Below are 72,089 nucleotides of genomic sequence, written 5' to 3' on the forward strand. Positions count from 1 at the left end.
TAAAAACATATGCTGCTTTCCATGAATCAGATCCACATTTGACAGCTAGTGGATGCTTATCAATTGCTTCACACGCATCAAAGGTAAGTGTGACACTGGAATGTCCTCCCATCAAGACTTTAGTAGAATTAACGTAATATAGTATTCCTTTTCCATCTGGTACAATGTGAGTTGTTGGACTTTTCGGAAGTCCGGCTGTAAGCGTTACATTGTAGTACTTAGGAGTCATTGGAGAATGACAAATAACCTTGTTGTTTAGTATACAGCGATGAAAAGACTGATATCCTTGAGTAGTATTTAAGGAACAAGCAGGTTTGGTTGTACAGGATGATGGTGGCTGAGATTGGTGTATGATTGTAGAGACAAGTTGAAATCCATCTTGGGTTGTAGTGCGTACTTGCTTGATACATTCAGTGCAATTCTTACTCAAGGGAGAGTTAAGAGATCTTGTTATTGTGCACAGGATTATTATTAGGAACTGTATAATTCGTTGAAGATAATGAAAATGATCCATAGTAAAGCAGAACCGATGATGTAGATAGCACTGATGAACCATTTCCAAGCACTATTAGATGGGCATATAATACTCAAAATGGTAATTAGAAGAGCACAGATGGCCCACTTCCAAAGTGATGTAGTCATGTATTAGTATGCCTGCAGAGAAGGAAAAGAAAGAAACACATTATTATTCTTCAGTATTTCAATTTTATCATTTACTCAGCTGTAGAGTTGATACATTTCCGGGTGAATTTTAATTTGTTTTCTCCTGTTCTGGAAACCTGCCAAGTACTGGAGGCAGGTTTAATTCGGGTCCAATGAATCCATGATGGGCACCCAGAGACTTTCACAGCAGTGGGAGTAGTCAACAGTATAGTATGTGGTCCTTTCCATCGAGGTTTGAGACAGTCAGATTCATCCCATTCTTTTACCCAAACAGAGTCGTTAACATGAAATGGATGAGTAGGCGTAATCAAAATTAGTGGCTCCGTTTCACATGTATAGTTGCGGATTGCCACTACTGTGTCATGTAATCCTTTTAGTTGTTTGCTGAGTGACATTTCTCCTTGGATTTGTAATGATTCAGGAAATGATGGACGTGGTGGTGGCCTTGCATACATCATCTCGTATGGTGTTAAACCAGATTTTCTTGGAATACATCGAATATGTAACAGAGCTAACGGTAGGACATCTGGCCATTTGGTTTTTGTTTCTTGACATAATTTGGCTAATTGACTTTTCAAAGTTCTATTAGCTCGTTCAACTGTTCCACTGCTTTGTGGTCTCCAGGCGCAATGTAGATGCCAGTTAAGGCCTAAAACCTTGCTTAACTGTTGTGTGACTTCGCTAGTGAAGGCTGGTCCATTGTCGGAATTTATTTGTCTTGGCAGTCCGTATCGGGGTAAGATCTGATAAAGAAGTAGAGTGGTCACTTCTTTAGCTGTTTCTGTCCGTGTAGGTATAGCTTCAACCCATCCGGTGTAAGTGCAGACTGCTACTAACATAGCTTTATATCCTTTTGAAGGAGTCATGTGAGTGAAGTCAATTTGACAAACTTGAAATGGTATAGTTCCTCGAAGAACATGTCCAGGGGCAGGGCCAGGTCCATTTCGAGGGTTGTTCTTTGCACACGTAACACACTGATTAATTGCATGTTTAGTTAGCTGAGTGATCCGATTGATGTAATACGTTTTTTCCAGTAGTCTTGCCAATGAATCACGACCAAGGTGTGTATTATCATGTGCTTCTTTAACTATTGTCCAGGCAATAGTTTCAGGTATCCATATCCGACCATCTTGTATAATCCACCATCCGTTTTGTTGATGAAAATGTTCATATTGTGCCCATTCATTCTCCTCTGTGGTATAAATGGGTATCTCAGTCGGGAACTGTAAAAGGGGGCATGTAGTTGTGGTTGCTTGAAATTGTTCTTGAGCTGCTTCCTTTGCTGCGTGATCTGCTCGTTGATTTCCCCGAGCAATAGGATCTGATTTCAGAGTATGTGCTTTACAATGCATTACAGCCACTTTGCGAGGTAACCAGACAGCATTTAATAATTCATGTACTTCAGGTGCATTGGTTAGTTGCTTTCCTTCTGCAGTTAGAAATCCTTGTTCTTTATATAGGGCTCCATGTACTTGAATGGTGAGGAAGGCATATTTAGAGTCTGTGTAGATATTTACAACTTTTCCTTCTTGTAACTGTAGAGCTCGAGTGAGGGCAATTAATTCAGCTTTTTGTGCAGATGTTCCTGGAGACAAAGGTTCGGATTCAATAATTTCATCTTCAGAGACCACAGCATATCCAGCAACTCGTACCCCATTTATAACTTGGCTACTTCCATCAGTGAATAAAGTCCATGCCCCTTGCCAAGGTTGATCTCTCAAATCAGGTCGACTAGAATGTACTGTAGCCATGACTTCTTCACAGTTATGAGTGATTGGTTCAGGTGCTGGCATTAGAGTGGCAGGGTTCAAGTTTTTACTGTCTTGTATTTGAATTTCAGGAGTTTCACATAACAAAGCTTGATACTTGACAAGACGTGAATTAGTCATCCATTTTGGTCCATGAGTTTCGAGTAGGCCTTGAATCATATGAGGAGTTGTTACTTGCAGAGTTTGTCCAAATGTTAATTTAACAGCTTCAGGTATCAATAAGCATGCGGCAGCGATGCTTCGAAGGCAACCAGGCCATCCTTTAGCAACATTGTCCATTCCTTTTGACAAATATGCAACAGGTCGTTCCCATGATCCTAAAGTTTGAATCAATACCCCTATGGCCATTCCTTTTTTCTCATCTATGAACAAATGAAATGGTTTCATTACATCGGGTAATCCCAGAGCAGGGGGTGAAATTAGAGCTTCTTTCAGTTGATGTAAGCTTGCTAGTTCATGTCTCTCCCATCTGAAGGGCAGAGATTCTGCTTCTTTGCCTTTTAGTTTATCATATAATGGTTGGGCTAAAATTGCATAGTTTGCGATCCAAAGTCTACAGTATCCTGCGGCTCCTAGAAATGCACGAAGTTCTTTTTTGCAGGTAGGTACAGGCTGATTTCTTATAGAACTTGTACGAGAAATTCCAAGGCAACGAGTGCCTTCTCGGATACGAAAGCCCAAATATTCTACTTCTATTTCACAGATTTGCGCTTTCTTTTTGCTTGCACGGTACCCTTTCGAGTACAAAGTCTTTAACAAATGTAGGGTTGATACTGCATATTCATGATAAGTTTCTCTGAACAACAAGAGATCATCCACATACTGTACAACTGGTCCATACATAACTTGGTACATTTTCAGGTCCTTGGCCAGCTGTTCTCCGAACAGAGTAGGTGAATGCTTGAATCCTTGCGGTAGACGAGTCCAAGTATACTGCTGTTTTTCTCCAGTTAGGGCATTTTCCCACGTGAAGGTGAAGATTTTCTGACATTCCTCCGCTATTGGAACGGAGAAGAAAGCATCTTTGAGATCAATGACACTGTACCATTTGGAGCTAGGAGAAACTTGAGCCAGAATTGAATAAGGATTTGGTACGAGAGCTACCAGGTCCGCTACTTGATTATTCACTTTTCTTAAGTCTTGTACTGGTCGGTAATCATTAGTTCCTGGTTTCTTTACTGGTAATAAAGGAGTGTTCCAAGCAGATCGAATTCGTCGAAGAATACCTAAGTCAAATAATCTCTGTAGATGTATTTGAATTCCTTGTCTGGCCATGTATGGAATGGGGTATTGAGTTTGATTGATGACCTGTGCATTTTCTTTCATTTCAATCCATATAGGGATAGCTTCATTAGCTAATCCCCCTGGGTTATTTTCAGACCATACTTGAGGTACACTGTCATTAGTTGCCTTCGTTTTTCATTGAGAGGTGTTTCTTCTTCATATCGATGCTCAATGGTTTTTTCAATAACAGGAAGATGTAATCTCCATTCTTCTTGAAGAGGGCAAATTAAGGAAACTGGATTATCAGCAAAGGAAGCTTTAATTTCACCATTTGATTCAAACTGTAAATTTGCTCTTAGTTTGCAAAGAAGATCTCTACCAATTAATGGCACTGGACATCCTGGAACATAAAGAAATTGGTGAGATACTAAGTGTCCTCCAACTCGAATTTGTCGATTCTGAAGAATAGGAGCTGCTAGTGGTTTTCCAGAGGCCCCTACGATGGAAATGCTTTTTGATGTTGGATTAGTTATTGCAGTAGTCATGACTGATCGCTGTGCTCCGGAATCCAATAATCTTTTAAACGTTTTTGTTCCCACTTTTATCTCCACTAAAGGGTCAAGTGGAAGATTTTCCTTGTCTAGTCAAGAGTCTTGCCCAGCATTGTCTCCATCATCTCCAGACATCTCATCTACTGCCATTTGCCACTCAGATTCTTGTGATTTAGGTGGTTTATACCCTTCCCCTTTTCGTTGTGGTGTCTCTGGACAATCAGATTTCCAATGTTCTTGTTTGCAATATGCACACTGATTCAATCCTAGAGGCACTCTTCCCCCTCTGAACGGTCCTCCTCTAAACAATCTTCCTCTAAACGGTGTTCTAAATGGCGATCTGCCTCTTCCTCTATTCCCAGGATATCCTTGATAATATTTGGCTTGGTCCCCAATGTTGGTCTCTTCCATGGCTGCGGCTAGAAGACTAACGCTTTCTCTAATTCGGCGGCCAGTTTCTTTTTTATCTTTCTTTTCTTCTTCTATTTCCCGATTACCATAAACTTTATCCGCCATTACTTTTAATTGGCTGATAGTCATTCCTTCAAATCCCTCTGTCTTCTGAAGTTTTCGACGTATATCGGGATATGATTGTCCCACAAAGCTCATTACTATAATGGAATGGTTTTTCGAATCTTCTGGATCAAAAGGACTGTATTTGCGATAGGCATCCATCAGGCACTCTAAAAAAATCTCCGGGAGTTTCGTCTTTTTTCTGCACTACGTCCTGTATTTTACTCATATTCATAACTTTTCTTTTCCCTTTTCTCAAAGCTTCTAGGAAGGCTTTTTGGTAGGCGGCGATGCGCTCTCGTCCTGTTGATGTCTGGTAATCCCAAGAGGGGTCTGTGAGTGGGGCAAATTCTCTCATTGCTTCATCGGGGATGCCGTCTGACCCAGCTCCCTCTCTAGCCGATTCTTCCATGTTCTGTTGTATCTGTCGTCGTTCTTCTGTAGTAAAAAGGAAAGAGGCTAAATGGCGAACATCAGCCCAATTAGGGTTGTGAGCTGTAAAAATTCCAGATAAAAAATCAATCATCTGGTCTGGCTTTTCGACGTATGATGGACCATGTTGCTTCCAATTAAAAAGATCATTAGATGAGAAAGGTACATATGTGAATAACTTTGTTTGTGTAGTGCGATAATCATTTTCTTCCGTGGGTGGCACAGGCACTACTGTTGCAGTTTCTCTAATCGGTAGCTGTAAACTCGCGGTTTGGGTTTTACTGCGAGTGCAGTCTGAAACGGAGGGTTCCGCTTCTATTTCTTCTTTTGTCGCACGTGCTGGTTCTGATAAAAGATCAACTTGTTCATGAGAGGGGGTCACTGACAAACTAGGCAAATGAGGATATATCGGAACATATGGTGGCGGAGAGGGATTTTCCGGTTCATCTGCTAATATGGGTTTCGCTATAGGAGGCTGTGTGTTAACTTTCTCTTGCTTTCCGTCATCTCCTTTAACTACAAATATGGCCGCCGTAGATGACGTATCTACTTTCGTAGTCAAAATGGCCGCCCTCTCTCTTCTTTTCCGGTTTGAGGACTTCCGGTCTTTGGATTTTTGTATATGCGCCACCATTACGAGGGCAGCTCCCTCCACTAACCTTTTTGCCCATGACGGTGGATCTAAAATGACTGCAATCCAGGCATCGATATACGGTATATCTTAGGGACATCCTGGATTACCTTCTACTATTACTATATTTTGAACTTTTGTGGCCGTTTGAAAATCAAAAGTTCCGCTCGGGGGCCAATTAGCAGATAGACTCGGCCATTTATGTGCGCATCGCTGAATCATTCCGGTTTTCGTGCATTTGTGCTTATCAAACACTTCACTAAAGTATTCTGTCATGGTTTTTAATGGAGTAGAACCTCCCCCTCCCATTTTAGAATAGAATCACAGACAAAGGAGGGAAGGGAAAGCGGATAGGTAAGGGGTCCGTATCCGCCAGACACAAAAGGGTCACAATCGCCTCGACTAGGACACGGTCGCCCGGCCTAGAACTGCGAGGCCACTCGTTCTTTCACACACACAAGAAACCTGTTCCCAAATTATTCCCAAATCAAAGTGGTTTCAGAGCTTAATTCCTACTTGCCACTGCGCGGGGCTTGATCAAGGCCCCCTCGATCCTTCGTGATAACGGATCGGCTTGAAACTTATTCTTATCTTATTTCTCTTTTTTCCCAAAATACTTGCCTGCAAAGTTCTTCCAATCATCAAGAAAGCCTTCTTTCCGGATCACCAGCCCAGAAGTCTCAGAAGATTTTCTGTGGAATGGTCCCCTCAGAAACCTGATCGCTGAACTCAGCGGTGGCCACTCACCAGGTAAGTCTGGGGGATCGCTCCGCCACCAAACTACCGGACCAACTGGGGGGCTAATATAGCGTCCCCGGCACCTCCTGGCTGGCTCGCCAAATGTAACCATCTCTAAAAAGTCAGGAAAGAGGTCCAGACAACTGATGCACAAAGATAGACTTTTATTGCCAGCAAGATGCAGCTAAGACAATGGCTCAGTACAACTGCATGCCACTCCCCGGGCGGGGTGGACTTTTATACATTCTTTCAAGTAGGTGTAGCTTATAATCAGACCATTGTTTTCGTCATTTAATTGGCGTGATATGTTAGACATTTTATAGCAGCAATCGTATTAATACAATACAAATTATTATTACAAAATGGTAGTGCGTTTCACTGAATGTCAGTACGTAAGTACGTAATGCATGCCATTGCGTTTCAAATGTTAGGACCCAAAAAGCACAAAGGAAGGAGATCTATAAAAGCCGTCAGGATGAACAAAAGGATAGATGCCTGATGTCTTGTAAATTCCTTTATTGAAGTGGAGACAAATTTTGTGTTTCAAATGTTAGTGCATTCAATATGGCCGTGCGTTTCAATGCGTTTCACTGCTGGCGTTGTTACTAGAAGTTTTCAGTTTTTCTCATTCAACGATTGGTCATAAGATTGAACTCCTTCAACAACACCGGTGCGCGCGCGCACACCGCGCACAGGCAAGACCAGCGGCGTCGGCCCTGATCAAGCCAACCTCGAGGCCGACACACCGCAAGCCCCAAAGCAGCCCGACCCAAGCCCCGACAAAAGGCAAGCGGAAATGAAGTCTTAACACGTACCTTAAACGATTCAAAGCAGCGCGAGTCCCCCTGTTCCCACTGAAGCCTCTTTTAAATAAGAAAAGTGCACGCGCACGATTTAACCAGCTTGTTGAGCCCAGCCACGCATGCGTGCGTCTGACGTCACGTGTGTACCCCAACGGCAAACACGTCGGAACGCGCAAATCGCGGCAAGACCCAAAACACTCGCTGCAGTGCTCGAACCATGCGCTGGCAAGCCCCCCGAACGATGTGCAGACGAGCCCTGTCGGCAACCTCCCGCCCAAGCTCCACCATAACCCACTCTAACTAAAGGTAAAGTCATAACAAATTGTTGGACCCATATACATTTATTATATGTAGAGGGATGCCATTATAATTTGCATCTATGCAAAAAACACTTCCTTTTACAGCTTCTATTGTCTTTTCAGCTGTTGTATTTTTTTGTTGCTAAAAATTATTCATATACCAGAATTTACATTTTCATAGTCTCCTGACCAAAAGGATGGGTGGTCCTCCCATCCTTTTGGTCTTTGAGGTATTCCACACTCTTGTAGCATCACCAAGTCACATTTCCTTTCCTTCAAAAAGGAAAACACAGCCTCACATTTAACCTGGCTTTTTACCCTGCTTACGTTCACACTGAGGAAGATGAACATGGTGCTTATTTTGACTTATGATGGACTCGCCACCTGTCTAGGTTCTTTCCTTTTATTCGTTTTTTTCTTCTTCCTCCCTTTGTAGATCTTTGATTCCAGGTCTGTTGTCCTTTGGAATTTTTTGACGGCTGCGTACTCTAAATATCTTTGTTTTTCCACCACTTTCACTGCCACTCGCACCTGTTGTGTCCTCTGTATTGTTCCCTGTTGTGTCTTCTGCTTGCTCTTTCCTCTTTAAACATTGAGAATTGTCCATTGCTTCCTCCTCCTCATTTCCTTCCACTGCTTCTTCTACATGGGACTTCTCTCTTGTCTCATCTTTAGATCTCCATGTTATAATGGGCTGTAAGATGTTTTGTAAGGCATTAAGGGTCTCAACTTTTTTTTTTTTTTAATTTAAAGTTTTATTGTTTCGGATAACAAACACACAATGAAAATTTACCCACCGGCACATAAACTTCAAAACTCTAAACAGAAATATGTCTAACTATCCATACCCGACCACTAAGTTCCCCTTCCCCTCCCTGACCCCTCTGGTTGTACGCTTCTACTTTCAGTGATTAAAATGTTCTGAATGCCCACATACCCTCCACTGGGTTATTAGCATAGTGTGTAATGAAAAATAAGTGTAATTCAGTTAGCAGTGCTACTCTTCGTCCATTGGTCATAAGATTGCCACAATTTCTGGAAATTGTCCAACCGATCCTGTCACATAGCATTTAATTTGCTTAGATAATAAATATTAGCCATTCTTTTCCATACTTCTGGACTTGATGGGCAAGCCTCCTTTTTCCATGCAGCCGCTATAGTCAGCCATGTTGCAAGTGCCACCTGAGTTATCAATGTCTGAGCTTTGCTGAGATCCGGATAGAGAAAGGTGAGTAAACAGCATTTAATCTCTTTGGATACCAGGTGACCCAGTATCGTATGGCATTGACATTAGGAAAAATGTCCACATTGCAGGAATCTAGCACTTCAATTAGTGATGGATAACAGTGGCCCCCAGCTACTTTGCGCTCTAGTTGATGAACAAAAACAATAAATTCAGCCTCTTCTATTGTAATGCCATACAAAGTGCATGAGACTGTAGACTTTCCCTTTGGCCAAAGTCCTTGGCTGTTGGCATACAAGCAGTAGAAGCTTGCATCATACCATAGACATCATCCTGAAAGCGATTATTCAATTCAGATATCTGACAGTCAATGATCTCATTCCACAGATGTCACAAATCTTCATTGCTCTGCATACTTGCTGATTTGCCCAAATTAGAAAAAAGTGTATCAGCAATCTTTTCAGATAGCTTTCTTTTTCGAAAGGAAGACACATCCCATTTTTCAATAACTGGAGAACTTTGTCAGTCATTCAATGTGTTGGTTCTATAGAGAGGAGGAAGAGCCTAGTGGTTAGAGCAGTGGGTTACGAACTAGGAGACCAGGGTTTGAGTCCCACTGTCACTCCTTGTGACCTTGGGCAAGTCACTTTACCCACCATTGCCTCAGGTACAAACTTACAGGTCTATCCAGTACCGAGCGGTAGGAAGAGCTGCGTTAGTGCCCGGTGCACCCGCGGTTGCCGCACGCACAGTGCAGCTCACCTACCGTTCGATCCTGAACTATAATTTCATGCAAATGTAAACCGCGTCTAAGAAGGATCCGTGAAGCGTTAAGCCCGCGCAACCCATTTTACTGGATAGAGCGCCTATACAGGATCCTGGGTGAGCGGGCCTAACGCTTGACGCCACGCTGGTATCTGTCATTTGAAATGGTAGGAGGAGGGGAGGGGGGACTGGTATCTGTCATTTGAAATGACAGATACCAGTCCCCCCTCCCCTCCTCCCGAAGTGGCGAAGCGACTTACTTTTTGCAGCCCCTCCGGACATCGGACGACCTCTCCAGCTGCTGGCGAAGATGGACGCCTGCAAGTAAGCTGCTTCGCCGCTTCACACTGTCAGTGTCTCTTCTTCCCTCCTCCCGGAGCAAGGCTGCTTTGCAGCCCCCTCCGATGTTCGGAGGGGCTGCAAAAAGTAAATCGCTTCGCCGCTTCTTAATGCCAGCCCCTTCTTCCCTCCTCCCCGGAGCAAGGCTGCTTTTCGCGCCCTGCCTCCCGCTGGGCGACTTACTTTTTTTTTTGCTGCCCTCCGGCCATCAGCAGAAACGGATCGTGGCTCCCCTGCCGCCCGGCGAAGATTGACGCCTGCTCGGGGGAAAGCCGCCCTGTGCATGTAATTGGCCGCTCAAGACGTGACGTCACAACGTTTGGCGTCACGGCATGTGATGCCAAGCGTCTTGTGGCTGGAAAAAGTGACATGGCCAGTTGAAGGACCGAAATAAAGGGCCGAAATAAAGAAATCATCCCCCTGGATTTTTATACTCGATATAGTATAAAACATTTTTATACTTTACTAATTTATACTCCGTAGATTAGAATTACTAATTTATACTCCATAGAGTTACTTACCAAAACCTATAGAAATTAAATAGAGAAGATTGGTGCCTGTACCTGTACCTGTACCATGGTATGGAAATGGTAAAAAGGATGCTCTTTGGCAAGCATATGCGCTCATGTTATAAAAAAGCTTGAATGTACACATATGTGTGTGCAGTTTTAAGTGGCTGCACGCCTACGCGTGCAAATGCCGCTTCTAAGTGGGGATTTTAAAATACACGCGCCCTGATACCAATACCAACCAGTTTGTTTCCATTTCACCCATGTATGGTGTAGGACTTCCAAGCACCCCTGGTTTTTAGCCTCCCCTACCCTCCCTTCTACCCTGTTAGCCCCTTCCTTACACACACACATATTGCATATTTAGCTCATGTCTTTCATTGGACGTCTCATGACAGGGACTCAGTGGCCAGGTCTTAGTACCCAGTGAGCCCTCATATGAGTGTTAGGTGTATGTATGCGCCCGACCCCAGCCTATGTTATATCCATCTGTGCTGTAACGATCCAGTCCGACCAGTTGTACCGTGGGATTGCATGTGCTCCTGTTTCTGTTGAGTGTCTGTTGAGTGTCTCTGTATTCCGTTATGCTCTTCGTGTGTTCTATCGATTTTCTTGTATTCTATGTTCTTCTCTCGTATTCCATGTTCTCCTCTTCTGTTTCTGCTCGGTTTCCCTTTGTATTCAATGTGCTCCATATGGCCACAGTATCATCGCACGCAAACAATTGGCGAAAGGAAACGAACCCATTGTGTCTTCCAAAATATATATATTTACGAAATTATGAACAATATAAACAATATAAATATAAACAATATAAAACAAAACCATATACAAAAATATATACAACAGGGGGTGGGGGTTGTGGGCCGGGAAAAAAGGGGAGGGAGCGTGCCATGGGGGAGGAGGAGGAGTGCAGTCATTGATGGTCTGCAGGCGGTGGCGACCCTGCAGGAGCCCGTGCCAAGACCAGCAGTGACTGAGCTCCTGTGATTGCTCGCAGGAGCTCAACCACCTCCCACTGGCCATGACGCAGGTCAAGCAGGAGCGTCACCGCCCGCGCTGTCATTCCCTCCAGGGTGCCCATGGTGCAGTCGATCTGCGCCAGGAGAGGTATAGCATTGTGTCGAGGCGCCTCTCAATGCTGCCCTCCTGGCGATCCCCATCCATGGACAGCCCTGGAGTGGCAGGGCCGACAACATCAATGACGCTGTCCCTCCTCATCTCCCATGGCAGGCTGTGTTGGCGGGGCAGGAGAGATTTGGGGAGGAAAAATAGGGTGGGGGGGGGACAGGCAAAATCAAAGGGATGCGCTCCAAAATGGGGGTGGCCTGGTTATCAGGGGAGATTGGGGGGGGTAGGGAAACTGGGACGGGAAGGATCATGGTGGGACGGTCCATGGTGGGGGGGGGGGGGGGGCGCGGGATAATAGGCAGCCGCATCTCTTCCTCCGAAGTATCTGAAAAGAGAAAAAGTTAAGGCCTTAACCCCGTCCTCCATGAATTCATGCACAACAAGAAACAGAAGCTAGCAACATTTTGAACAGGAACATAACCGGTACCATTACACACATGTACATGTGCAAATTACATTGGCGTGACAAAAGGCTATCAAAGGCTCACCGTGGCGTTGTTCCGGCGCAGCATGTTGTTGATCACCGCCATCATCATCATCACTGCTGCTGCTTTCTGAAAGGCGAAAACATATAACTTTTGCTGCTGCCCATGCAGAGATCGAGAACAGTATTATACCAAATTCCTTTAACGCTTTCAGCTCCACCGTAAAGGCTATTAACTGCACCTACCATCCTGTCTTCTGTGGGCCCGCAGGGCCCTCAGGTAGTCCGGCTCCTCCTTCCGGATCCTCCGTGCCCACTTCTTCAATGCCTCCATCTGTCTGTTTAACAATAGCAAAAGGAAAAGGAAGTTGAACTACAGAGGCTGAACTACATTCAAACCTAACAAGTCAGGTGTCATTTTTACTTTTGTCATCCCCATCACAATACAAATCTAGTACACAAATACATCTAACAAGTCAAGTCCCATGTCTCCTGTAGTGGCACAGCTCTACAAAGCGACCAACCATGTAAATTGTTCTTGCAAGTCAAGGGTCAGTTTCCAACTCTCACACACAACAATACAAAACAAACCCACAAATCAAAGTTGTTAAACCTTTACTTTTCCATGCATGTCACAACATAGTCAAAAACAGAGTCCTATGATCATACCTCCCTTGGACGCTCTGCTTGGGCGTTGAATTGCGCCCTGAGCTTCCCGCCAGGCCTCGTCGGCCCTGTCCTGGTCCCGCCGGCGCCCAGGGCGGAAGAACAGGCGGCGCTTATCGGCCGCCACCAGCTGCGCCAGCAGTCTTACATCTCCGTCTGAGGAATTTGGTGATCTCCCTCTCGGCATCTTGAACAGAAATGGTCGCCCGGACGTGTTATTGCACGTACCAGTGCCGTGCCTCCTGCTTCCAGCGGAACAAAAGAGCCGCTCGATCCCTGACCCTAGACTTAAGCGGCCCTTCGGTTCGCCATTTTCCAACGGCGGAACAAAAGAGCCGCTCAAGCCTTGACTTAAGCGGCCCTTCGGTTTGCCATTTTCCAACGGCGGAACAAAAGAGCCGCTCAATCATTGACTTAAGCGGCCCTTCGGTTCGCCATTTTCCAACGGCGGAACAACAGAGCCGCTCAATCCTTGACTTAAGTGGCCCTTCGGTTCGCCATGGTCGTTCCCGCCATTTTAGTCGCCTTTCTAGAACTGGAGTTTCACATTGGTTTGGTAACTCACGTTTCCAATTGGCCAGCACAGCATCATACTACTACCATGGGCGTGTATATTGGTCGCTTCTGTGAATGGTGAATTCACTTTCGACTTCGTTTGTACTCCGACACACGCGTACAACAGTTTCGTCGGAAATTGAACGGGGGATCGTCAAGGCTTTAAGCAGGTAAGCAGTGCAAAGCACGCTTTATTTTTTTTCATTAAAATTCGGTGTCCCTCGTGGTTGATCCCGGTGCATTTGCAGGTCTTTCATGTGCGCTTATGTTTGGGCGCACAAGGAGGAAGCCTAGAATCCGCCGTACCTTTGCTCCGTGTGCCTGTGCTACTGTCTTCTATGCTTTTTTCTTGTGCGTCCATGCATGAAGAGTAGAGTTTAGCGTTCCTTTGGTTCCCCGCTGGAACGGACGTTCGAAAGATGAAATGGCCGCGGAACAAGGATGTTCCCGTCCTTTCTCGCACCCCTCCATGGAATCGGAATCCATGGCGGGAAGGCTGTTTTCGATTGTTTTGGTCGTTAGCCACGTTGTCATCGTTCTTTAAAACCCGTTCGCCTTCTTGTTTTCTCCTTTTCAGGAAAAGATGCCATGGAAACAAATGATTTCACGGTGGAGGTGGCGCACGGAAAGCGGCAACCATTTGTGGAATGGCTCTTCATCGAGGCTATACAGAGGCCACAATATTTTGTAGTACTTTTTTTTTTTTTTTTTATTTTGCATTTTCAATAACAAAACAAAATTTGAATATAGATGACAAAGAATTCAGATTTCTAGTAAATAACATTTCTTACCATCATCATTACATCTTATATTCATAAAAGAAAATATACAATTGTAATAACTCATGAAAGCAGACGAAAAAGGAGCAAAACTTAGAGGAAAATTAAGGGGAATAAAAATCCCCTTTAAAAACTACAATTGAAATATTGAGTTCAACTGGTATTATTTACTACTGCTACTGATTCTACAGCTACATTCTCTTGGGTAATTGAGTCTAGAAACCTGCAGAGTTGCGATGTTTCAAAAAAGATGTATTTCTGCTGCTGATAGGTAACCTCGCATTTGCAAGGAAATCGCAGCAGCATCTTCCCACCTTTTTCTTCTGTCTCTGATCTCAAGCCTAAAGATTTTTTCCTTTTATCTTGTGTTAACTTTGAGAAGTCTGGATAAATCCAGATTCTATCTCCATGGAAACTAGCCATTCGATTACGCATATAAGCTCTAAAGACTGCCTCTCTGTCTACTGCAAAGGAAAAAGAAACATGCAAAACAGATCTATTTTTTATAGTAGTATTCAAGTCAGATTCTAATATCCCTGTTAAATTTAAGGAAGGTTCTTCCCTTTCATTACCAGGAAGATTTCCTCTAGGTGGTACATAGTAAATCTTTGATATAGTAGGGATAGCCTGTGAGGGTAACTTCAAGATTTCAACTAAGTATTCTCTAAACATATCATACGGAGATATCATATCATGCTTAGGAAAATTTAGTACCCTCAAATTTAAATACTTTAAAGTATTTTCTATCATTTCGAATCTTTTCTCATATACAATTTCAGCTTTCACATATTTTTGCTGATATTTTTCCATATTTTCTAGTCTCTTTTCCATTTGAACCGCTTTTACATCGTGATTTGATATAGATGATTCAATATTTTTAAAGCGTTGATTCAAATCTATTGTAATTTTAGTTAAATTCATTACTGCAGTTTCCAGGGATTTTATAGCTCCCCATAGTGTGTCCATAATTATTTCTTCAGGCTTGGTCAGGACAGGATATAGATTCCTCACTATTTCAGACTTAGGTTCCCCACTTGTAGCTGGTACTCCTTCTCCCACTTTTTGTGTCAATGATATCAAATTTAGAAAGTCTGAAGAAATATTTAAAGGTGGAGGAGGAATGTTCTGTGCCCCGGGGCTTAGAGATATTTCGGCCAATAATCCCGATGTTTGCTCCCCATCAGGAGTTATAGCGGCCAAGTCCTCCGGTTTTAAACCAGTTGCTGGGGTATAAAAGGCAGAAATCCTGGGCTGAGAAGGTTCCGGTACAGGAGAAGATGCAATCATCTCCTTAACCTTTGCCTTACGCTTCGTGTGAGGCATATTGCTAGCTGAAAATCAAATTTAGCCCAGGAAAACCTCTTACACCCGTTCTCAAGTTCTATTTAATACTGCTTCCAGGAGTAAAATGGAGGCTTCTAGTGTGGAAACAAGTAATTACAAATTTAAATATTTAAGGCACTTCCAGTTGTCAGTTCTTGCTGTTATTTATCCAGTCCAAAATCTTTTTCCAAGAGTATTTCAATGCTTCAGCACTGTTCAGCACTTTTTCAACGACAAAGCCGCGCGCCCCTTTGGCGCGCGCGGCTTAGGCGACGCGCCGGCACGTCGACGCGCCTAAGGGGGCCTGTTCTTATGCCCCACGCCAGTCGTGTTCAGATGACGTCAGGATACACGGAAGTCCTTATTTAGGCAAGAATACCTTCGGTAGGCAATTGGTAGTCAGGAAATGATTCAGGGACGTTCTCTCCTCGTTTAACACTTCCACACTCCTCCACCTCACTTGAAGTGCCTAAGGGGGGCCCGTTCTTATGCCCCACGCCAGTCGTGTTCAGATGACGTCAGGATACACGGAAGTCCTTATTTAGGCAAGAATACCTTCGGTAGGCAATTGGTAGTCAGGAAATGATTCAGGGACAATGCTCAGTCTGTTTAAAATAACAAAATTGAACAGACCCACTCAAGAAGAATGCTCAGTCTGTTTAAAATAACAAAATGAACGGACCCACTCAAGGACAATGCTCAGTCTGTTTAAAATAAGAAAATTAACAGACCCACTCAAGAAGAATGCTCAGTCTGTTTAAAATAACAAAATTGAACGGACCCACTCAAGAAGAATGCTCAGTCTGTTTAAAATAACAAAATGAACGGACCCACTCAAGGACAATGCTCAGTCTGTTTAAAATAACAAAATGAACGGACCCACTCAAGGACAATGCTCAGTCTGTTTAAAATAACAAAATGAACGGACCCACTCAAGGACAATGCTCAGTCTGTTTAAAATAACAAAATTGAACGGACCCACTCAAGAAGAATGCTCAGTCTGTTTAAAATAAGAAAATTGAACAGACCCACTCAAGGACAATGCTCAGTCTGTTTAAAATAACAAAATTGACAGACCCACTCAAGGACAATGCTCAGTCTGTTTACAATGCCCACTGCCTCACTGCCTGCCTGGCAATGCACTGAATGTGTGTGTGTGTGCAGTGCACACAGAACTAGCTTGCTTTTAAGTAGATATGAGGCAGAGTACTCCCAGCCCTGGCACTGCCCACCCAGCACAGAACCACTCAAGGACAATGTTGTTAAGTCTGTTTGTCTACCTTGCTTTTTTTTTTTTTTTTTTTTTTTTTAATTTTTTATTTATGCTGATTTTAACAGTCTTACATAGAAGAAAATAAACAATTGGTTACAGATTTTCCATACTGTTATCAATAATAACTGAGGTATACATCTCTAATCTGCAGTAAGAAATGTAAGAGGTAAATGCTCCAGGATTGAGAAAGAAATTTGAGCGGTTTAAGGAAAACAGGAATACCTTTTACAATTGAAAAAGGAAAAGACAAACCTAGATATATATTTTTTTCTGCTTCGTTCCTGTTGCTAATTTTCACGGGGGGGGAAGATTCAAGAAACTTTTTTAACTGTGTTATCTCAAAATAAACATATTTTTGACCATTTCTCCAAACTTCACACCTACATGGATACTTTACAATCATTTTCCCACCTTTACTTTCCATGTCTGTTCTTAATTCTAGGAATTTTTTTCTCCTTAATTGAGTTGTTCTGGAAAGATCTGGGTAAACCCAGATCTTTCCACCGTGGAAGAGTTCTGTTCTTTTCTTCATAAACAACCTGAATATAGCATCCCTATCTGTTGCAAAAACAAAACTAACATGTAGGGTAGTTCTATCCTCAATTTTTGATTCTAATGTCATTTCTAACACTTCTGATAAATTTAATGACAATCCCTCCTCTTTCTTTCCCTCAGCTGTATTACTCTTAATATCCACATAGTATATTTTAGATATAGTAGGCATTGATTTCTCAGGCCATTTCAATATACATGATAAATATTCCTTAAACATGTCCAAGGGTGAGACTAGATTGAGCTTAGGGAAATTGAGTACTCTTAAGTTTAAGTACTTTTGTTGATTCTCAATCATCTCTAATCTCTTGTTGTGTAATATCTCTGTTTTTGTAAACCTTTGATGGCAGGTTTCAAATGCATTCAATCTTAGTTCCACTCCTTGTTTTTCCTTGTTCATTTTTTCTAATGAAGATTCCAAATTTTTTGTTTGCAGATTTGCATCTGTAGTTTGTTGTGTTAGTTTTATTATTGCAGTTTCGAGAGAGACAATAGCAGACCATAGGGAATCAAGTGTTATTTCGTTTGGTTTAGGTGGTAAAACTTTCAAATCTATTCCTGTTCCTGATTCTTCTTTCCCCTTATTAGCCAGGACCTCTCCATTGCCTTCAGTTAAAGATAAGGAAACTTTTGATACTTCTAAAGAATTTACTTGTGGCTGTGGAGGGGTACACGGAGCTCCGGGGCTCAAAGATGTTTCGGTCGGTAGATTAAGCGCCCGCTCAGTGCTTTGATCTACAATGACCACCTCCTCCGGCTCTATACTAGGGGTGGATGAAAAGAATGCTGGTATCTGAGATTGATGTGGCTCAGATAGAGAGGGTGTTGTTGCCTCTCTTATCTTTGCCTTTCTTTTTGTATGCCTGGCAGTGCACTCAATGTGTGTGTGCAGTACACACAGAACTAGCTTGCTTTTAAGTAGATATGAGGCAGAGTACTCCCAGCCCTGGCACTGCCCACCCAGCACAGAACCACTCAAGGACAATGTTGTTAAGTCTGTTTGTCTATCTTGCTTTTAAGTAGATATGAGGCAGAGTACTCCCAGCCCTGGCACTGCCCACCCAGCACAGAACCACTCAAGGACAGTGTTGTTAAGTCTGTTTGTCTATCTTGCTTTTAAGTAGATATGAGGCAGAGTACTCCCAGCCCTAGCACTTCACAGCATAAAAGGAACAGACTCACTCAATATTGTCAATAACAATGTTCAGTTGTTTTTTTTGTTAGCCTAACACAGAATCTGTTCTGTGTTGTCTATCAAATCTGGTTCTGCTTTCTTGCCTGCCTCAGCCTGTCTCAGCCTGCCACCCAGCCCACCTCCCCACAGAATCGCTGAAAATGTCCGTGAGCCCTCGTGCTGCTGCTGCTTTTATAGTGCTGGCTCGTCAGGAAATCCTCAGAGAAGCACTGAATGACAGCGCGATTCGCTGCATTCAGTGCTTCTCTGAAAACGTGAACGCAGATTTGCTGCGTTCCGGTATCCATGCCGACCTGTCCGACCCTTTCCTGTGAGTCACTGCGACTCACAGGAAAGGGTCAGACAGGTTGGCATGGTTACCGCAGGGGCGCCGCCATTTTGAGGTAATCCGGGGCTCCAAGCTCGCAGCTAATGGCGGCGAGAAAGCGCGCGCATCGCGGTTCGACGTATTCAACATAGCTATGTTGAATAAGTTGGAAATCCGCTCGTATTCGCCTCATCACTTTTTTAAGTTAAAAAAAAAAAAAATAAGTAGCGTTTTACATTTAAGTTCAAAACGAATGCACACCCCTACTGCCCACCCATAGCTACGTCACTGGTTGTATGTTTTACGTGATATATGTACTGCTGGTTTACTCAATAAATATTACAAAAAAAAAACCAAAAACCCTCCTCGCATTCTTTAGCTACATGTCCAGTTTGTTACAACGTCTACAGTTTTTTGGCTGTCCAATATAGTACACATTTCCTTGGCTTCCACCAAGCTGTAGTTTGCTTGGAAGATGGCACCAATCTTTTAAGGAGTGGTCATACCTCAGCTTGCAGTCAAATTTCCTTTTACCATTTTTTACCCCATCCTCATCTCTACATTGAGTCCCATTTATAACTTCACAAAATTGCCTCAGCCAAGTTAATATATCTTCAAACTTTACTAGTTCGCTGTACATCATTACATTTATGACCCTTTTGTTAGGCTGGGTCAAAGATGTGAAGAATTCTTTTAAAGGTGCTTCAGTTTTAAGTCTTTCAGCTCTTACAATGCAAGATTCAAACATTTGGAAAGTAGAGAAAATAACATCAACCTTCTTACCTCCTGGAAAGGAAAAAGGTTTTCCAAGTGCTGGGTTCAAATTTCAAGCACTTCCGCAACACGAATCTGCTGAATATCAGTCTCTCTAACTGCAAATCTCCTTTGGTCTCAAAACATACTAAATTGTGACACACAAGATGCCGCCATGTCTCCTCTTGAATTCTTCCTCCTCTGCTGCTAGCCACCAGCTCACGGGTCCTCCACCTCCTTCACTGTGTGCATAGTTGCCTCTACCTGGCCTGTTCCTTTTTAAAATAAATTTTATTTATAGTTCACAAACATACATTTCATTGTTTATTACATGTTTCTATATCCGAACAATACATCTTCGTCAATGCAAGTATGAATGTTAGTTTATTCAAACTATGAAAAAAAAACATTGAAAACTCATGTCAACCATTGTATTCCCTCCCCTTTCAAATTCTTTAACCACCGCTAAGTTTTGAAAATACCTTTGTCCTCAAAGCAGGATCCTACCTATGCTAATAGCAAAGCTTTTATTTCATTCTCCATTGCCACTGTGTTGGTTTCTCTCCACGTCGAGTTTTCTGCATCTCGTATCATGTAGTTCCTCACCATTCTCTTGCCCATCGGTACACTTTTTTTTTTGTCTCTAAGCATGTACCTTTATAATATCTCAAATTCCTTGTATGCCATAAGGCCTCTTTTACACAATTTTTTTATTATAATCCAAGTGCACTTTTCCGGGTACAGTTTCTTTGCTTTCCCTGTATCCGTAATTCCGTCATAACTGTATCTGCTGTCAAAAGCACATCTGCTTGAATGGCTTTCAACCACTTGAGCGCTCTTTTCCACACATTCTGGGCCCAGAGAACATATCGGGGGGGACTCCTCTTCCCAGCAGACTTCTCAGATGCATGAAGCAGTTGCACCTCTATTCCTTTTGTGGCTTAAAAAAAAAAAATCTTGTTGGTAAGCACTCATGTATAGCATGTCAGTTCAGATCCTTTTGACTGTTAAAAAGATACTTAGCAATTTACGTTTCCTAGCGTATAGCAGATGGACTCAGAACAAATGGGTATAGTGTGCTCGTGCTAGCAGTTGGAGACGGATCTGACGTCAGCACGTGGTACATATACCCCTGCAGGAAGTGCAGCAGCTCAGTAATTTCCGTCTCCAAAGCAGTTTGGAGCTACCTCACGCTCGCTGAGCGTTTTCCAAATTCTAACGACTAAATTCATAGAAGAATCCTACCTGAAGCCGAGTTCCGCACTCCTGCGGTGATACCCTCGGGTCCCTCCCCCAGTTGAGTTTCCCGAGGTGATTTCTGTGGTCCCTCGGAGGTACGAGCCTCGGTCCGGTGGCCGAATCGCGGCAGGGACCTAGCCCCTGAGTGAGAAGGGCTCGGGCGCGGCATAGAGGCAGCCTCGGTCCCGATCCATTCGCGGTGAGGACTTGGCCCCCGAGCGAGACGAGTTCGGGCGCAGCCTAGAGGCAGCGGGTGCACTTCCTCGAGCGCAGCGGTGACGGTAATCACCCTCTCCCCCCGCAGCCGGAGACCGCCCGGGTCGCAGCCGAGAAGCGCCGAAGATCAGGTAAGGCACTCAACACACACTCCTTTTCTCCTCCAGCCTTCTCCACCCAGGTCAGAAATCTTGGGGTCACCATGGACAATCTGCTGAACTACAAAACATTCATCAATAACATCATAAAGGATTGCTTCTTTAAACTTCAATTATTAAAGAGACTAAGACCCCTATTATATTTCCATGACTTCAGATATGTTCTACAAACAATAATATTCTCGAAAATAGATTATTGTAACTCTTTACTGCTTGGTCTACCCGCTAACACTTTGAAACCTCTACAATTATTACAAAATGCCACTGCGAGGATTCTAACCAAATCCAATAAAAGGGAACATATTACACCCATCTTAAAGAACCTTCACTGGCTCCCCATCAATCAGAGAATCTTCTATAAAACCATAACAATAATCCACAAAGTCATCAAAAACTCTTCTCCAATTGAACTCACCATCCCTTTACAACTTCACACCTCTTCCCGTCCAACGAGGCTAGCCCAGAGAGGCACGCTTAAGGCCCATCCGCTCAAAACTTCTCTTAGTAAAAGAGCTCTTTCCACCGCTGGACCTAAACTCTGGAACTCTCTCCCTCCTGACCTGAGATTGGAACAATCGACTCCCACCTTTAAAAAGAGACTCAAGACTTGGTTGTTTAATCAAGCATTCTCCTAATCCCAATAACTATTCTGATCTTTTCAATATTCGACCTCAGGCCCAACTCATTCAATTCTGAACATATATTCTCCTAAATTATTTTGTTGTTTAAATTGTACTCTCCTTACTCCGTTGAAGTTATTTATTGTTCTCATTAAGTTATTTTATTTTATTTTTCCAAGTTAAATCTTCCCTGTTCTCTGTAAGACATTATTCTACATTCTGTCAATTTTATTGTTACAATGTAAACCGAATTGATTAGTAACTTTGTTGCTAGAACTTCGGTATATAAAACTGTTAAATAAATAAATAAGGCGTACATCTTTACTTTGCTGGTCTCCGAGGAAGCGAGGATTAGCGGGGTCTGCCTACGTGGCAGCCCACCAAGGAGGTCGCCATTTTGCCTGCCTGCTCGCCGTCGCCATGTGCCCTGGTTCGCCGCCTTGCTCTAGCGCTCAGACCAGACTAAGCGCACAGGCGACGCGCCCGAAAATAATTGGGCGCATATTTGATAGAGGCGCACGTTGATAGGCGCACATCTTTCGCGCATATTACAAGGCGCATACTTCGGCTGGGAGCGCACCGGCGCATAGAGATAACAGTCGCGATGGAGCGTATGAGAGCCCATGCGTCCGCAGAGCCAGCACCTCCAGAATCAGGCATAAGAGCTCTAGGCCTCTGCTCAGCATGCCACCTCAGAGTCACACAGAGCGAGGAAGCAGACTCCCTATGTGCCCACTGTGAAGAGGCCCTGGGAGTTCTAGACCAGGGCCGGTCCCAGCCCAGCGTATTTGCCAGCTCCTCAGAGAACAACCCGGACCTAGCAGGCCGTGGTGAGCAGTCAGGGAACCCTAGAGATCTGGTGCCCCTAAGGCTAGAACCTGCTTCGCTCTCCTGGGTGGAATTATTCAAAGGGATTCACGCCTTTTGTCAAGATGCAGTCTGATCCCCGAACGGACCCGTACATACCGGATGACCCTGCCCCTGGACCCTCAAGACCTAGGCACGGCCACTCGCCACCTGGAAGCCCCACTTATGGGGATTCAGATTGCTCTGGGGAAGAAGGCGAGCCCCCCGAGTAGGGAGAACTTCCCTTGGGGATAGAGCCGTATCGAACCATGAGACGCTTCTTTCTTAAAGAGGATCTCCCAGACATGGTCTCTCAATGCCTGTCTGAGCTGGCTATCCCGGGCCAAGGCGCCCCAGGGAAACCTAGAATGAACCCCCTGCTAGAGGGCCTGCGTCAAACGGCTCACCATTTTCCCCTCCTACAAGCAGTACAGCAGTTAATCGATCTGGAATGGAATGCGCCGGAGGCCTCATTCAAAGGGGGTCGGGCCTTGTCTAGCATGTACCCCCTGGACCCGGCAACCAAGGAGCTACTGGCGTGCCCCAAGGTAGACGCCATAGTTTGCGCAATTGTGAAGCGCACCACCATTCCGGTGGAGGGGGGGCGGCCCTCAAGAATGCACATGACCGGCGCATGGACGCCATTCTGAAACAAGCCTTTAAGGTGGCAGCCATGTCCCTACGAATTGCGACCTGCTGCACTGTGACGCATTCCTGTTTATCACAAGCCAGGAACAACACCCCGGGAGAAGAAATGGAATCAGCCCTCTCGTTCCTCACTGACGCTGCCTCCGACCTAGTCCGTATGGCAGCCAAGGGAGTGTCATCCTCAGTGGCAGCCAGGAGACAGCTCTGGCTACAAAATTGGTCGGCAGACTCCTCCAAGACGCGCCTTACAAGAATGCACTTTAAGGGATCCCTCCTGTTCGGCAGTGACCTCGAGAAACTGGCTAATAAATGGGGCGCCTCTCCATTACCCCGTCTACCAGAAGACAAGTCAAGGAGGAACCAGCACCCTTTTCCTAGGCCATCCAGAGGTAGAAGCTCTCAGCGCTTCAACCCTTACAGGGCTCGCTACCAAGCGCCTCGTTCTCAGACCCAGGAACCAGTCCTTTCGGACCAGGCACAAAAGAGGGGAACCGGCTCGGGTTCGGGTCCTGGCCGCACCCCACAATGAGAATCAGCCGACTCATCTGGGGGAAGAAGCCATAGGGGGCAGGCTAACCCTATTCTACCGCAGGTGGGTCGAGATTACTTCGGACCAGTGGGTCCTCGCCATTGTCCGGGAAGGGTATTACCTGGACTTCCTTCATCTCTCTCCGGACAAGTTTGTGGAATCTCCTTGTCCGCCCCTCAAGAGGGTGGCGCTGGAAGCTACCTTGGGGAGGCTCCTGTCCCTAAAAGCCATAATCCCAGTGCCTGCATGGGAGATAAATTCTGGGCATTACTCCATTTATTTCATCGTACCCAAGAAGGGGGGCACCTTCAGACCCGTCCTGGACCTCAAGTCAGTCAACCGGCACTTAAGGGTCCCAGGATTTTGCATGGAAACTCTGCGGTCAGTCCGAAGCGCAATACAGCCAGGGGAGTGTCTCACATCCCTGGATCTGTCAGAGGCTTACTTGCATATCCCAATCCATCGAGATCACCAGCGCTACTTACGCTTCAAAGTCCTGGAACAGCACTTTCAGTTCCGGGCTCTACCTTTTGGGTTAGCCACCGCGCCGCGGACCTTTACCAAGGTAATAGTAGTGGTGGCGGGTTCACTCAGGAAGGAAGGAATTCTCGTCCATCCCTATCTAGACGATTGGCTGATCAGGGCAAAGTCACCGGAGGAGAGCCACCGGGCAACCAACAGAGTTATATCTCTTCTGGAAAGCCTAGGATGGGTAGTCAACACAAACAAAAGTTCCCTACAGCCTTCGCAGTCGCTGGAATACCTAGGAGTCCGATTCGACACCCAGGGAGACAGTCAGCCTGACCTCCAAGAGGAAATCAAAACTCCGGAATCGTTTACAGACTTTGCTGAGCGCCACCCGGCCCACAGCTTGGGATTACCTACAGGTCCTCGGCCTAATGGCCTCCACTCTGGAAGTGGTACCATGGGCACGGGCTCATATGAGACCGTTACAACGCACCCTCCTATCTCGGTGGAGCCCACGATTACAGAACTACACCTTGCATCTACCTCTACCGGCCAGAGTACGGCATCAGTTACGGTGGTAGCTGCAGCCTAGCCACACGAGCCGGGGGTCAAAAATGTCCTCTCCAACCTGGACCCTGCTCACTACAGATGCCAGCCTGAGCGGCTGGGGAGCACACTGCAAAGAACTAACCGCCCAGGGGCGGTGGAACAGAGAAGAGTCGGGGTAGAACATCAACCGACTAGAGGCACGGGCAGTCAGGTTAGCATGCCTGCGATTTGCCCACAGACTTCGCAACAGAGCAGTCAGAGTGATGTCGGACAATGCCACCACGGTGGCATACATCAACCGTCAGGGCGGAACCAGAAGCCGTCAGGTATCCTTAGAAATAGCCCCCCGATGGCGTGGGCGGAAGCAAATCTCCTGGACATCTCCGCCGTCCACATCCCCGGGAAGGACAACACCGCAACAGACTTCCTCAGCAGAGAAAGCCTAAACCCGGGGGAATGGCAGCTGTCGTCCACGGCCTTCCAGATGGTCATGGATCAGTGGGGGACGCCGGGCATGGACCTACTAGCGGACAGGTCCAACGCTCAAGTACCCAGATATTTCAGTCGCAGGCGAGATCCTCTATCCCAGGGGATTGACGCCCTGGTACAGCCATGGCCTCAGGGGATCCTGCTATATGCCTTTCCCCCATGGCCCCTGCTGGGCGCCATTATACACAAGATTCAGCGGCACAGAGGCCTAGTTCTTCTGGTGGCCCCGGACTGGCCAAGAAGACCCTGGTACGCAGACATGAGAAGACTTCTGGCAGGGGATCCTCTACCCCTGCCCCCTCACAGGGACCTGCTGCGGCAAGGTCCCATCCTCCACGAGGATCCAGCTCAATTCTCTCTTACGGTCTGGCCATTGAGAGGGCTCGACTGAAGAAAAGAGGATACTCTGGGCCGGTAATAGATACACTCCTCCGAGCACGCAAGTTCTCCACATCACTAACATATATAAGGATCTGGAGAGTATTTGAAGCCTGGTGCGAAACTCGCAGCACCAATCTACATGCCGCTAAAATCCCCATCATTTTGGATTTCCTGCAAGATGGGCTCCAGAAGGGTCTGTCCCTCAATTCAGTCAAGGTTCAGGTGGTAGTGCTCTCCTGCTATGGCCCCAGGAGTGGCGGCAACAGCATTGCCACACACCCAGACATTTCACGTTTCCTGAAAGGAGTCAAACACATTTGCCCGCCACTGAAGTGGCCAGTGCCCCTGTGGAACCTCAACCTAGTTTTGGAATTTCTAGCGGGACCCGCCTTCAGAACCCTCCGAGGCCTGTCCCTCCGTTTGTTAACCTTGAAGATGGTGTTCTTGCTGGCCGTATGCTCAGCACGCCGCATCTCAGAGCTACAAGCACTGTCCTGCTGCGATCCGTTTCTCAGAATCACTCCAGGGGCTATCCATCTTCGCATGGTTCCTTCCTTCCTACCCAAAGTAGTCTCACACTTCCACCTCAACCAAACCATATCCTTGCCAACCACGGAAGGTTTGAAGAAGTCGGAAGAAGGTCAAATACTGCGCCATCTCGACATCGGCAGGCTGCTGTCCAGATACCTGGAAATGTCGGAAGCAGTACGAAAGACGGACCACCTGTTCGTCCTTCACAGCGGGAAGAAGCAAGGGGAAGCGGCCTCGCGGGCAACCATTGCCCGCTGGATCAAAGAAGTTATCAAGGCGGCCTACGTAGAAGCGGAAAAACCACCACCTCTACGGGTCAAGGCTCACACTACCAGAGCACAAGCGGCCTCCTGGGCAGAAACTAGGATGCTGTCGCCTGCAGAGATATGTAAAGCGGCAACGTGGTCCTCCATCCATACCTTCTCCAGATTCTACCGTCTGGACGTCCAGGCCAGGGAGGACACAGCATTTGCAAGGGCAATCCTAAACGGGCCTCGGGCAGCCTCCCACCCAGTCTGGGAGTAGCTTTTGTACATCCCATTCGTTCTGAGTCCATTTGCTACACGCTAGGAAATGGAGAGATTACTTACCTGATAATCTCGTTTCCTTAGAGTAGGCAGATGGACTCAGCATCCCGCCCAGCTGCCGATATACATGGGGATTCACCGTTTCAAGGTAACCATGTTTTCTTACATAGGGCATCCACCCTGCCGGGTGTCGACGCCTTCCGGTTGAGAACACGGGCAGTCTCCAGCTACTGTCAATCGGTCAGGTTAATCATGTTCGGTTAATCAATCGGTCAGTCACACAAATATCCATGAAGCTTTTGCAAGGAAGATTACTGAGCTGCTGCACTTCCTGCAGAGGTATATGTACCACGTGCTGACGTCAGATCCGTCTCCAACTGCTAGCACGAACACACTATACCCATTTGTTCTGAGTCCATCTGCCTACACTAAGGAAAACGAGATTATCAGGTAAGTAATCTCTCCATTCTTCCATACAGCTTAGCTTCTGATTGAATTTTCCATTGGCCATATAACTTTTTTGCCTATTCTGACTGCTTCCTCTACCTTAGTCAACTTATACTGTTTCACTTTCTCTTTAACGAACTCATATGCAAAATGTGCTGTCACTGCATGTGGGATGTTCCTCAGGTATTAAACTCTCCACCTTTGACTTACAAAATATAAAAGGCACAAAAATAAGTCCACAGGGCCCTTCTTTTTCTGTTTCCATTGCACCACATAGCACACCGTATTCATATTTGCTGAGCAGTTTTGCTTCAATTTCTGGCACACCTCTCCCACCATTTTCCACTGCTCTTATCATAATTTCCTTTTGCAATTTTTCTTTCTTTGAGATCCATATAAACTCATAAATCATTTTTATCACTTTCACACATTGTTTAAATACCAGGAATACCTCTGCTGTTCCCTATAGAACTCCCATAAACGACACTTGGGGGGTCAGTTTTCAAAGGAGTGTACGCGGTTCCTGGCGCGCGTGTGTTATAAAATACGTTATCCGCGTGCACATGCGCAGTGGATCTTAACATCCACGCATGCGGGGAGAAAGGAATTTTAAAAGCCCACGCGGGCCAACCTTTCCCATTCTACTCCAGTTAAGGAGCGGACTGGACTGGGAGGGAGCTTTCCTATGTCTAACCCTACCCCCTACCTAACTCTTCCAATTTTTTTTTTTTTTTTACCTTGCTGCTGCTCCCTTAGCATCTATAGATTCCACACGCTGGTCAGCTGCTGGCACGCGTTTCCATGGGACCACGTCGAATGGCGCTGCCCCCGCCAGGTCTGCCCCTTCTGAAAGGCCTGGCACTTGTGTGCATATTGATGGTTACATGCAGGGCCCAGCCACATTCATATCTGCTGATATTTGCGTGCGTGGCCCTTTGAAAATCGACCCTTTAATGACCATTTTCCCAAGAACAAAATAATTACTTTACTCAAATTCCATGTATTTATCTTTCCATTTATCCTAATAATACATCTCTCCCATTTTTAAAACCCATCTGCTCCCTGAAGACCATCCCTAAAATTTTAATGTCTTTCTCTGCTGTTTTTCATCCCCAGTTTACTACTGTTCCCTTCCAGTTAACATACAGACATTCACTTTTTCCTTTGTTCAGTTTTACAGATGCTCTTCCAGAAGTCCCACATTGCCATCTCACATTGCCATCCTTAGCAATTGATGCATTATCAGCACAAAAAATAGTTATATCACCCATGTACAAAATTAATTTTACTTGCTTACCTCCTCCATCTGGTATCTTTATCCCCTTTATTCTTTCATCTTTTTTATAGCATTTGTGAATGAGTCTACTCCAATGACATACAAAAAGGCAGACATCGGGCACCCCTGCTTCATCCCTGGTTTCACCTGAATTTCTTCTGTGAGATTTCCATTCACTATTATGCTACTTACTGTATCATTGTACAGTGTTTTTTTTTTTTAATTGCATTTCATTATTTATTACAAACAAAAATATTAATAGGATGGATCATCCACCCTATAAGGAAATCAAAAAGAAATCCAGAAAGTAAATACAGCCATATATAACATACGGAGCCATTACAAGAATAACTACTTATAAAGAAAACATGTTGTCATTCCCACATCATAAATAATATCTTTCCCCCCTTAACAGAATCATATAGATCAGGAGTGTGTATCTAAAAACATCCTAAGTTGTTCCAGGAGATTAAAGACATATCTCTTATCCTTGTACTTAATGAAACATTTACAGGGATACTTCAGATTAAATTGTACTCCTTTTTGCAGAGCTTCATTATGCAATTCTATAAACTTTTTCCTCCTCAACTGAGTCGAACGGATTATATCTGGAAATATCCTTATAGGATAGCCATAAAAATCACATTTTTGGTATTTAAAGTGGGTTCTTAATACTTTATCTCTCTCCATTAGAGAAGAAAATTGTACCAACAAGGTTGCCCTTGTATCAATTTTAATTAAATCAGTAGAGGAACAGGAAGGGAAAATTGAAACTTTAGAAAATTACAGTAGAAGATCAAATCTTAGATTTTTGAATTTCCCTAAAAGTCACCTTATGACATCTATAGACTTGGTCAATAGTTATTTAAAGAATGTTCTTAAATATTCTGAAAATTCATTACCGGTAATTCTAAATTGTTATTATTTACAACAACTATCTGAGAGAAAGAAGGAGGAAGGTAAAGCAGAATTAAATCTCACTGATTTTTTGGAGAGATCATTGTACAGTGTTTTAACCTGGCCTGTGAACTTTTCCGCAAAACCCATCTTATCCATTTCTCTCCATAAAAACTCTATTCAAACAATCATACCCTTTTCCTTGATCAATTGATAATATGCATAAAGGTTCATTCCTGTCTTGATAATATAATATTAAATCCCTAATTAACAATTGACTGTCAACAATCCTTCTTTCTGATATCCCGCATGTTTGTTTGGGTGCTATTAAGAGTCTCATGACTTTTTTCATTCTATTTACAAATGTTTTTGCTAAAATCTTATAATCAATTGTTAATAATGTAATCAGTCTCCAGTTTTCAATCTTTTTTTTTGTTCCTTTTTCCTTTTTTGTATACAAGAACTATCAGTACCTTCTTCATTGATTCTGCCAGTCTTCCATTGTTAAACTTCCTTTGTATACTTCTATTATGTCCTCTTTAATTATTTCCCAAAAGGATTAATAAAATTCCTGTTGCAACCCATCCTGTCCTGGGACCTTTCCTTTGGCCAAGGAAAGCATAGTCTCTTACTTCATCATATTCTAAATCTCTTTCCAGTGTCTTCATTTCCTCTGTACTTATCCTTTACTCCAACTGATTTAAAAAGAAAAGTACCTACTCTCCTCACTTCCCTTCTCTTCATATAAATTTCTGTAAAAGGTTCTTATGCTTTCTATTATTTCTTTTGTTTCCCTCTGCTCTTCTTTATAACTTTCGGGCCGATACAGTAAGGTGCGGTAGAAAGAGGTGCGTTAGGGCCAGGCGCACCCGCATTTGCCGCACGCACAGTTCGGATCACATACCGCTCGATACTCTATTTAAATGGCATGCAAATGCAAGCCGCGTCCAACACCCGTCCAACGCGTGTCCATGAAGCGCAGTCCATTTTACTGTATAGGCGCTATACAGCGCCTATACAGTATCCTGGGTGCACTGGTACCTGCTATTTCAAATGACATTTGAAATGACAGGTACCAGGAAGTGGATCCCAACTTTAATCAAAAGAAAACCTAAAATTCCCTCCTCCCGAAGCAAGGCGCAGGGCGAAAAGTGACTCAACATGTAAAGTATTGTGAATAAGTGTAACCAAAGTTAACTTACTTTTTCTTTCTTTCAGCCCTCTCTGCCCTCCTCCGGAGGCGTGCACCGCGGCTCCCCTGCCCTCCCGGGGTCAGCCAGCGGCGAAAGCGGCTTCTAGCGGCCCTCGCCGGTGAAGATGGATGAACGCATGCCCGTAGTGCACAGGCGCTCAAGCCAGCGAAAGCACATGAATGGGCGTGCGTGACGTCACGGCGTACGTTCATACGCTTCGCTGGCTTGAGCGCCCAAATTGACGGCCCCCAAGCCAGCGAAGCGTATGAACGTACGCCGTGACGTCACGCACGCCCATTCATGTGCTTTCGCTGGCTTGAGCGCCCGTGCACTACGGACGTGCGTTCATCCATCTTCGCCGGCGGGGGCAGCTGGAAACCGCTTTCACTGCCGGCTGCCCCCGGGAGGCAGGGGAGCACGCCTCCGGAGGAGGGCAGAGAGGGCTGAAAGAAAGAAAAAGTAAGTTAACTTTGGTTACACTTATTCACAATACTTTACATGTCAAGTCACTTTTCGCCCTGCGCCTTGCTTCAGGAGGAGGGGATTTTAGGTTTTTAGGTTTTCTTTTGGTTAAAGTTGCTTTGGGAAGAGGGGAGAGAGGACTGGGGCTGCCCCAGAGACCGGCACCCATGGACGCGGCCAGGGCAGGTGAGCCGGGGGCTGGGGGAAAGTTTGCCGTCTACCCTTACCCCTGCCTCTAACGCAGGGGTAAGGGTAGACAGTAATTTAGCAGGTTAAAGACTCGGCTAAACTGCAGGTTAAAAAGGCGATAGTCGGGGCGCACGTTACTGAATGGGAGGGAATAGCTAACCGATCATTTATTTATTTATTTATTTATTTATTTATTTAGAGTTTTTATATACCGACATTCTCGATATACATATCAAATCAAGTCTGTTTCCATATAACAAAACTGTCGCCGGTAAGGCGTTACATTAAACAATAGACAGAGTATTAAACAGATAACGTGCGGTGTTACATTAAACAATCAACATATTATTGAACAAAAGAACGTAAATCAATAAATATTAAAATAAATGTGAAAGATATATAAAATAGACAGTAAAAATTTGTCAAATAACATGAATGAGATAAGATAACTGCAGGTAATAGGTAAGTAAGGTTGAGATGTATCGGTGGGGTATACAGATGACAGTGTTCTATGTTGAAAGACATAACTAAGGGAAAAGCATAAGCTAGTTAGCTAATGCTACAAGAGAGGATCTTTCCTAGCAGGTGAATGGATTGTCCAGATTAAGGTCCTGAGGGTATAAGGTCGTATAATGATTCAAGAGAGGATCTTTCATAGCTGGTGGGTGTACTGATCAGATTAAGGTCCTGAGGGTAAAAGGTCGGTAGTGGGCTTTGAATTGAGCTATTTTGCTCTTTGACCGGTGTCAAAGTGTTCCTGTGATTCTGGAAAGGCTTGCCGGAAGAGCCACGTTTTTAGGTTTTTCTTGAAGGTTAGATGGCAGGTTTCAAGTCGAAGATCAGGCGGTAATGAGTTCCAAAGGGTGGGCCCGGCTGTGGAGAGTGCCCGTTTGGCTAGCGAAGTTTTAATCGGAGGTGCGTATAAAGAACCTTTATAATTATATCTGATAGGTCTTTTAGAAGTGTGAATGCGGAGTTGTGAGGTAAGATTTAAGTGGGCGCTGCCCATAATATCCTTGTGGATCATTGATAGTGTCTTGAAGGTGATTCTAGCTTTTATGGGAAGCCAGTGGAGGTAGAGTAGAATTGGAGTGATGTGGGCTCTTTTGTTGGTGTTGGTGAGTAACCTCGCCGCAGCGTTTTGTACCATCTGTAAGGGTTTTATGGCTGATAATGGAAGACCTAACAGAAGAGAATTACAGTAGTCTAACTTGGATAGAATTATAGACTGAACTACTAAACGGAAGTCACTGAAGTGAAGGAGTGGTTTCAGATTTTTTAGCACTTGTAGTTTGAAGTAACATTCTTTGGTTGTGTTGTGAATGAAAGATTTAAGGTTGAATAGATTGTCGATGCGCACCCCTAAGTCTCTGAATGACGGTGAGTGGTTGATGGGTGGTATTATGGATTGTATTGAGTTTTGGACGTTAGAGGTTGTGTGGTTTTCGTCAGGCGAGATGATGAGTATTTCTGTTTTATTTGTGTTTAGTATGAGGTTGAGGCTGGATAGCAGAGAATTGATGGATAGTAAGCAGTTGTTCCAATGAGCCCAGGTTTTTTGCAGTGATTCTGTGATGGGGAGAAGTATCTGAATGTCATCAGCGAAAATGTAGTGCTTTAGCTTGAAGCTGGAGAGTAGGTGGCAGAGCGGAAGCAGGTAAATGTTAAAAAGGGTAGGGGAGAGTGAAGAACCTTGAGGTACTCCTCTGATAGATTTGATCGGAGGTGATTCTACGTTATTTATCTTGACTTTGTAGGATCTATTTTCTAGGAATGATTGAAACCAACTATGAGCTTCTCCTTGGATTCCTATATCTGATAGCCGCTCGAGGAGGATGTCGTGATTTACCGTGTCGAATGCGGCGGATAAGTCGAGAAGCGCGAGGAGGTACGATTGTTTTCTTTCAAGGTTGAGGAGGATGGTGTCGGATACTGATGTTAGTAAAGCTTCTGTGTTTTGTGATTTTCTGAATCCAAACTGAAAGGGGGAGAGTATATTGTTCTCCTCCAGGTAATCGGACAGTTGCTTATTGACGAATCTCTCCATTACTCTTGAGATTAGAGGTAGGTTGGCTATCGGGCGGAAGTTGGTAGGGTCTGTTGTTGGCAAGTTGGGTTTTTTTAGTAATGGTTTCAGAATAGCTATTTTCAGTTGTTCTGGGACCTTTCCTTGAGTTAAAGAGCAGTTTATGATGTTTGCTAATGCTTTGGAGATGGTGTTGGGAGTAGATAGTAAAAGATTGGATGGGATGGAGTCCAGTGGGTGAGAGGATGGTTTAAGTTTATTGAGGATGATTTCAATTTCCAGGGATGATGGGGTCTCGAATGATGATAAACTGCATTTTTTGTTGTGTATCAGAGTGCTATGGGGATTTGTTGTCAGAAGTTGAGTGGAGATTGAGATGGAGGTGTTACGGGGTGTTGTTGCTGTCAGCTGTTGGGTGGAGATTGGCTTGAGAAGGTTGGTGATCTTGTTATCGAAGTAAATTGCTAGTTCCAATGCTTTGTCAGCTGCTTGTTCGTCCGGGATGATAGGTGGAGAGGGTTTTGTGAGGGATGATACAAATGAGAATAAGGCTTTGGAGTCGAATGCGAAGTTATGGATTTTTTTTGCAAAAAAGTCTTTTTTTGCCTTGAGGATAGCTATTCTGTATGTATTGAGGTGGGATTTGTAGTTTAGAACTGTGGTGGTGGATGGAGATTTGCGCCAGTTGTTTTCCTTTTTCCTAAGTTCTTGTTTGAGAGTTTTTAGTGTCGGAGTGTACCACGGGTGTCTATTGGCTTGCGGTGGTTTCAGAGATTTGGTGATGGATGGGCAGGATAGATCTGCGACCTCATTTGTTATCTTAAGCCAGGAGTTGATAGCTGATGAGGCGTCTGTGATGTCCAGTCGGTCGAGTTCTTTAGTGAGCACTTTATTAAGACTGTCAATGGAGCAAGGTTTCCTGTAATGAATAGTGGTTGCTGGGTAGAGAAGACGAGGTTGGTCTTTGATTTTAAGTTCAGCCGAGATGAAGTAATGGTCTGACCATGGGACCGCGACACAAGTAGGGTTGGTGGTCGAAGTTATGCCATTGTTGAGAAAGATCAGGTCTAGCGTGTGACCCGCTTTGTGTGTGGGATCTTTAATAATCTGGTTGAAGCCAAGGTGATTTAGTGCTGTGAGAAGGATGACACAATTGTGGGTTAAACGAGTGCTGTTTACATGTAGGTTAAAGTCACCCATCAGTATAGCTGGTTTGTCCTGATTGAAGTGTTTGGTGGTGAATTCAATTAATGGTGATGGGTCAGTATCTAAGGTACCTGGGGGTGAGTATACTAGGGCTATTTGTAGATGGTCCGAATTGAAAAAGGCGATTTCCGTATTGTTTATTGTAGTGGAAAGTTGTGGTGAGAGCCCTAGGCTCTTTTTGGAGGCAAGCAGGATCCCTCCACCTTTTTTTTTTTATTCTGGGAATAGAGTGTATGTCATAGAGGTGGTTGGGGAGTTGGTTCAATAGAACTGAGTCAGTGGATTTCAGCCATGTTTCTGTAACAGCACAAATGTCAGGGTTGTTATCAGTCAGGTGATCGTTGAGCAGGTGGAGTTTTTTTTAGATCGATTGTGCGTTGAACAATGTGAGCGTAAATAGGGTTAGTCCTAGTGTTTGGGAGATGGGAGAGATCATGATAGGAATCAATCTCTGTTGCCTGATGCCTAGAATCCTGGGTTTGTTGGCTGAGCGTATGTGATTGTAAGGGATTGTAGGTATAGAGAAAGGGGGCATGATGAGGTGCTGGTGATTGGTATTGAATCCTTATGTGAGTTTGGTGGTTGGGGTAGGTATTGTAATGCCTGGTTTGTGATGAGTTGGGAGCCTTAAAGTGGTTTAGGTGGATGTTGGTTGATTGAATCTTGATTGATATGATCCTGTCTGGAGTCTTTAAAATTGTCTGTCTCGAGGTTATTAGATGGAGATTAGTAGTGTGGTTTGCTTGAAGAAAGATGGATGAGTGTTTGTTTGATGAAGGAAGGGTGAGGTGGCTGCCAGGTGACGGATGATTGAGTGGCTGCTAGATGAGGGATGAATGAGTGGCTGCCAGATGAAGAATGATTGAGTGGCTTGTTTGAAGAAGGCTGGATGCGAGGCTGTTTGATGGAGGAAGGATGAGTGGTTGTAGGGCAAAGTGGCTGCTGGATGAGGAGTGGTTGAGTGGTTGCTGGATGGAGATGAATGCTTAGCTTCTGGATGAAGAAGAATGAGTGGCATCTGGATGACGGTGATTTAGTGGTTGTTGGGTGACGAATGGGAGGGTGGTTTCAGAGAGGCAGTGAAATACTTGCTTGCAACGGCTTGAAACTGCTCGTTGTTGTGCGAGTGTGCTCCGACCCCGATTAGGTCACGTGAGCCCTGGTTGAGGAGGGAGGACGACGACTGTTGCTGGGGTCAAGCGGGCGCAAAGAGTCCGTCCGACTGTGACACGTTACAGCCGCTCCCCGTTGGATGGAAAGGCTGCAAAGACGCAATGACGTGAGGTGGGGAGGTAGACCGGCTTGAGATTTGGAGGGCTGAGCGGATTCAGAGTTCAGGATAAGGGCTGTCCTGCGGGGCACACAAAGGGGCAGGCCCCTTTGTCGCGCTCCTTCGGCGCGCGGCGCCTGGCTGGATATCGATTTAAAGCCCCTCAAGGGCTGGCTCCTATTGGAGGAGCTGGATCGGTGGGCGGGGCTCCCGTTTCTCGGCGCGGCGCGGTTTTTTTGCTTACAGGTTTTTTGTTTCCCTGCAGTGTCCGCCGCGTTTGTCGTCGCCGGGTCTCCCCGGGTGGGGAGAGAGAAGCCCTGGCCTTCCCCCGGCGGGGCTCGGCGCCGACAGCGCAGGCCTTCCCCGATCGCCGCAACGATCGGGGAAGGCCTGCGGTTTTTTTGCTTACAGGTTTTTTGTTTCCCTGCAGTGTCCGCCACGTTTGTCGTCGCCGGGTCTCGTATACATGCCGCGGGCGGAAAGGGTTACCCGTTGATTTAAAGAAGCGGTAAGGATGGCTTAAAAGGGATAGTGAATCGCAGGTTGGACTAACGCGGCCAAATTGTGAGTAGAAAGCGGGTTAGAAGCAGGGTAACCGCGGCCGCACTTTACTGTATTGGCCTGATAGGGAGGGAAATACACTGCGTTCATTTGCTGTCCCGTGCAACCCCCAAATAAACACTTGACAACCGTTTGGGTTTAAAATAGGCCGCAGTTTATTAACTAACTAACCCGAGCCCTTACAATCAACTTTAACTATAAAACATGCCCCTCCCCCCCTTATTCCTTTATCCTCTACCACCTTGACCCCAGTGGTGAATCAGCCCCTTCCCCTTTCCCACTTGCTCCACCTCGAACCAGCGAGAGCAAGCTCTGCAGTGAACCTTAGTCCCGTGGTTCTCCGGTCATCCGTGTAGCAGCCTCCCCAACTACACGAGGCACTCCCCCCCCCCTCCCCTCCCCAGCATTACAACATAACATGGGCTCTGGTTTTCCGCCACTAACAAGCCAACGCTGCCGGCTTGTTCCCCCACTGCTGCAGCTTACCATTTACTAATTTCCTTCTCCAAACCCTCTTGCAGGGAGTTATTAAACAAGTCCATCCCCACTTCTGATAGATGAACCCCGTCCCCACTGAACAATCCTGCTTCTACCTCCCAAGACCATGAGTGTCTGACCCAAAATCCCCCTTGCCATCCCATCCACTTCCCCATCTGCCTATTTAATTTCTTGACCCCCCCGAATTTCAAATCACCTCATCCTTATTCCTTAACCAGACTACAATGTCCGACCACCCAACCCGCACCTGTGGCCATCTAATCATAACCTGAGCTAGATCCTTCTTTATACACGTGAGTAGGGCTTGGTATGTTTTGGAGCAGATACCCTTGCTCCTTAGGTGGATGAGCAAAATGTTTAGTATTCCCCACATTTCGATTCTCTCCTGTATAAACGGCAAAAGATCATCCCAGTGCATGCCACGCTGACTGAACCACGCCAGCTGCCATCCCATGCATTCAAGGTCCAAGTTCTCCCCATACGGGCGTTTCAATGCTCTTCTCTGTGCTCTGTGAATAAATGAATGGCCCACAATCCAGGCACATCCGGTCCCACGCTTTCTTCCCAGGAGCTCTGAAACAGAAGACACTAGTTAGTGCATGTACTCTTCCCCCCCACTGTGATGTATGCCTGGAAAGCATTGGACTTCCATTGCCCTATGCTTTGAATCCCTGCTGCTGGGTAAACCCGCTTCGGCTGCTGATGTTGCTGCCCCAATCTGGAATGAATGAGAGCTACATTGCCTCGCATCTCTGCCGTCCTTGCTAACGGCCATGCTTAACACCTGGGTAAACTGATATCTTGTCGGCGCCGATCCATCTTCTTGTACGAGGAAGGAGCCCTCCACTTCCGAACGTCTCCACAAATATGCTGTGGTCTGTACCGGACATACTACTGCACTCTCAGCTGGTAACAGTTTGAATGTGCCCTTCCCTTTTTGATCTCTCTTGGACTTTGGGAGAAACAACGCCGAAACCCGCACACATTGAACTGTGATTCCCCTTTCTTTCGTGCTCTGCTGCAATTTTGCCACCAACTCACTAATCTGCCTGGCACCGAAGAAAGCCCTCGAGAACGCTACTCAAAATAAAGCCACTTCATACCATGACCAACAGACTTGTCCGAGCTGAGCCAACACCCTGATCAAGTCCTCATATCTAATTGATAAACTTGTGTTTTCTCCTAAGCCCCTTTGCCAGCCCCCCAAATACCCATCTCAACCGAAAACTACTAATCAGGTTTCCCAAACCCTTTAATTTTTGGAAAAATGAGAAACCGGCCAGTTGCGCTCTGTCACCACTGAATAACCCGATTGCTTTGCCCACAACACAAAACGAACCAAAAAACTTTGACACCTGCCCCCCTGTTCCACCCGCATTTCTGTAAATAACTCATCACTGTTGTGTTTCCTTTTAAATATGCTATCCACGTGTTCGGGGCCACAGAGCTCTGAATTAACACCCACTCCTCCTCTTCCTTTGGTTCCTGAAAAGATCCACCGGCAGCCCCATGCCTTGTGGACATCAAACCTTCCGTGAAACAAACAAGACATCAGCCTCACCTGTTCCCTGCGACCCTATTCTTCCCAATGCCCCACCCTTCTGCGATAACCTCCCTTATTCCCTTGTGCCGCTAACACCACCCCTCCCGTACTTTCGGGGCTGACAATACTCTTATTGTTATCTGCGACTCAGCATATTCACCTGACAGCCGACGCACGGAAACAAGTCGGTGATTGTGTCCCTTACCTTTTATTTATTGAGGGTTTGGTTTTTTTTTTTTTTTATGGCTCTATATGGAAAACTGTGTAAGATAAAGCATTGAAAAAAAACCCTTTCATCTCCAGGAACTCATGACTGAACCTGTGATCCCACCATGTCCTGTGCTCCCGCAATGACGACCTGCAGCACTGACCAACTTTGACCTCACCCTCATCCCTCCTCCCACTATCCCTTGTCCTGTTAAGAAACCCTACCCCTGGGATCCCCATGTCCTACCCCAATTACCTGCGCCCGCTTGCCTTATTGCTGCGGCTTGCCACCAGCGGATTACCCTTACATTTTTGTTCCCTTCATTTGCACTTTGGCATTAGCCTGGGTGCATTTTGAACTGGGGTGGGCGCTATTGCATGCCGAGCAGGCATGTCTGAACTTGCACTCAGGAAATAGGCATGTAGCTTTGTTCAATCTCCAGCAAACATGAAGTTAGCAAGTAGCACATTTAAGACTAATCGGAGAAAATTCTTTTTCACTCAATGCACAATAAAGCTCTGGAATTTGTTGCCAGAGGATGTGGTTGGTGCAGTTAGTGTAGCTGGGTTCAAAAAAGGTTTGGATAAGTTCTTGGAGGAGAAGTCCATTAATGGCTATTACCCTGTTTCCCCGAAAATAAGATAGTGTCTTATATTAATTTTTGCTACCAAAGATGCACTAGGCCTTATTTTCAGGGGATGTCTTATTTTTCCATGAAGAAGAATTCACATACCGGTACCAGTATATTGTTGAACAAAAAAATGAACTCGCTCCTCGAGGGCCTGCTGGGCACATCCATCCTTAAAAGTGACTATTGCACCTGCTACAAATAAAAGGATTTAACTGGCCATGTCAGATTGAATAAAAGTCTTTTAAAATAGTTATTCAGTAGTCAGTGACATACTTTTCACACACAGAACAGCTCTTCTACCCACGGCATCAGTTAACTTGTGCTGGATGGAATTAGATACACCTAGATCTCATTCCAACTCTGCACTTTCCTTTCTTCACTGGCTTTGAATTTAACAATTTATAAACCACATTTTCTTGATGCAACCAATTCGACACAATTTTAAAGCAACACATCACTAAAGCAATATAGTACAAAAAATAAAATGTGTATGAACCTCCCCCGCCCCCCGAGAGGAAGATAGAGGCTGCTGCCATTGAATTGAACTGCAGCAGGAAGAGGCAATGTACCATCTGCTACCGTGTTTCGTGCCTTGCTTCGGGAGGAGGGGAGAGGACTGGCAGTGTACAGTAAAGCAACGAAGTGACTTACTTTTTGCACAGCCCTCCTCCGGAGACAGATCGCGGCTCCCCTGCCTCCAGGCGAAGATAGATGCCTGCACGGGCGAAAGCGGCCCCTGTGCGAGCGATTGGGCCGCTCAATGCGTGACGTCACGACGTTTGGCGTCACGGCATGTGACATCACGCATTGAGCGGCCCAATCGCTCGCACAGGGGCCGCTTTTGCCCGTGCAGGCATCTATCTTCGCCGGGAGGCAGGGGAGCCGCGATCTGTCTCCGGAGGAGGGCTGTGAACAAAGTAAGTCACTTCGTTGCTTTACCATACACTGCCAGTCCTCTCCCCTCCTCCCGGAGCAAGGCTGCTTTTCGCACCTTGCTTCGGGAGGAGGGGAGAGGACTGGCAATCCCGAGCGTAGGATTGCCCGTCCTCTCTCCCCTCTCTCTCTTGCAACTTTTTTTTTTTTTTTTTGCTTTTTTGATTTTTTTTTGCGCTTTCGTTGCTTCGGGAGGAGGTGAGAGGACTGGGGCTGCCCCGGAGACCAGCACCCATGGACGTGGCCAGGGCAGGTGAGTGGGGGCTGGGGGAAAGTTTGCCGCCTACCCTTACCCCTGCCTCTAACGCAGGGGTAAGGGTAGATGGTAAGTTAGCAGGTTAAACGCGCGGCAAAACAGCAGGGGCGAGCGTTACTGTATGGGAGGGAATACCGTAGCTAATTCGATTGTTTACATGTAATATGTGCTAGGTCTTACTTTCGGGGGAGGTCTTATATTTAGCAATTTGGCAAAACCTCTACGAGGTCTTATTTTCGGGGGATGTCTTATTTTCGGGGAAACACGGTAATCAATTATACTTAGAGAATAGCCACTGCTATTAATTGCATCAGTAGCATGGGTTCTTCTTAGTGTTTGGGTAATTGCCAGGTTCTTGTGGCCTGGTTTTGGCCTCTGTTGGAAACAGGATGCTGGGCTTGATGGACCCTTGGTCTGACCCAGCATGGCAATTTCTTATGTTATGTTCTTAAACATCATTGTTTACCGCTGCAACATTTTGCTCCTTGCTCCCTTGGCCACTGCCCCTCTGCCCCCTGTCCACCCACAAATTTCCACTTGTACTTCTTGTTCCTCCTCCAAACACTCCTGTTGCCCCTGGCTTCACGTTCTTGTTCATCATCTGTGTAAGCCAGAGGTTAATGTCCTGCATGCCCCAGGACATGAATTTATTCCCCGCCATCTTCTCCCTGAACTTTTCATCGTAATTGAGCCATGCCCAACCTTCGTAATCCTTAAAAGCCCCAAGGATGCTATCTCCGTATGCTAAGAGCGCCCCATGTTGCCTCGGCTGGTGATGTCCCACCACGCTGGCTAGACGTAGGAATCCCCACATCCAACTGAGGATGTTCTTGGCCACTTTGATCCCCATATCTCTCTCGCTCTTCTTCTTACTACCCTTCCTCTTCCCTTTCTTACCCCCCCCCCCCCCGACCTTCCAATAATCGAAAAATGTTACCATATCTTCACCTCCGAATTCTACTGCGCAGTTTACCAGGAACACCCTCCCACAACTCTGTCAGCGATGCCAGTGCTGGATGTCCCATATCCTGTCTCGTCCCAAACCCACTATTATTCGCGACTCTTCTCCTGGTACTGGAATCAGAGGAAGACTCCATCAAAGAACTGCTATCTGTGGAGGAACTCAATGAAGTACCTCTCCGTCTCTTTGAACATTTCTTTTTCCCCTTATGGGTGGAACTCTCCCCCGCTTTACCTTCCTCCAGGCTGGTTAGCCTACTCGGCGGCGCCTCTCCACCTCCTCTGTCCCGAAAAGCCACGCACTGAGGCTCTCATCCCTCTGCACTCTCCGGCTGTCTCTCTCTCCAGGCCTATTTCTTTGATGTACTAGGATACTCCTGCTCCTCAGCGCCTGCAAGGACAAAAAGACTGGCTGCAGTACCCATCCCATGCTCCTCTTGCGCTTCGCCTCCCTGTACCTTCCCACATCCTCCCGTATTCCCCAGTTGTGCCCAACTCTGCGCTATCACTTGTCACATCCAACCTCTGTAGGAAATTCGCCTGACTCCCCTCCCATCCCATCGACCATGCAGGCTATCCCCCGAAACCCTGCCCTCTCAAGTGGCTGGCAGAGGGAAACCCATGCTCATAAGAACATAAGAACATAAGAACATAAGAAAATGCCATACTGGGTCAGACCAAGGGGCCATCAAGCCCAGCATCCTGTTTCCAACAGTGGCCAATCCAGGCCATAAGAACCTGGCAAGTACCCAAAAACTAAGTCTATTCCATGTAACCATTGCTAATGGCAGTGGCTATTCTCTAAGTGAACTTAATAGCAGGTAATGGACTTCTCCTCCAAGAACTTATCCAATCCTTTTTTAAATACAGCTATACTAACTGCACGAACCACATTCTCTGGCAACAAATTCCAGAGTTTAATTGTGCGTTGAGTAAAAAAGAACTTTCTCCGATTAGTTTTAAATGTGCCCCATGCTAACTTCATGGAGTGCCCCCTAGTCTTTCTACTATCCGAAAGAGTAAATAACCGATTCACATCTACCCGTTCTAGACCTCTCATGATTTTAAACACCTCTATCATATCCCCCCTCAGTCGTCTCTTCTCCAAGCTGAAAAGTCCTAACCTCTTTAGTCTTTCCTCATAGGGGAATTGTTCCATTCCCTTTATCATTTTGGTAGCCCTTCTCTGTACCTTCTCCATCGCAATTATATCTTTTTTGAGATGCGGCGACCAGAATTGTACACAGTATTCAAGGTGCGGTCTCACCATGGAGCGATACAGAGGCATTATGACATTTTCCGTTTATTCATCATTCCTTTTCTAATAATTCCCAACATTCTGTTTGCTTTTTTGACTGCCGCAGCACACTGCACCGACGATTTCAATGTGTTATCCACTATGACACCTAGATCTCTTTCTTGGGTTGTAGCACCTAATATGGAACCCAACATTGTGTAATTATAGCATGGGTTATTTTTCCCTATATGCATCACCTTGCACTTATCCACATTAAATTTCATCTGCCATTTGGATGCCCAATTTTCCAGTCTCACAAGGTCTTCCTGCAATTTATCACAATCTGCTTGTGATTTAACTACTCTGAACAATTTTGTGTCATCTGCAAATTTGATTATCTCACTCGTCGTATTTCTTTCCAGATCATTTATAAATATATTGAACAGTAAGGGTCCCAATACAGATCCCTGAGGCACTCCACTGTCCACTCCCTTCCACTGAGAAAATTGCCCATTTAATCCTACTCTCTGTTTCCTGTCTTTTAGCCAGTTTGCAATCCACGAAAGGACATCGCCACCTATCCCATGACTTTTTACTTTTCCTAGAAGCCTCTCATGAGGAACTTTGTCAAACGCCTTCTGAAAATCCAAGTATACTATATCTACCGGTTCACCTTTATCCACATGTTTATTAACTCCTTCAAAAAAGTGAAGCAGATTTGTGAGGCAAGACTTGCCCTGGGTAAAGCCATACTGACTTTGTTCCATTAAACCATGTCTTTCTATATGTTCTGTGATTTTGATGTTTAGAACACTTTCCACTGCTGCAACTCCCTCGTGCTCTGTTCCCAGGCTTTCTCCTTGCCGCCGCCCGCACTCACCACATGCCATGGTAGCCTCTCCTCTGTCTTGATCTCTGCCATGGATCCCACGTATCCCCACGCCATGCATGCCTCTGCTCCATCCTCGTCCTGTTTCTCCTTGCCCTGGTCCCTTCTCTTCTCCTCTCAGCCTTCCTTGCCGCACGCTGTATTCACTGGGCCCTCGCCGCCCTACAAGGCTGATCCCTTGCTGCTCCATCCTCCATCTGTCAGCCCTTCTGCTCACGACCGCCTTCACACTCCCGGACTTATGCATGCCCGGATCCTCGGCCTCGCGCACCTCCTCGCTGGCCCCAGTCATCCCCTTGCACCCCACAGTGGTGCTAAGGCCTTGCCCTGCTTCCTCCGGCCTCTGAGGCATGTCCAGGTGTCTCCCTGATGCATCTAAGGACAAATCAAGCGGGAGCCCTACTGGAACGCAGGTGTCTCCCTGCATTGTCTCTCCTCCTTTGCTGGCCCCCATCTCCGGACCACTTTCGCCCGAGTTGGCCTCCTGCTGAAACTCTGGAAGCTCTACGGGGGGGGTGGGGGGGGGTTAGACCCGCCCGCGCTGACGCCAGCCTGGTGAAATGCACTGCCACTGTGCCTCGGCGTCCGTGCTTTTTATATTACAACCACACTCTGCCCCGACCTACCGCCGCACTTGCCGCTTCTCCGCATCCTCTCACTATTTCTACTTTATTTTTTTTAAACACCCTGAAAAAAATTGCCCGACAACAACTCACGCGCCTCTTCCCTCAGGGCTGCCCGCCCTCTCTGGTGGCTGCCTGCCCCTACACCATGATGCCCTAGTCAATGGGAGGACTGTATTCAAACTTGATGGTAACTGCTGGGTCTCTTCCCCCCCCCCCCCCCCCCTTTTGGGTTCTCCTACACTTATTTCCTGCCCTGCCTTCTCTATCCCCTCCCCCTATGCTTACCCTCGGCTGCATTTCACACGCTTTCAACATGTTATACTTGTCTTTTATTCAGGACACTTAATCACATCCCTTTTCTTTGTCAGTCGCTTGAAAAAGTAACTAGAGCATCTTTCATTTTATTCTATGAAGCACACTTTTGCCCTATACTGTAACCTTGCCACCTTATCCTTGTGCCACTTCATCAGTTCTTTTATGTTTTTAATTTTCTCACTCATTTCAAAACCTTTTATTGCTAATTAGTATAAGTTCTGTAGTTTCTCTCATCTCACAAAGTTTTTCTCTTCTTTTGCATTCTTCCTTCCCACTTTCTGAAAAAAACCTTTGTCCTGTTTTGACTTCTTCCCACCACTTAGTCGTTATTTAATTGTTCTTCATTCCTTATCCTTTATTTCAAAATCTTTTTATCTTGCTGTCTTTAAGTTGTTCAATATTCAGTTTCCCCCATCCCTTCCCCCATTCCTGTTTCCCAGGGAGCTCTATCTCTACTTTTATCAACTGGTGATCTGTAAAAAAAAAAAAAAAAAAAAATACTGTTTTTAACTCTGGCTTCCAAATTCCCATTGTGGGGGGAAACTAATACATAGTCTGTCCTGGAAAAAATGGTTTTCCTTTCATTGGAAATAACAGCCAACGAGATGGGACTGCACTCAGCAATCAAAGTACAAACAAACACAAGTACAGAAGAATTTTTGACTGATCCAGAAGTTATTTATTTATTTTTAGCTTTTCTATACCGACGTTCCTGTAAAATATACATATCACATCGGTTTACAATACAACTTAAACGTTCGCTCAGGGCGATACAAGGAACAGAGGTGGTAAATTAACAGTAAAAGTGTCATAACATAACATATCCTAACATGATAACTCAATGCAAATCATCTCAAAACAGATGAGATGATAACTGGATAAAAACAGTGGAGATAATGAGCTGGACTATGGTGTCCGATTGGAAAGTTTACTTGAGAAGGAGAGGTTGCAAGTGAGGGAAGGTTAAGTGTCCTGGAAGGCTTGGCTGAATAACCATGTTTTAAGTTGGGTTTTTTTCGAATGCCGATGGGCAAAGTTCTTGTCTGAGGTCCGGGGGTAACGCATTCCATTGATGGGGTCCTGCCGTCGATATGGCGCGTTTTCTTTTTCCATTGAAAATTTTATTGACACAAATGCACTACAATAACAAGAATGCGTGGCATAGCAATGAAAAACACTGGATAACAAAGGGAAATACAGTACAATGCTCCGCATGGTCTAGGAACAATAGAGTGTCATATGATTTTATGTCTATCCCCCTCCCTCCCAACCCACCCGAGACCACCCCCCCCCCCCCCCCGGCTGAGGAGTACCAGTTAACAACTAAGCATAACAGATAGAATATGTATAACAGGAACACTAAATACTGTAGCATATACACCATCATGTACCTATCAAAAGTTCACTATCAACACTTTATCGCCCAGCACACCCAACGAAGCATGTAAGACCGTCCATCAGCCGGTCATACCCAAGATGATCAAAATTGCCTCCTGCAGTTGTTAGATAGCCATTACTCCATAGCCTGCGAAGCCTTGTCCACCCACGATTCATAACATCTCCATATTTTGGAAAAGTTATGCATTGTTTTATTCTTGTATGCTGTAATTTTTCCCAATGTATGCATCGGTATAAGTTGTTGTTGTACCTCTGTCAGGGTGGGTATAGAAGATGACCTCCATTTTCTGGCTATTGTACATCTTGCTGCTGTCACTACATATTTAATAAAATAATTATAATGTTTATTGTCGGTGACAGTGTCTTCATTTAAGAGAGCCTGGGGTGGCGTAAGATGAATATCCTGTCCTAGTACAGCTGAGATCCAATTGGCAATGGTGGACCATAGAGTTTGTATGTGAGGGCAATCCCACCACAAATGTAAGAAAGTTCCTGGATTCTGACATAGTTTCCAACATAAAGGAGAGGAAGTAGAAGACATATGATGCAAGTGCGTCGGAGTGATAAACCAACGGAAATATAGTTTATAGCCATTTTCTATATGCGAAGCCGAGATCAAACCTTTCCGGAGTTGATGAAAGAGTCACAGCCAATCCTCGGGTAGCCATCCCAGCTGTAAGTCGCGTTCCCATGCTTGTATGTGAGATGCCCTCAGAGAGAGTTTCCAGGAGATCAGCCCGTAAATCCTTGAGATATATTTGTCAGCTTTATTAGCATTGCGGCATAAAAGTTCAAAGGGGGACATACCCCCTTCCAGATCCGCCTCCACTCTGTGTTGAATAAAGAAATGACGGATCTGTAGATATTGGAAAACGTCAGCTGGCTTTAAGTGGAAACGATCACTCAGGGTGGTAAAGGAGAGAAAACCGCCAGGTTCCCATAGATGTGCCATTTGATTGATGCCTTTGTCAATCCATGTGGAGAATGCTCTCCGATCCTGGGCGGGAGGAAAGGCTTTGAGATGTAGAAATTGTGTACTATGAAAGAAAGTCTTGCGACCTACTAACAATCGCTTCCAATAGTTCCATATCTGTAGGGTTGCATGGATCGTAGAAGGAACGTCGGGCAACTTCCGCCAAGCAGTGTGTTGTTGCCAGAGTAAAGCAGTTAGGGGAGCGTTGCCCATAAGCTCTTGTTCCAGCTGGACCCACGGCTTTTTCCGTCGTGTTTGATGCCACTCAACCGCTGCCTTAAGTTGCGCTGCTCCTTGATATCTTTGTAGATTCGGCAATCCCAAACCTCCTTGTGTTTTGGGTAAATACAAGGTTTCTCTCACTATGCGTGGTTTCTTGCCCTTCCACAGATACTTGTTAATCCGAACTTGCCATTTGGTAAGTAGTTTAGAAGGTATCACTAGAGGGAGTGTTTGTAGCAAGTATAGTATTCGGGGCATAATATTCATTTTGATAACCGCTAACCGGCCCAACCACGAAATATGGTAGCGGTCCCATTCTTCCAGATCCTTGTAGATTTTTGTCATCAGGGAAGGATAATTACTCTGATATAAATCGCAGGCCGAATCCAGATAAATTCCTAAATATTTTATTTTGGTCTTGGCCCATCGAAACGGAAAGCCAGCTTGTAGAGGAGGTATTTCTTCCAGAGAGACTGTTACATTAAGGATCTCTGATTTGTCCCAGTTTATTTTAAATCCTGAGACATTGCTGAACAACGTAAGTTCGTCAGTGACAACCCGAAGGGAGGAGCGCGGATCCGTGATGGTGAACAAGATATCGTCAGCGAATAGGGATAATTTTGAAGAGAAATCTCCCACCTCAATCCCCTTAATGGCCGCGTTAGCGCGGATCTTGTGTGCGAAAGGTTCCAAAAATAATGCGAAAAGTAATGGAGAAAGCGGGCAGCCTTGCCTAGTTCCACGTTCCACTGGAAAAGGGGAAGAATAGCCGCCGTTGATTTTTAGACACGCTGTAGGGAAATCGTAGAGCTTCATTAGCCATCGGATAAAGCATTCCCCAAGACTTAAAGGCACGTAAGGTTTGAAACAGAAAGGGCCAGTGGACGAAGTCAAATGCCTTTTCGGCATCTAGGGCTAAAAGCACCATCGGTGTGTTAGTCGATCTGACCCACCACATGGAAGTCACCGTCTTTCTGACATTGTCCGATGCCATCCGACCAGGTATAAACCCAGATTGGTCTGCATGTATCAACTCAGGAAGGTAGATGTTAAGGCGGTTAGCGAGTATTTTTGCCAGGATTTTCATATCGAGATTTATGAGTGAAATCGGGCGATATGAGCCACACACTGTGGGGTCTCTGCCCGGCTTCGCTAGGAGGGTGACCCCAGCTAGATTGGCATCCCTGGAAAAAGACTGCAATCCCTGCAGTGAATTAAACAACGATACCAACAGAGGTACAATCGTGGATGCAAATTTCTTGTAGAAGGAAGCCGTGAACCCGTCTAAGCCCGGCGATTTCCCATTTTTCAGGGATTTGATAGCCCATTGTACTTCAGCCGGGGTGATGTCTTTGTCCAGTAGTTGTTGGGAATCCGTGCTGATCTGAGGCAGGGGAATGTCTGCTAAATAATCATTAATCTTTGGGGGTGGAATATTAGAATCCGCTTTATAGAGATCAGAATAGAAGCGGAGAAAGCGCTGACGGATGTCAGAATTAGAGGTCAACATTTTCCCCGACTCGTCTTTTAATTTGATGATATTGTTTTGAGTCTGTTTTAATTTGAGTTTACGAGCCAACTGCTTTCCGGCCTTATTTCCCCCTTCATAATGTTGTTGTTGAAGAAGTTCGAGCTTGCGAGCTATTTGCGCAGCCTCCAGATCTTCTAAGTGATGCCGCAGCTGATCCATCTGGGCAAGTATGTCCGGGTTTCCCGAGTGAAAGTGAATATGGCCCAGCTGTTGTAGTCGAGTGAGTGTTGCCTTTTTATCCTGGAGTCGTAGTTTTTTAAGAAAAGAGCCTCGGGCTATGAGCCTTCCCTGGACGACGGCTTTAAGGCAGTCCCATAATGTCGTTGGGGAGATGTCCTCCGTCTGGTTTAAGTGTAAATAATCCTGCATATCTTGTTGCAGCTGAGTGCAAAAGTCAGTATCCTCCAGCAGGCTGTCGTTGAGTTTCCAGAACTGCCGCCCACGATCATATGCTGTGAGGTTGATTTTCAGGGTGATAGGACTATGATCCGACCAAGTAATTAAACCAACTTGTGACTGAGATACCAAGTTAGCACAACCTTTGTCAGCGAGGAGATAATCAATTCTTGAATATGAGTTATGGGCTCTGGAGAAGAAGGTGTATTGCCGTTGCGTGGGGTGCCATACCCTCCAAGTATCCAATAGGTCATGCTGTTTCATAAACTGATGAAAGATCTTACGGTCCTTGGAACCGGATGAGGAGAAGCCGTGAGAGTTATCTAAGCGGGGATTGCTCGTTAGGTTGAGATCTCCCCCCATCAGTAAATGACCTTCAGCGCATTGTTCTATCAGTTGTGATACCTGGGAAAGGAAAAGTCCCGTGGCCGAATTGGGGCCATAGACATTGAGAAGTGTAAAAACCTCTCCGCCGATGGCAATAATGAGAAGTATATATCTCCCCTCGGGATCTGTGATGCAAAGGCGTTCTTCGAATATTAAATCTTTGTGGATGAGAATGCCCACACCCAAATACTTGTGCGCCAGTGGTCGAGGCGTCCAATATTGCTTTGGGTAATCCCCTTTTGTTAATAAACGTTCATGTCTGCGTTTGAGATGTGTCTCTTGAAGAAGTGCAATCGTGGTGTGATGTATCGCAAGCTCAGAATAGAGGCTTTGGCGTTTAAAGGGTGAGTTGAGCCCCTTTACATTAAGGGACAAGACATTTATAGATGTCATTAGGGTACATCAATGAATAATAATAAGACAATCTGGCTGAAGAGGTGTGAGTTGGCGACAAACATACATGTGTGCATAGCATTAGAAAAACATAAATCCTGAAAACTAGCATCGTATTTAGTGTAACCCACAACCGTAAAACAGTATCTGGTCTCCCCAGTACCCCATGCTTTCCCTTCCCAAAAACAGCACATTCCCTAGGAAAAATGCTGTATGTTATGTGTGAGGGAACGTCCACTTAACAGAAGGCGTACCCCCAGACAGCCAACACAAAACAGCTTTAAATGTAAACTTAGAAAAATTTCTCCTCATTCTGTTCCACACTGCCAGGTAGTAGGGTAGAGCGTGATAACCCATGCCCACTTCCACGGGAGGCCTGCGAAAAGAGTCAAGGAAAAAGGGCATCCATTTTTAAAGCTCCTTTGCAATACAAATCCTGTAATCAGGATAGAAGGAATATCCAAAGTGCTTCAGGTGGGGGCTTTATTAGCTGTCCCAGAATCCGGGTTGCGGCACAGGCTTTTATCGCCCCTGGTTACTCTTTGCCAACGAGGCATTTCATCACGTCTGACAGAGTGTTTGGGCGCTGCCGGAGCATCAGCTATGCCCACATAACCTGCGTTTTGAAGTACATGTGATGCCTCCGCCACAGTTTTAAGACGATAAGATTCACCCTTTAGAGCAAAGCTGAGGCCGAAGGGGAACATCCAGCGATACCTGATGTTGTCTTTTCTCAGTGCCCCAGTGATATGTCGAAACTCCTGCCGCTTCTTGATCGTGATTGGGGATAGGTCAGCAAAAATCATAATTTCGTGGCCATTCCACTTCCAGGCTGCTTGTTTTCTAGCTATGGCAGCGATGGCTTCCTTAACCGTAAATTCATGGAAGCAAGCAAGGATATCTTTAGGTTGATTAGAGTTCCTGGGACCCATCACCCTATGGGCTCGTGCCAATTTCACACTCGGAGCTGATGGTGAGAGTTGAGTAGGCTCCCCCTCGGTAAGGAGCATGGTGCAGATTTGAGCAACGACAGTGATGCAGTCCTTATACTCTGGCGTTTCAGGAACTCCGCGAAACCGCAAGTTTTGTCGCCTAGAGCGATTCTCTAAATCCTCAACTTTGTCATTGAGGATGTCCACTTCCCCCTGTAACTCTGAAATAGTGTCCCTGTTGGTTTTAATATCGTCGCTATTCGCCTCAGCCCGCGTCTCCACCTCAAAAATGCGGCAGCCATTTTCTGCAATTTCCCCCCGCATGTCCTCGATTGAATTCATAATGTCGGTGGTTTGAGTTAAGATATCATTTTTAAGTTCTGCAAGCCATGCTTTCATTTCAGCACGATTTGGAGGCTCACCTTCATCAGGCTGCCTTCTTTCCTCCAAGTCTGCCTGCGCGCTGGTATCTGTATCTTCAGGCGCCATGTTTCCAGATGCAGTCTCAGCATTCTCCGCTGTCTTTTTGTAAGAATATTTTTTAAAGTCGATAGTTTTCTGCCTCACCGACATTAGATAAGTGGGGGAATGCAGCGCTGTAGCTTTCTGGGAAAATCGCTCGCTAATGAAGAAGATTTTAATAGCGTTTGGTGGAGCTCTAAAATCAGGCGGCCATCTGCCAAGATGACGTCACTTCCCTCGATATGGCGTGTTTTCTAAGGGATGTTTTAGCTTGGGGGCATACAAGGTGTCTTTGTAGGCACTCCTGATTGGTCTAGAGGAGGTATGAGGTCTTAGTTGAGTAGATGTGTGGAGAGATGTGAGGTTGTTTTTAGCTTTATGAATGATCGTGAGGACTTTGAAGAAGATCCTGTATTTGATAGGTAGCTAATGGAGGCTCTGTAGGATGGGGATGATATGTTCCCTTTTTTTAGTATTGGTGAGGATCCTGGCTGCGGAGTTCTGAACCATTTGAAGGGGTTTTATGGAGTTGGCCGGGAGACCGAGAAGAAGGGAGTTGCAATAGTCCAATTTCGACATGATGATGGATTGCAGCACCAATCTGAAGTCCTGGAAGTGAAGTAGTGGTTTTAGGTTTCTGAGGACTTGCAGTTTGAAGAAGCACTCCTTAGTGGTGGTGATCTCAAACTTCTTTAGGTTAAGCTGTTTATCTAGGATTACGCCTACGTCTCTAACAAATGGAGAGTTATTAATAGTTGCGTTGGCTGATTGGGAAGAGGACGGCCAGATAGGTTGCGTAGCGAGATCGTCTTGAGAGATAAGAATCTCGGTCTTATTGGTGTTCAAGACCAAGTTGAAAGTGGAAAGAAGGTGGTTAATTGCTTGAAGGCAGTTGTTCCAGTGGTTAAAACATTTTTGTAGAGATTCTGTGATCGGGATGAGTATTTGGACGTTATCCGCGTACAGAAAGTGGGATAATTTTAGCTTTGTAAGTAGGTGGCAGAGTGGTAGAAGGTAGATGTTGAAGAGTGTGGGTGAAAGGGAGGATCCTTGGGAGACGCCCAGGTTGGAGCGGACAGGGGGGATTCTTTATTGTTAATCCTGACTTTGAAGCACCTGTTGGACAAGAATGGTCTGAACCAACTCAGAGCAGATCCCTTGATGCCTACGTCTATTGATCTGTCTAAGAGAATCGCATGGTTCACCGTATCAAAAGCGGCAGATAGATCGAGTAGCGCAAGTAGGTAGGTTTGTCCTTTTTCCATATTTATTAGGATAGTGTCAGCAAGGGATATAAGGAGAGTTTCTGTGCTAAGTGGTCTTACGGAATCCATATTGAGAGGGGGAGAGAATGTTATGTTCTTCCAGGTATTCCGATAGCTGTTTGTTAACTATTTTTTCCATGATTTTAGCAATCATAGGAAGGTTAGCTATTGGGCAGAAGTTGGCTGGGTCCGTTGAAGACAAGTTAGGTTTTTTTAGAATGGGTTTAAGAATGGCGAGCTTTAGTTGGTCTGGTACTACGCCTTGAGTTAAGGAGAGGTTGATGATTTCAGAAATTGGCTTTGAAATGGTGTTTGGGATGTTAAAGAGAAAGTTGGTCGGTATTGGGTCTGAGGGATGCGAGGCTGGTTTCATTTTTTTGAGGATACTTTCTATCTCCAGCGAAGATGTTGGTTCGAAAGCTTCGAGCATTGAGTTATGTTGTATCGAGGTGGGGAGGGCGAAGGGAAGGGGGCATTGCGGGGGATGTGGAGAGTGAGGCGGTAAGGTTGGAGATTTTTCTCTCAAAGTATATTGACAGTTCTGTGGCTTTGTTGAGTGCTGAATCATCCTGAATGATGGGGTAGATGGTTTGGTGAGCGCCGAGACATGCGAAAAGGGCTTTCGAGTCGAAGATGAAATGGTGGATTTTCTTAGCAAAGAAGTCTTTTTTCGTTCTGAGGATGGTGGTCCTATAAGCGTTAAGTAGAGATTTGTAGGCAGCTAATAATGCAGTGGACGGATTTTTTCGCCAACTGTGTTCTTTCTTTCTAAGGTCTTGTTTGAGGGCCTTAAGATCTGGGGTGAACCAAGGTTTTCTATTAAGAGATGAGGGGCATAGGACTTTGGACGTAGGACAAGTTTGATCAGCAACTTTTGTGATAACATTAATCCAGGATGTGATGGCTGCATCTGCGTTTGAAAGGTCGAGATGTGAAAGTTCCTTGGAGAGATAGCTGTTGAGGTGGTCGGAAGAGCAGGGTTTTCTGAATTGTATTGTGGTTTTAGGAAAAGATTGGGGAGGATGATCCTTAATCTCAAACGCAGTGGAGATGATCCTGTGGTCTGACCATGGGACCGGTGAGAAGAAATACAGCATTCACATGGGAACTGTAATTTAAAAAAGGCTCCCTTTTGTTGCACTTCCTCTCTCATTGCCAGAAATAACTTCCTTCTTTCTTGTGTTGGTTTTACAATATCTGGATAACAACGTATCTTTTGACCAAAAAACAAAGTCTGATTATTACAGAAATATTGTTTGAAAACGTTATTTTTATCCATTACGAAGGCGAATGATATCAATAGCAGTCTCCGAATTGAGGCTACCATTTCTTGAGAGGACTCCAATAAAGTAGTTAAATCCAGTAATGAAATTTCTTCCATATTTTCTTGAGCTACTACATTGGGGTAGAAATAATACGCCTTAGTGATAACTGGTTTGACTTCCTCAGGTATCTTCAAGACTTGGGAAATGTACAGCTTAAATATAGCCAGAAGTGAAATATTTCGGCGAACTGGGAAGTTTATAAATCTCAAACTATGTGCCCTCAGGCTATTCTCAATCTTTTCCAGTCTCATTGATTCACTTTCACTTTATACTAAATTAAGCTGAATTTTCTCCATTACTGCAAGCTGGTTCTCAGTTTTTTCCAATTTTACTTTTTGCTCTGCAAATTCATTTGCATTTAGTTTCACATTGTTCTTCACTTCTCGAACTTCCTTCGTCAACCCCATTATAGCTTTCTCAAGAGACTGTAATGCTAACCAGATAGAGGAAAGAGTTATTTCTTCATTAGGCTGCAGTATAGCCTTTTTTGAACTTCCCGGTCTATACCTTCCCTTCCCCCACATGTTGCTTCTCCGTCACCATTACCCGTTCCTGGCGCTCCTAGCATTACAGCAGTGTTCAGACCCCCTCCTCCATTACCACCACGGGGTTCCGGTTGCGCTTGCTCCTCAATGGTAAGTCCACTAGTTGTTTTCAAATGTCCTGCTGCTTCCAGCTCTCCTCGAAGGCCTCGCGAGGGCTCGGCGGTATCCTGCTGTCTCATACTTGCACCATAACCGGGTGGTGTCAGCCTCCTCGGTGATCCGGGGCTCAATGATGTTTTGGCCTGGGGTGTTAACCCACGCTCCTCGGGTTCCACCTCAGCGGCCCAGCCTCCCGGCGTTGGTGGGGAAGGGTTGCAAAAAAAACCTCCGTTCCGGGGTTGAGTTGTTTTGGACAGTGTGGAAGTGTTTTCACCACACCGGACCCGCGCTTTGCACTTTGTATGAGGCATATTCACGCCGAAATAGGTATAGTAAATAAATCGATTCACAGTAGTTTTAATAATGTTCATAAGCAGCAACTGCCACTGTATTACAAATAAAGGGTTGTTTAAAGGGTCCCCCGACACGGACCCCGTGTTTCGCCGACAGGCTGCATCGGGAGGGACAACGCTTTCAAGATACCAGAAAAGAATGGGGCAAGCCGACCATTAGACAATATACCATTTTAATCGATGGAAACTGGCAAGGAGTCCAAAGTATACATTATAGCAGAGATTGACATACTCAGGTAATTTTTAACACTGTAAAGCCCACCCTTCCAAGATATAGAGAAAAATAATTAATCAAAAACAAAGACAGTGCAAATGAAACCATTCAAAAACATAGAAAAACATACCAGATCGGTCGGTAATGTGAATTTTCAGGGAGCGCACAAGTGTACAGTATAGTGGGGATTTAAACACTAAGGTAGTTTTTGGTGCGAAAAATCCACCAATCACAGAAGCAGGAAAAGACAGCCAATCAATCACAGCATAGACTCTTCAGGTGAAAAAGCTCCATTCAAGTTCAAAATTTAGCCCCTTCGGTGCCACTGTATCCAGCACATATATCCATTTTTGTTCCTTCCTATCAAAAATTCCGAGTAGTTATCCCCCTGCAGGGGAGGACAAACCACATCGAGAGCAAAAAGTTTTTAAATCTGATACAGAGTGGGAGCATTGAATCCAGTGGTCCACCAGGGGGGCATTCTCTCGATGGTTTTTAATGTTTGAGCGGTGTTCAATCATCCGAGGTTTTTATCAAGCGGGTTGTTTTTCCAACATATAGTTTTTGGCAGAGATGGATGGATGACATAACCATCCCTGTAGAGGTGCAGTCTGAAGACCCATACAACAGAAAAGTTCTCTTTGTGGTCGGATGTGTAAACGTTGATATAACAAATGTCAAGGGACACTCTGAACACTGGCCACAAGGTTTGTGCCCCATTCCAATTTGAAATTGTGTATTTTCAGATTGATAACCAGAATGTACCAACATGTCCCGGAGGTTTTTACCCCGGCGGTCGGTAAAGCGAAGTGAACTATTAAAAATAGTATTAAGTGAGAGGGCACCCCAATGTTTTCATATTATGTTAGTAATTGTGCTACTCATGGTGGAAAAAGGGAGGACACCCGGAAGACACTCCCACATTTGTAATGGCATAGCATGGGTAATCGGCAATCTGCTGTCCACTGGGTGAGGCAGTCGCCGTGACCACCCTGTCAATAAGCGCTTAACCAGGAAGCTCTCCGCTGGATTACCCCAGCCATGCGCTTTTAAAAAGAAAGCTAATCCTGAAATATTGGAGGAACCGAGGATTTGGACGTGCCTTTCTCCATAGCCGCGGTGATATAATCTGCGAGATCATCATTAACTGGTCCCCAGGACCACCCCTGCATCGTGAGGAAACACAACACTTTATGGCACCCACATAAATATGCCTTCCAGGTTAATGGGGCTATTGATGATCTGAACAGCTGCCACGCTTCAGGATTCCGAATTTCCAGAGGAAATCGGGGACGATTGCTCCCTCCAACTCTGCATTTGATGCTAGCTTCCAAACTGCTCCCACTTGAAACGACAACAGGTAAATAATATTGGTGCACTACCTCCGTTATTGGATATTCACTATACACACACACAGAGGAATTCAACAACTTATAATCCTACAAAACATTTTTATTAAATGTATACAAACATTAAACTCGTGACTTTTAATACATCAGACCATCTATATGAACAGTGCTTGCCTTTATAATAAAACTACATACTCCATGCATTACCCTCCATTCATTCTCTACTCATCCATACCCAACCATAACACTCACCATCCCTAAAAATGACCAACTAATCAGTTATTATACATAATTATGCACAGATTAACCTTTCATGATGTGTAGTCACGCTACCTCCACATATTTTACAATAATGCAAAACAACAAGTTGCTTCAGCATGTAAGTTTCATAACACCCAACGAAGATCTCGTTTCACCCGTTCATGCGGGCTTCTTCAGGGACTAACTATTCACGAAAGCGCAACTATGCTATCATGTTGATATACTTGATATAACTATCTTCTAATGCACTGTCTTCATAATCAGGCACAATCTTCTTTACAATACTTTAATGCTGACGGCATCACCACACATAGTGCTAGATCCTATAAAACACTTAAATTTTAAATTAACTCTACTTAACCATCACCCTAAACATCAAAAGTATCAGGTATGCCAGCAGAAGAAATTTTGTTACCACATTCCAACGTCTTCACAATGTTTCAACTATATTTAAACAGCAACATCCGGCTTATGCTTTGAATATCCTCTTCAATCAATGAACTTCGCAGTATAACTGTAACTTCTTAGGATATTAAAGCCTTCTATACCTGAAACAGATATATAAATTAACACAGCTATCTTAAATATATTCATTCCTCTATCCATATGTTAACCAACCTCGACATAATAATCATTGCATATTATTTAAACAACGTTCAAAACACGTTCAAAACCTTACCCAATATATCCAAACTAAACCGGCGTCTTAAACCACTGATGTCCACCACGTTACTCCCAGCCTTCCAATAACAGCCGTGAGATACTCTCCCGGTCTCTCTCTGTAACCAGCCTTCTAACAACGGACATGGGATATTCTCCCGACTCTGCTCTTCAACATCGATTTAAATTGCTCTTAACCAATGGACTTATCCCTTTATTATTGTTACCAACTACGTCATGTATTCAACAAGCTTTAATGAAAGAAAAATCCCCAACGTACTCATCATACATCCGGGGATCTAAAACCGGGGGATTCCCCTCGCATAGTCATCACACATCCGGGGCTTACTACACCTCTTGACAAGCACTATGCCATTACCCACAAGAAAGGACACTTTATCACACTCACCATTTATGAGGCTCTTCTCTTCTATTGATTAGATATTTTTACACCAACACCTGCCTATGTTCTAAACACCAACCCACTGAGCTTGTACCATTCATAGCTACCAGAACAAATATGCAACACGCTATCTGTATACAATTATTGGTAAGGCTCTACAGTAATGTTATGCTACAAATAACTAACCATATAATCACCACCTCACCAGTCAGCCCAACTTCAATACTGCTGAATGCCAATCCTCACCCATAGAACGCTTCCCATTCTATCAATTCATTTAAACCATATGGTTGAACTGTATTCCATTGGTAAATATATTTCTGTTCAATCCTTCTCAATACATTTGTTAGATCCCCTTGTTGGCGTATCTGGCATTGTTGTATCACAAAGAATTTAAGATGTTCAATGTTATGCCCTGCCTCAGACCAATGAGCCACCAGAGGGGCACCTATTTTACCTGTTCTTAATCTGCTTTTATGTTCTTAGTGGAACGAAAGATTTGGTGAGAAAAGTAACGGTGGTGGGGCCACTTGGCAACAGCGATCATAACATGATCAAATTTAAACTAATAACTGGAAGGGGGACAATAAGTAAATCTGCAGCTCTAACACTAAATTTTAAAAAGGGAAACTTTGATAAAATGAGAAAAATAGTTAGAAAAAAACTGAAAGGTGCAGCTGCAAAGGTTAAAAGTGTTCAACAGGCATGGACATTATTTAAAAATACAATACAAGAGGCGCAGTCCATATGTATTCCGTGCATTAAGAAATGTGGAAGGAAGGAAAAACGATTACCGTCATGGTTAAAAGGTGAGGTGAAAGAGGCTATTTTAGCCAAAAAAAATCCTTCAAAAACTGGAAGAAGGATCCATCTGAAGAAAATAGGATAAAACATAAGCATTGTCAAGCTAAGTGTAAAACATTGATAAGACAGGCGAAGAGAGAATTTGAAATGAAATTGGCCATAGAGGCAAAAACTCATAATAAAAACTTTTTTAAATATATCCAAAGCAAGAAACCTGTGAGGGAGTCGGTTGGACCATTAGATGACAGAGGAGTTAAAGGGGCTCTTAGGGAAGATAAGGCCATTGCAGAAAGACTAAATTAATTCTTTGCCTCCGTGTTTACAAATGAGGATGTTGGGGAGATACCAGTTCCGGAGATGGTTTTCAGGGGTGATGAGTCAGACGAACTGAAGGAAATCACTGTGAACCTGGAAGATGTGGTAGGCCAGATTGACAAACTAAAGAGTAGCAAATCACCTGGACCGGATGGTATGCATCCTAGGGTTCTGAAGGAACTCAAAAATGAAATTTCTGATCTATTAGTTAAAATTTGTAACCTATCATTAAAATCATCCATTGTACCTGAAGACTGGAGGATGGCCAATGTAACCCCAATATTTAAAAAAGGCTCCAGGGGCGATCCAGGTAACTATAGACCAGTGAGCCTGACTTCAGTGCCGGGGAAAATAGTGGAAACTATTCTCAAGAACAAAATTGTAAAGCATATAGAAAGACATGATTTAATGGAACATAGTCAACATGGATTTACCCAAGGGAAGTTTTGCCTCACAAATCTGCTTCACTTTTTTGAAGGAGTTAATAAACATGTGGATAAAGGTGAACCGGTAGATATAGTATACTTGGATTTTCAGAAGGCGTTTGACAAAGTCCCTCATGAGAGGCTTCTACGAAAACTAAAAAGTCATGGGATAGGAGGCGATGTCCTTTCGTGGAGTACAAGCTGGTTAAAAGACAGGAAACAGAGAGTAGGATTAAATAGTCAATTTTCTCAGTGGAAAAGGGTAAACAGTGGAGTGCCTCAGGGATCTGTACTTGGACCGGTGCTTTTATATATATATATAAATGATCTGGAAAGGAATACGACGAGTGAGGTTATCAAATTTGCAGATGATACAAAATTATTCAGAGTAGTTAATTCACAAGCAGACTGTGATACATTGCAGGAGGACCTTGCAAGACTTGAAGATTGGGCATCCAAATGGCAGATGAAATTTAATGTGGACAAGTGCAAGGTGTTGCATATAGGGAAAAATAGCCGTTGCTGTAGTTACACAATGTTAGGTTCCATATTAGGAGCTACCACCCAGGAAAAAGATCTAGGCATCATAGTGGATAATACTTTAAAATCGTCAGCTCAGTGTGCTGCAGCAGTCAAAAAAGCAAATAGAATGTTAGGAATTATTAGGAAGGGAATGGTTAATAGAATGGAAAATGTCATAATGCCTCTATCGCTCCATGGTGAGACCACACCTTGAATACTGTGTACAATTCTGGTCGCCGCATCTCAAAAAAGATATAGTTGCGATGGAGAAGGTACAGAGAAGGGCAACCAATCTCTTCAGCCTTTCCTTATGAGGAAAGGCTGAAGAGATTGGGGCTGTTCAGCTTGGAGAAGAGACAGCTGAGGGGGGATATGATAGAGGTCTTTAAGGTTATGAGAGGTCTTGAACGAGTAGATGTGACTCGGTTATTTTCACTTTCGAATAATAGAAGGACTAGGGGGCATTCCATGAAGTTAGCAAGTAGCACATTTAAGACTAATCGGAGAAAATTCTTTTTCACTCAACGCACAATAAAGCTCTGGAATTTGTTGCCAGAGGATGTGGTTAGTGCAGTTAGTGTAGCTGGGTTCAAAAAAGGTTTGGATAAGTTCTTGGAGGAGAAGTCCATTAATGGCTATTAATCAATTTTACTTAGGGAATAGCCACTGCTATTAATTGCATCAGTAGCATGGGATCTTCTTAGTGTTTGGGTAATTGCCAGGTTCTTGTGGCCTGGTTTTGGCCTCTGTTGGAAACAGGATGCTGGGCTTGATGGACCCTTGGTCTGACCCAGCATGGCAATTTCTTATGTTCTTATGATCTGACCTGTCGTGTCGTATATCCAATATATAACAACCTGCATGGGCATAAAATCCCATAAATCACCATTGAAGAACTACATGTAAATCTGCCTCTTAAAACAAAGGGCTGTTTCTGCTGTGCAACTTGAAATGTTTGAATTTCCAACACGTTCTCACAAACTGAACACCCACTACATTTAATCTGTCCCCGCTGCTCCTGCATCTCCACTATACCTGATCTAGATAGCATAGATCATAGGTTTGTACCTCTCCGCATCGCAAAGATCGAGGTTTCCTCAAAGCCTGGTAACGCTTGTACTATTTGCCAATGTTTTAATATACAATGTTTGATTTGCTGGGATTTAGTAGAAAAAGGCAGCGTACAAATAGGTCTCGTCACTTCACTGTGGGGACTAGGCTGTAACAGGTTCATTCTATTCGCATATAGTGCCCTTTTATATGCACGTTTAACACATTTAAACGGATAACCTCTGTCCCTAAACTTTGACATTAGCACTTTAGCACACTCCTTATATTCTTGCACCATAGAACAGATACGTCTGTATCTCAAGAATTGACTGATTGGTATACTTTCTTTCAACCTCTTAGGGTGGAAACTCTGAAAATGTAATGTGGTATTACGGTCGGTAGGTTTAGTGTATACTGACATTTCTAACCTTCCTTCATGTAAGGATACCATAGTGTCCAAAAATGGTAGCTGTTTTATGCTGGATTGGACAGTAAATCGTAAATTAGAATCACATGAGTTTAAATACTGTTCAAACTGGTCCAATGCCTGTCTGCTGCCTTTCCACACAAAGAAAAGATCATCAATGTATCTTTTAAAAAAACAAATATGTGTGAAATACTGGGACGTGTATATATATTTATTCTCAAATGTGCCTACGTATAGACAGGCGACGGAGGGAGCTAAGGGTGATCCCATGGGGATCCCTTTAATTTGATTAAATGTATGCCCTTGAAATTGAAATAGAACTTCGTGATAATAATTTCTGCTAGCTGACAAATCACCGTTTTCTTAGCTGCACGTACACCCACTTTAGTCAAAGATGTATTGATAATAGCTAATGCCTCCTGTTGAGGTATATTTGTATACAGGGACGTAATGTCTGCTGTAACTATTCTACTGCATGACCCAATACCTTCTAGTTCTGTCATACTTATAAATTCCGTAGTGTCTCTGACATATGATGTAGTCTCCTTAACTAAAGGTTGTAATAGCTGATCTATATACTTAGCTACATTTTCAAAAACAGAGCCCCTCCCAGAGACGATAGGGCGTCCGGGGGGCTTCACTAAAGATTTATGAATCTTAGGAGCAAAGTATATGTACGGGCTAGTGAACGAATCTATCTGCAAAAATCTTGCCTCTTTGTTTGTAATATACCCAAGGCGCTTAGCATTCAACACTATGTCATTAATATGAGTCATAATGTCCTTACTTGGATCATTATCTATACGCTCATAAAATTCGGTGTTATTAAGCTGTGCCCAGGCTTCCATCTCATAATCACACGTGTTCATTATTACTAGAGCACCCCCTTTGTCTGCCCCTTTTATAACTATGCTCGTATCTTCACATAATTGTTGAATGGCACCCATGTCCTCTTTAGATGTATTGAAATTGAGCCACTCTTTCTGCTTCTCAATAATTCCTATCTCCCGAACAACTACTGTCTCAAACGCTAAAATCAGTGGATTGGGGGGTTCTGTAGGCAACCAACTTGAAGGTTTAAATAATTTGTCTGTCTTATATCCCTCCTGTTTGGGGCCAAAAAAATCCCTAAGCCTGAGGCGTCTAAAGAACTTTTGAAGTTCAATACGCGTAGTGAAACTGTCGTGTTTTTTAACTGGAATAAATGATAGTCCTTTGCCAAGAAGATCTAACACTGTATCATCAAATACTTTAGAGGACAAATTAACCACATTATCTCTCAAACCTAAACTGATAGTATCATCCCTGTCTACACCTTTACCGTCGAAAATTATACAGCTCCCTATAGCCATAGGTCTTCCTTGATTTATAATTGTGGTCTCCTCGTGATCCCCTGCCTCTCGTTGTTGCCCCATCTTTAGTCGGACGGTTGTCATCATAATGTGTCTCTGGCATATTGAATCGCACCTGCCTGGCATTATCCCTCTCTTGGGTATTCTCATCCCCATCAGAGGAATCCTCTGATGAAAAAGAAAAATTACCCTTATGCTTATATTTATGAACTCTCCTAGTTTGCATCCATGGATACACATATCCAGTGGTGTAGTCCTTTTCATCACGTTGGAACTTGCTTAATTTCATTTGCTTGATCTCATTACGGTAGCTCTCCAATTGTTTTTGATGTTCCTCTAATTGTGAATTAAATGCCTCAATTGAAAAAGTTGTTTGTAATTTTGAGGCTTCTAAATCTATCTCTTTATGTAATTCTTCTAATTGGCTACAATTAATATCATCAAGTCATGACTACACTTATTCAGTATGGCATTCCAACGTTCAACAAATGCCTCGTCAGTGGAAAACAGGTGCGGTTTTTTAATCATTCTGAGACCTCTAGGTATTCTATTGCAATAGCAATATTCCCCTAAGGTAGCCGCATGTAATTCCATACGGATCAATTTCCTTTTGGATTTGATAAACATATTCCAATCCCCCTCACTTGTAGGTGTGGCTGCTGGTTTATCAAATAACCTAAAGCCTGCTATAATTTCTGCAGATGCTTGATCCGAATAACTATGCATAGTAACGTCTATATCACAACTGGTTCAAAAATCTGATACTATATTCCACCCCTGCACATAAGGAAAACCTCAACAGGTAAATAATATTGGTGTACTACCTCTGTTATTGGATATTCACTATACACACACCCAGAGGAATTAAACAACTTATAATCCTACAAAACATTTTTATTAAATGTATACAAACATTAAACTCATGACTTTTAATATATCAGACCATCTATATGAACAGTGCTTGCCTTTATAATAAAACTACATACTCCATGCATTACCCTCCATTCATACTCTACTCATCCATACCCAACCATAACACTCACCATCCCTAAAAATGACCATTGGTGAGTGTTATGGTTGGGTATGGAAGATTCGACAGATAGGAATCACCCAACAAGCAAAATTTAAGCTTCCTACCAAAGATTGTAACTGACGCAGCGTGAGCTTTTTAACCCGAAGTGCCTCAGAAACTAGCATATTCAACTGCTGCACCTTTTCACTAGGCAAACGAGATACCATTGCAATGGAATCTAATTCAATACCTAAAAACACCAAAGTAGTGGTAGGTAGGGATGTGCAGAGCAAAATTTTATGTTCATATTTCTTATGTCCGAAAGGGGGTCCCACTTGCGGCCAATATGGACATAAAAAAAATCTAATGAGTTGGGTATATGTACATATGTCGCCCATTAAAGTCAATGGGGGAAGGATTTCCAGCCTATTTTTGGCTGCAGAATTGTGGTTTTCTTATCAATTGGCCCAGGAGAGAGTTCCCTTTCCTTTGTGCAGGGAAGTACTCCCTGGAAAGGGTCCACCCCTAGAGTTGTGTGTACCCGGTGTTTACATTGGCGTCCAGTGAATATCGTTGGCGTCTAGTGAATTCCGTTGGCGTCTAGTGAATTCAGACGGTACTTACGCACTTCAGCAGATGACAAAGGAATTGGAGGATCTCTCAGAAATAAGAATACGTGTGGGAACACAAGGTCTGGATGAACAGGCAGGCACAGCAATGGAGTTAAAACAGCAGTAGGAACACAAGGCCTGGATGAACAGGCACTTCCTTCGAGGACAGAGGCCAATCCCAGCTAGGGACACAAGGCCTGCATGAACAGGCACAGGAACTAGGTTAAAACACTGGTAGCTCGCCAGCATCTTTCTGATGCATGCTAGAATATTGGCAGCGGTGTGGGCATGGTCCGTCAGGTAGGTGTGCAGTAAAGCCCACCTCCACCCTCATGCTTGTTCAGGGAAGGACTCCCTGGAACGGGTCCACCCCTAGAGTTGTGTGTACCCGGTGTTTACATTGGCGTCCAGTGAATATCGTTGGCGTCTAGTGAATTCCGTTGGCGTCTAGTGAATTCAGACTGTACTTACGCACTTCAGCTGATGACAAACGAATTGGAGCCTAGGATCTCTCACAAATAAGAATACGTGTGGGAACACAAGGCCTGGATGAACAGGTACATCATTCGAGGACAGAGGTCAATTCCAGCTAGGGACACAAGGCCTGCATGAACAGGCACAGCAACCAGGTTAAAACACTTGTGGGAACACAAGGCCTGGATGAACAGGCACAGCCACTGAGTTAAAACACCTGTGGGAACACAAGGCCCGGAAGAATGGGCACAGCAACTGAGTTAAAACACCTGTGGGAACACAAGGCCTGGATGAACACGGATACTCGGATAGTAATTATGTGTTTTTTTAATGTATTTATATTCTTATTCGAAAACGTTTCTAGCACGTCATACTTGATTACACTCAGGTACTGTAGGTATTTCCCTATCCCCAGAGGAACACAAGGCCTGGATGAACAGGCACCGCCACTGAGTTAAAACACCTGTGGGAACACAAGGCCTGGATGAACAGGCAGGCACAGCAATGGAGTTAAAACACCAGTAGGAACATGGATGAACACTGATACTCGGATAGTACAATTTTTTTTTTATGGATTTATATTCTTTTTTTAAAAAGTTTATAGCACTTCATTTATTTTTATATTTATTTGTCATTTTTATATACTGACATTCTTGTATTCAATGCAAATCATACTTGCTTACACTCAGTTACTGTATGTATTTCCCTATCCCCAGAGGAGCACAAGGCCTGCAGGAACGGGCACAGCAACGGAGTTAAAACACTTGTGGGAACACAAGGCCGGGATGAAGAGGCGCAGCAGTTGAGCACAGAGGTCGATCCCAGCTAGGGACACAAGGCCTGGATGAAGAGGCACATCATTCGAGGACAGAGTTCAATCACAGCTAGGGACACAAGCCGCGGAGGAAAAGACACTAACCAGGATCCTCCAAGCCCTCATTTTCTCCAAATTAGACTACTGCAACTCTACATTTCTTGGACTCCCTTCCTCATACACAAAACCACTCCAAATGGTTCAAAACGCAGCAGCCCGTCTACTAACAAACACTAGGAAAAGAGACCACATTTCCCCAGTCCTAAAAGACCTCCACTGGTTACCAATTCAGTTCAGAGTCATTTACAAATCCATCACCTTGATATACAAAATCTTTCACCAACACACCATAATCGACCTACAAATTCCTCTCCGTTTATACAAATGCACAAGACCGACCAGGGAAGCCTACAGAGGATGCCTCCTTGTTCCACCCTCCAAAACCACTTATCACAGCACCTTTAGAGATTGAGCCCTTTCCACAGCAGGTCCACCGTTATGGAACTCCATCCCCCCAGATCTCAGAAATGAACCTTGCCTCCTAACCTTTTGGAAAAGACTCAAGACATGGCTTTTCAGGCAAGCCTTCCCGAACTGCACCTAACACACACCATCAATAAATTCTCAGCTCAGAAGCTGTATATATTGGACGCCATATTTGTAATGTACTCTTGTATATTTTTATATTCTACACATGTATATAATTAACCTCCTCTATCCCTCTTTATTTCTTACACTCCCAGTTCATAGCCCCAGTTAATTGTAACTGCATCTCTTCACCACGTGTATTTATGTTATAGGTTGTTTTCTTTGCACCCCTGTTTTCTGTAAAGCGACATCATGTGAACGATTTCATGAATGCCGGTATAAAAAAACCTTAAATAAATAAAATAAATAAGTAAGTACCGCAAGGGAAAGTTGAAAACAACTTTGAAGAGGGAGTTCAAGAGGGCGTGAAATTGTAAAGAGGTAAATGGGTGGGGTCCGTGCAGTCCGCCCACAGGATTCAACCCGGCGGGTTCGGTCGGACCGGGGTTTCGGCGGATCCCCCACCCCTTTCGCGGGGGGTGGGGGAGGGGCGGGGAACGCCTCCCGGACGGCCCCGGCCCCCGCAGGGCGCATTTCCTCCGCAGCGGTGCGCCGCGACCGGCAACGGGTCGGCTGGGAAGGCCCAGGGGGGGCAGGTGGCTCGCTGCTCCGGCGGCGCGTGTTATAGCCCCCCCTCCCGGCGTTTCCTCCTTCCCCTTTGGCAACTGTTAACTTGTCTTAACCTCATTCACTACATCTATGCAGACGATGTTCAGATTCTTATTCCCATAACAGAATCTATTAACAAACTTGGCTATTCTTACAAGCCTTCCCTGATCCTTCAAACTTTCACTAGATAAGTACAGCTACTCAGCTTTGAATATGGAACTTCGCCCCTCCAATATTCTCCTCATTTAGCTACCCTACTTATGCACTTCAGAAAATGACAAAGGAATTGTAAGATCTCTCAGAAATAATAATACGTGTGGGAACACAAGGTCTGGATGAACAGGCAGGCACAGCAATGGACTTAAAACACCAGTAGGAACACTAGGCCTGGATGAAGAGGCACATCATTCTAGGACAGAGGTCAATCCCACCTATGGACACAAGCCGCGGAGGAAAAGAAACTAACCAGGATTCCCTCCGTAACGGCGAGTGAAGAGGGAAGAGCCCAGCGCCGAATCCCCGCTCGTCCGGCGGGCGCGGGAAATGTGGCATACGGAAGATCGCCTCTCTGGCGCCGCTCGGGGGCCCAAGTCCTTCTCATCAAGCCTCAGCCCGCGGACGGTGTTAGGCCGGTAGCGGCCCCCGGTGCTCCGGGACCGGGTTTTCTCGTAGTCTGTTTGTTTGGGAATGCAGGCCAAAGTGGGTGGTAAACTCCATCTAAGGGTAAATACCGGCTCCGGCGCGTGTTATTGGCCCCCCCCCCCCCGGCAGCAGCTTCGCCGTTTCCCCCGGACAAGGGTCCACCTCCAAGTTCAACAATTTCTTACTCTTTACTTTGTCTGTCGAGGCTTGACGTCTCTAAAAGGGTTTGACCTGGAATGCTGTGCATGTCCATCCAATATCGCATACAATATAAAGTGGCATGTTTAATTCAAAATGTTGTACACGGGGAGATCTCAGAAATGAACCTCGCCTCCTAACCTTTCTGGAAAGACTCAAGACATGGCTTTTCAGGCAAGCCTTCCCGAACTCCACCTAACACGCACCATCAATAAATTCTCTGCTCAGAAGCTGTATATATTGTATATACAGGTGGCCCGCCGCTCCGGCGGCGCGTGTTATAGCCCCCCCTGGCAGCAGCTTCGCCGTTTCCCCCGCCGTTTCCTCCTTCCCCTTTGCCAACTGTTAACTAGTCTTAACCTCATTCACTACATCTATGCAGACGATGTTCAGATTCTTATTCCCATAACAGAATCTATTAACAAAGCCATCGCACTTTGGAACAACAGCTTACAAGCCATCACTAATCTCCTCAACAGTCAAAGCATGAGATCTTATTAAGAAACTGACATTATCCTCAACAAATTCTTACTCCTAGCAAAACCTCTACCAAGTAAGTACACAGGGGTCTGTATTTTCATACCCCCAGTGCTTGCTGTTTGAATACCGCTCTTGCCGTACCGACCCGCAGGGACCACCTAGGGACACAAGCTGTGGAGGAAAATAAACTAACCAGGATTCCCTCAGTAACGGTGAGTGAAGAGGGAAGAGCCCAGCGCCGAATCCCCGCCTGTCCGGCGGGCGCGGGAAATGTGGCATACGGAAAAGACCGGCTCCCCAGCGCCGCTCGGGGGCCCAAGTCCTTCTGATGGAGGATCAGCCGGCGGACGGTGTTAGGCCGGTAGTGGCCCCCCAATAAAACCACCAAAGACTGCTTCTATAAACTGCAAGTTTAAAAAAGGATAAGACCACTCTTCCACGCCAAACACTTCAGAACCATCCTCCAAGCCCTCATTTTTCTACTACTGCAACTCTACATTACTTGGACTCCCTTCCTCATACACGAAACCACTCCAAATGGTTGAAAAACGCAGCAGCCCGTCTACTAACAAACACTAGGAAAGGAGGCCACATTTCCCCAGTCCTAAAGACCTCCACTGGTTACCAATTCAGTTCAGAGTCATTTACAAATCCATCACCTTGATATAAAAAATCATTCACCAACACACCATTATCGACCTACAAATTCCTCTCCGTTTATTCAAATGCACAAGACCGACCAGGGAAGCCTACAGCGGATGCAATGCCGGTATAATAAATAAAATAAATAAATAAAATCAATAAGTACGTAAGGGAAAGTTGAAAATAACTTTCAAGAGCGAGTTCAAAAGGGCGGGAAACCGTTAAGAGGTAAACGGGTGGGGTGCGTGCAGTCCGCGGCCCCGGCCCCGTCCGGGGAATAAAAAAAATAAAGTAAATCAATAAGTACGTAAGGGAAAGTTGAAAACAACTTTCAAGAGCGAGTTCAAAAGGGCGGGAAACCGTTAAGAGGTAAACGGGTGGGGTGCGTGCAGTCCGCCTGGAGGATTCAAACCGGCGGCGGGTTCGGTGGGACCGGGGGTGGTTTCGGCGCATCCCCCACCCCTTTCGCGGGGGGGCGGGGAACGCCTCCCGGACGGCCCCGGCCCCGTCCAGGAATAAAAAATAAAGTAAATATATAAAATCAATAAGTACGTAAGGGAAAGTTGAAAACAACTTTCAAGAGCGAGTTCAAAAGGGCGGGAAACCGTTAAGAGTTAAACGGGTGAGGTGCGTGCAGTCCACCTGGAGGATTGAACCCGGCGGGTTCGGTGGGACCGGGGGTGGTTTCGGCGCATCCCCCACCCCTTTCGCGGGGGGGCGGGGAACGCCTCCCGGACGGCCCCGGCCCCGTCCAGGAATAAAAAAAATAAAGTAAAGCATAAAATCAATAAGTACGTAAGGGGAAAGTTGAAAACAACTTTCAAGAGCGAGTTCAAAGGGCAGGGGAAACCGTTAAGAGTTAAAACGGGTGAGGTGCGTGCAGTCCACCTGGAGGATTGAACCCGGCGGGTTCGGTGGGACCGGGGGTGGTTTCGGCGCATCCCCCACCCCTTTCGCGGGGGGGCGGGGAACGCCTCCCGGACGGCCCCGGCCACGTCCAGGAATAAAAAAATAAAATAAATCAATAAAATCAATAAGTACGTAAGGGAAAGTTGAAAATAACTTTCAAGAGCGAGTTCAAAAGGGCGGGAAACCGTTAAGAGGTAAACGGGTGGGGTGCGTGCAGTCCGCCTGGAGGATTCAACCCGGCGGCGGGTTCGGTGGGACCGGGGGGGTTTCGGCGCATCCCCCACCCCTTTCGCGGGGGGGCGGGGAACGCCTCCCGGACGGCCGCAGGGCGCATTTCCTCCGCGGCGGAGCGCCGCAACCGGCTCCGTTTCGGCTGGGAAGGCCCAGGGGGGCAGGTGGCCCGCCGCTCCTGGCGGCGCGTGTTATAGCCCCCCCCTGGCAGCAGCTTTGCCGTTTCCCCCTGCCGTTTCCTCCTTCCCCTTTGCCAACTGTAGTAGTCTTAACCTCATTCACTACATCTATGCAGACGATGTTCAGATTCTTATTCCCAAACAGAATCTATTAAGAAAGCCATCGCACTTTGGAACAACAGCTTACAAGCCGAAGCCACCACTAATCTCCTCAACAGTCTAAACCTGGTCCTCAATGCCTCTAAAACTAAACTCCTCTTCATTTCCTACAAGCAAGAAAACCTCCCATCTCAGATCCATCACAAACACCTTCTCACCCACAACCATGTGAGAGACCTGGGAGTAATTATAGACAACCGTCTTCACCTAAAGAATATGATCCAAACCACAACTGTAAGATATAATATTATATCTTAATGGGCCTCGACAAAGGAAACTCTTTCCTATTGATCTTGTTAGACCTTTCCGCAGCGTTCGACACGGTCAACCACGCCATCCTCCTAAACCAGCTTTCGTCCATAGGAATCAGCGGCACCGTCCGATCCTGGTTCAAAACGTTTCTCAATAACAGAGGTTACAAAGTTAAACTCCAAAACAAGGAATCCTCAAGATTTGACTCTGTCATAGGAGTCCCTCAAGGTCTTGATTATCTCCGACCCTATTTAATATCTATCTTCTTCCTCTCTGCCAACTTCTTACCGACCTCAATCTAAAGTACTTCCTTTACGCAGATGATATTGAAATCATCATCCATATCAAAGACACATACTCTAAAACTCTGACTACTGGGAAACATGCCACCAGAAAATCAAACAAGTAGTAAACAACCTACACCTCATCTTAAACTCATCCAAGACAGAAATCCTACTCATCTCTCCTGAAAACAATATCTCCAACACTACTCTTCCCACCAACCTACCTACCACACAAGTTACAGACTTAGGAGTGATAATAGACAACCGGCTAAACTTCAAGGCACATATCAACAAAACAACCAAAGACTGCTTCTATAAACTCCAGGTTCGGAAGAGGATAAGACCTCTTTTCCATGCTCAAGACTTCAGAACGATCATCCAAGCAGTCATTTTTGCGAAATTAGACTACTGCAGTTCCCTATTGCTAGGTCTGCCCTCATCCTATTCCAAACCACTACAGATGGTTCAAAATCAGCAGCCCGATTACTAACAGGCGCAAGAAAGAAGAGAGACCACATATCTCCCCATCTGAAAGAGTTACATTGGCTACCCGTCCACTTCCGTATCATCTATAAAGCCATATGTGTCATCTTCAAAACTATCATCAACGCATCTTATGCACTTTAGCTGATGACAAAGGAATCGGAAATCTCTCAGAAATAAGAATACGCGTGGGAACACAAGGTCTGGATGAACAGGCACATCATTTGAGGACAGATGTCAATCCCAGCTAGGGACACAAGCAGCGTAGGAAAAGAAACTAACCAGGATTCCCTCAGTAACGGCGAGTGAAGAGGGAAGAGCCCAGCGCCGAATCTCCGCCACTCCGGGTTCGGGGATCTGAACCCGACTCCCTTTCGATCGGCCGAGGACGACGGAGGCCATCGCCCGTCCCTTCCGAACGGCGCTCGCCTATCTGTTAGGACCGGCTGACCCATGTTGAACTGCTGTTCACATGGAACCCTTCTCCACTTCGGCCTTGAAGAAGAATGCTCAGTCTGTTTAAAAGAACAAAATTAACGGACCCACTCAAGGAATATGCTCAGTCTGTTTAAAATAAGAAAATTAACGACCCACTCTGAAGGTCAAATGCTCAGTCTGTTTAAAAGAACAAAATTAACGGACCCACTCAAGTACAGGCAGGAACAGCAACGGAGTTAAAACACTTGTGGGGAACACAAGGCCTGGAGGAACAGGCACATCATTGGTGGACAGAGGTCAATCCCGGCTAGGGACACAAGGCCTGGAGGGACAGGCAGGCACAGCAATGGAGTTAAAACACCAGTAGAAACACAATGGCGTGGAAGTACAGGCAGGAACAGCAACGGAGTTAAAACACTTGTGGGAACACAAGGCCTGGAGGAACAGGCACATCATTGGAGGACAGAGGTCAATCCCAGCTAGGGACACAAGTCGCATAGGAAAAGAAACTGACCAGGATTCCCTCAGTAACGGCGAGTGAAGAGGGAAGAGCCCAGCGCCGATTCTCCACCACTCCGGGTTCGTGGATCTGAACCCGATCCCTTTCGATCAGCCGAGGACGACGGAGGCCATCGCCCGTCCCTTCCGAACGGCGCTCGCCTATCTGTTTAGGACCGGCTGACCCATGTTGAACTGCTGTTCACATGGAACCCTTCTCCACTTCGGCCTTGAAGAAGAAAGCTCAGTCTGTTTAAAATAAGAAAATTAACGGATCCCACTCTGAAGGACCATGCTCAGTCTGTTTAAAAGAACAAATATA

This window comes from Rhinatrema bivittatum, chromosome 3 (assembly GCF_901001135.1).
Source record: "Rhinatrema bivittatum chromosome 3, aRhiBiv1.1, whole genome shotgun sequence".
NCBI classification, from domain to species: Eukaryota; Metazoa; Chordata; class Amphibia; order Gymnophiona; family Rhinatrematidae; genus Rhinatrema; species Rhinatrema bivittatum.